Here is a 67,270-nt window from a genome sequence, read left to right as displayed (position 1 = left end):
GGAAATTTCATTCCTATTTGCCAATTGTATGAGGAATTATTAAATAGGGATCAACATGAGACATGGTGAAATATGATAGGCTAATTTTAAAGGGCTTATTAGTGCATGTCAACACAAAGGTGGACTTGCATGTCAAATTTGCCCAATTCCCTTATAGTGGCCGGCCAAGATGGATTGATGATGGCAATTTATTTGTTGAATTAGATATTATAATAGGAAATTGGGTTATTGGAGACATAATGAATTAAAGAAAGAATAAAAAAAAAGAGAAAGGAAGCCACTATCATATCATCTTCTCCATTGTCGAAACTGGAGAAAGAAGAAAAAGAGAAAAGCTTGGGTAAGGTTCGGCCATTGGGAGTTAGATTAAGGTTAGTCTTTTGTTTGGTTTTTGATAATTTTCACATTTTTTATATCATTGCTTTGTGTTCTTTAAAACCCATGGTTCAATTTTGTGAATTGATGATGATTTTGTGTTTTGCCATTGATGAGTGCTTGAGCTTTTTGATAGTTGTTGATGAAAAATGAAAGATATGTTAAAGATTAATATGTTTTGTGTTGAAGTTTTTGGTGATTTGAGTAGTTAGGGCTAAATTACAAAAATAAATTTTTGAAGGACTCAAAGGTGAAATAAATGAAATGTATGGACTTATATGGGTACTAGGAAGATTCGGCCCTTAAGGAGTGTGACCAAATTTTGTGTATTTTGTGTTTGTGGAATAAAGACTAAATTGTGAAAGTGTGAAATATTAGGGGTAAAAATGTAATTTACCCATTTATGCGTTATTAGACTAAATTGAATGAAAATATGTTAAAATGAGATTTATTTGAATATGTTAAGATCAAGAAACCAAGAAATTGGATTTAGATCGGGGAAAATCGAAAGTAGTTGAGTAGCCGATCAATTAGTCGACGACATCCGAAGAAAGTTTATAAGCAATTAGATATTAAAATTTCGGAATAAATGTTAGTTATATATGCTGAAATGGAAATATGATAAATGTATATATAGCTGAATGTGATATGTGTGAATATATGTTAAATTAAGGCTTGGTAAGCTAGCTATTAAGGTGAAATGCTAATGTTAGTATTTGATTTGGTAATAATCTGTTTGGGGACAGCAGCAGTAAGGTGATTTGGAAAATCGCCATAATTTGTAGGAGTTGAATTAGAAGCTGAGTGAATTATGTAATTAAAGCTTGAAGAGTCTATTTTCTTACAAAAGAAACTATAAAAACAAAAGAGTTACCGATCTTGAGATATTTGAAGTATTGTGGGGCTGAGTCAAAATGACTACTAGATTCCCTGTTCTGTTTTTAGAAAATCATTATAAATTGTACAAAAATGATTATAAGATAAAATTTATATGCTTAGACTCCTTAATGAGTCTAGTTTCAAATGAGATCAAATACAACACATTTTGAATTCTGTAAAATGAGAAATTTGATTCGTAGTGAAGAGTGGTCAGAATAGTCAAACAGTGAAACAGGGGAAACTTTAAGAAAATCTGGTATGATTGGACAAGCCTAAATCTGAAAATTTATGGATGGAAGATATACGAGTCTATATTCAGGGAAAATTAACGGAAAGTGATTTGAGTTTAGTAGCTCCAGTTATAAATAATTTAGTAACTGCTGCTCAGGAAAACAGCTCGTAGTGAATATGTGATTTGTTGTAAACATTAATGAAAATTTGCCAATGAATTATTTATTGATTATTATAAAGCTTACTATAATCTATGTGTGTGAAAGTCGGATCAATATATATATTATTCTGAAAGTAATACTTGAATAGTCGATTAATGACTATTTTAAATTTTGTTGAACTTAAGCTCAAGAGCAAAGGGGAACTAGATCCGATAAAGGGAAGGAAAAAGTAATTGAATAGCCATTGAAGTCGTTCGACAACATCTGAGGTAAGTCTTCGAGTAATGACCCTACTTGAATTATATTGAAATGATTAGTCATACTATGATGGATAGTCGAATGTGCATAGAGACTATGTTATAAAGCCAATTGAAATCATGCTCTTTGTGTGTGGCTATTGAGCCGAAATTGGAAAGGTTTAATAAATGCTTTGTGTTTGAGCCTTAGTAACGAAAGTGAAATATGGATGTGTCATGATTGTTGATATATGTGTGCATGAGCATTTGAATGATATCCGGGCTAAGACCCGAAGGCATTTGTGCGAATTGATATATCCGGGCTAAGACCCGAAGGCATTTGTGCGAATTGATATATCCGGGCTAAGACCCGAAGGCATTTGTGCGAATTGATATATCCGGGCTAAGACCGAAGGCATTTGTGCGAATTGATATATCCGGGCTAAGACCCGAAGGCATTTGTGCGAATTGATATATCCGGGCTAAGACCGAAGGCATTTGTGCGAATTGATATATCCGGGCTAAGACCCGAAGGCATTTGTGCGATTTGATATATCCGGCTAAGACCCGAAGGCATTTGTGCGATTTGATATATCCGGGATAAGACCCGAAGGCATTTGTGCGAATTGATATATCCGGGTAAGACCCGAAGGCATTTGTGCGAATTGATATATCCGGGATAAGACCCGAAGGCATTTGTGCGAATGATATATCCGGGCTAAGACCCGACGGCGTTGTGCGAATTGATATATCCGGGCTAAGACCCGAAGGAATTGTGCAAGTTGATATATCGGGCTAAGACCCGAAGGCATTCGTGCGAGTTGCTATACCCGGGTTAAGACCCGAAGGCAATTGAGCTTGTGGTTATATCCGGCTAAATTCCGAAGAAACTTGGGTTTGAATGTGAGCGTTTTGTGCTGCAATAAATTCAATTAATACGCTCGATAAACCCAAACGATAAGGTATGTTTGCATGTGCTTCGAAAAAAAAAAGTGATTCGCTTTAAATAATATTCGTTCAATCGACTAACGAATTTTCGGCTTTTAGATAGGTTGATACCTTGTGTGTGTATATGTTGATGAAGTGTGAAGTAAGTATGCTTATGAGAATGTGAATTAATAAAGTGATTTATTTAGCTATGTGAATGCAATACTTTAGTCAAAGCCGATTTCATTACTTGAAACTTACTAAGCTTTAAAATGCTTACCCCGTTGCTTTGGCTCTCTGTTTTATAGATATTGTTCGTTAGCTATCGGATTCGGGATCATCGAAGTCGAAGTCATCCACACTATCAAAGCTCTTTTGGTACTCTTTTAGTTGAACTCTGGATATGGCATGTATAGGACTACCCGTTTGTTGTGGGTCATGGACCCTTTGGACTTGTATAATTTTGGTTAGCCATGCGAAAATGACTTATATATGTTTGAGTATAATGTTATAATCATTTAGTGTGAATATGCTTGACAAGGATTGGCCATGGGAATGGTTAATCACCATCATCATTTGTGCTACTCATGTTAAAAGGGCTAGTTGAATTATGGAAACTATGAAATAGGTAAAGTCTACCTTAAAGGCAGATGCTGACAGCAGCAGTGATGTAGATTTGGGAAATCACTAAAAATAGTAGGAATGGAATTAAATAGTGAATAAATTATGTAAACGAACCCTGATGAATCTATTTTCATAGGAAAGTAACGAAATGATCATATGGACAGTATGTTAAGCGATATTTAGGTTCTCGTGAGACAGGGCCAGAACAGTTTCTGGATTCCCTGTTCCGACTTTGGAAATTCATTATAAATTAACCAGAGATAATTAGGAGTCATACCATATATGTATAGATTCCTCTCTGAGTCTAGTTTCCATAGAAACAAACGGCATCAGTATTGAAGCTCTGTGCAGGGAGATATCCAAGTCGTAATGCGCAAAGGTCAGTGTAGTCGATCCCTGTAACATGGGGGACTTTGACTAATAAACTGTACTAATTGGCCTGACAAAAATTCTAGAAAAAAATATGTAGATGGGCATATGATCCTAGTTTCAGGGAAAAATCACGAAACTGATTTTCGAGTTGTGAAACTCAAGATATGATTTTTAAAGCGACTAGTATGCAGATTGGGCAGCGTCTGGGAAATATTTTTATAAGGGGTTTAAAGTCTGTTAACACCTCGTGTTCGACTCCGGTGTCGGTCTCGGGTTCGGGGTGTTACATTTGATTGGTATCAGAGCTACGGTTTATCGATTCTAGGACTACCGTAATGCGTTGGGTCTAGCTATACATGCCATTTTATGTGATTATCTGATAGTGTGGTGATTTCTGACATTTGCAAATGTGTTTAATTATAGTAATGGATCCCGATCCCGACCGAGTGGTAGCTGATGATCTTGAGAGTGTAGCGCCTGCTCCCGCACAAGGACAGCACCGGCGGACTCTCAACCGAATGCTAGTAACCCGAATGATGAAGCTAGACAAGCTTTCTATAGCGTGATGAATGATTGGTTTAACCAATACATTCGAACTAATACGGCTGTTCCACAACCTCCATTCCTGACTAATACAACCCCCGCACCTACAATACCTCCGGTAACTGACCAAATAAGGTCAAATAAGCCCCCAGTTGACAAAATCCGAAAACATGGGGCTACTGAATTTAAGGCTACGGATAGCGACGATGTCGAGCGAGCTTGTAAAGCCGAAGAGTTTAGAATAGAAAAACAAAAAGTTGATGTGAGAACTGGAGAGTTTCGTAAAAGATCCCGGGAAGGTCTCTTCAACAGGCATCGAAGAAATTTCGAGATGATGTGGGTCGGTCTAGAGGCACTTCGGGCCTTTTTAGACGAGATCGTGATCGACCCCCTGTGGGTACCCAAGGCACTTCGATCGCCAGTGTTGGGAATGAACGTCGAGACAGAACAGAATGTCGATATTGTGGTAAATGGCATTCGGGGAGTTGTAGATTCCATGACCGCTCCTGTTACAAGTGTGGATCAGTTGACCACTTCATTAAAGATTGCCCGAGGATGTCTGAACAGAATGTAAATCAGAGTGAGAAACCGGGTGCTACCACTGCTCGAGGTAGACCATCTAGAAATACGGGCAATGCTAGTGGTGGTCAGAGAGGATCTAGAGATGCTACGACCAGATCCGAGGCTCGTGCGCCTGCTGGAGCTTATGCTATACGTGCCCGCGAGGATGCTTCTTCGCCTGATGTTATTACCGGTACTTTTACTCTCTTTGATACTAATGTAATTGCTTTGATTGACCCCGGTTCTACTCATTCTTACATACGTGAAACTTTAGCATCCAGTAAGACTTTACCTATTGAGTCTACTGAGTTCGTAATTCGGGTGTCAAATCCCTTGAGTCGTTACGTGCTTGTCGACAAAGTGTGTAAGAAATGTCCCCTAGTAATCCGAGGTTCCTGTTTTCCGGCGGACTTGGATGGGTTGCCAGCTGTAATATCCTCAATGTTGGCACAGAAATATGTAAGAAAAGGTTGCGAAGCATACCTTGCGTATGTACTTGATGACAAAGAATTAGAAAAGAAACCCGAATCTGTGCCGGTGGTTTGTGAATACCCGGATGTTTTTCCTGAAGAATTACCGGGTTTACCACCTGTTCGGGAGGTAGAGTTTGGTATTGAGCTTGTACCTGGAACTACGCCGATTTGATAGCTCCGTATCGTATGGCACCAACCGAGTAAAAAGAGTTGAAGGCTCAGTTGCAAGAATTGACGGATAGAGGTTTTGCTCGACCAAGTTTCTCACCTTGGGGTGCACCAGTATTGTTCGTGAAAAAGAAGGACGGAACCATGAGGTTGTGCATTGACTATCGTCAACTGAATAAAGTGACGATAAAGAACAAATATCCGTTGCAGCGCATCGATGATTTGTTCGACCAACTGAAGGGAGCCTCAGTGTCCTCAAAAATAGATTTGAGATCGGGCTATTATCAGTTGCGAATTCGAGATTTGGACATACCCAAAACTGCCTTCAGAACGAGATATGGTCACTACGAATTCTTAGTGATGCCGTTTGGGCTCACTAATGCCCCTGCGGTATTTATGGATTTGATGAATCGGATCTTCAGACCATATTTGGATCGGTTCGTAGTTGTGTTCATTGATGACATCCTGGTCTATTCAAGAGATGAGACCGAACATGCCGAGCATCTGAGGCTAGTGTTACAAATTTTGCGGGATAAGCAGTTATATGTTAAGTTCAGTAAGTGTGATTCTGGTTAAGAGAGGTTAGCTTCTTGGGTCATGTGATATCCGCATCGGGTATTCGAGTTGACCCGAACAAAATCTCAGCCATACTTAACTGGAAACCTCCGAGAAATATTACTGAGGTTCGGAGCTTTTTGGGACTCGCCGGTTATTACCGACGATTTGTCAAAGGTTTCTCGATGATAGCCACACAAATGACGAAGCTACTTCAAAAGGATGTTAAGTTCGAATGGACGGAGAAATGTCAGAAAAGTTTCGATCAACTGAAAACTCATTTGACTGAAGCTCCAATTTTAGTGCAACCCGAATCAGGCAAAGAGTTTGTCATTTATAGTGACGCATCCCTACTTGGGTTGGGTTGCGTATTAATGCAAGAAGGTCGAGTTGTGGCCTATGCGTCAAGACAATTGAAGCCACACGAGAGCAATTATCCAACCCATGATCTCGAACTAGCTGCCATCGTATTTGCTTTGAAAATATGGCGACATTATTTGTTTGGTGAGAAGTGCCATGTATTTTCGGATCACAAAAGTCTCAAATATTTGATGACCCAGCGAGACTTGAATCTGCGACAAAGGCGTTGGCTTGAGTTGTTGAAAGATTATGAGCTGGTCATTAATTATCACCCGGGAAAGGCTAATGTGGTTGCGGACGCCTTAAGCCGGAAATCACTATTTTCTTTGCGAGCGATGAATGTACACTTGTCTGTTCTACCCGACAATGTGTTAGTAGCTGAATTAAAAGCCAAACCATTATTGATTCATCAAATTCGTGAAGCTCAGAAAGTCGATGATGAATTGGTTGCAAAACGGGCTGAGTGTGTTCCGAACAAGGAATCGGAGTTTCAAATCGATGATGATGATTGTTTGAGGTTCAGAAGTCGTTTGTGTGTTCCAAGGAATTCGGAACTCATTTCGATGATTCTGAACGAAGCCCCATTGTAGCCGAATGTCAATTCACCCGGAGAGTACGAAAATGTACAACGATTTGAAACGTCGATTTTGGTGGCATGGTATGAAACGAGACATCTCCGATTTTGTTTCGAGATGTTTAATATGTCAACAAGTGAAAGTCTGAAGGTAGCCACAGATCGTCAAAAGTCGTATGCGGATTTGAAAAGAAAAGACATTGAATATCAGGTTGGAGATAAAGTGTTTCTTAAAGTTTCACCTTGGAAAAAGGTACTCAGATTTGGCCGTAAGGGCAAATTGAGTCCGAGGTTCATTGGGCCGTATGAAATATCCGAAAGAATTGGTCCAGTGGCGTATAGATTGATTTTACCCCCCTGAACTTGAAAGGATTCACAACGTTTTTCATGTTTCGATGCTTCGACGTTATAGATCCGATCCGTCACATGTGATTAATCCCTCGGAAGTTGAAATTCAATCTGACTTGAGTTATGAAGAAGAACCGATTCGTATCCTAGCTCGTGAAGTGAAAGAGTTGCGAAACAGAAGGGTTCCGTTAGTTAAGGTGTTATGGCTCAAACACGGGATCGGGGAAGCTACTTGGGAAACCGAGAGCTCGATGAAAGAACGATACCCAAACCTATTTATCGGTAAGATTTTCGGGGACGAAAATTTCTTAAGTGGGGGAGAGTTGTGATAGCCCTAAATTGACCCTAGTCGGGAAGTGGTTTCGGGACCACAAAACCGAGTTATGAAAATAATTAATTGTTATATTCTATGCTTATTATGTGTGTACATGCATATGTGGAAATTTCATTCCCTAATTTTGCCAATTGTATGAGGAATTATTAAATAGGGATCAACATGAGACATGGTGAAATATGATAGGCTAATTTTAAAGGGCTTATTAGTGCATGTCAACACAAAGGTGGACTTGCATGTCAAATTTGCCCAATTCCCTTATAGTGGCCGGCCAAGATGGATTGATGATGGGCAATTTATTTGTTGAATTAGATATTATAATAGGAAATTGGGTTATTGGAGACATAATGAATTAAAGAAAGAATAAAAAAAAAGAGAAAGGAAGCCACTATCATATCATCTTCTCCATTGTCGAAACTGGAGAAAGAAGAAAAAGAGAAAAGCTTGGGTAAGGTTCGGCCATTGGGAGTTAGATTAAGGTTAGTCTTTTGTTTGGTTTTTGATAATTTTCACATTTTTGATATCATTGCTTTGTGTTCTTTAAAACCCATGGTTCAATTTTGTGAATTGATGATGATTTTTGTTTTTCCATTGATGAGTGCTTGAGCTTTTTGATAGTTGTTGATGAAAAATGAAAGATATGTTAAAGATTAATATGTTTTGTGTTGAAGTTTTTGGTGATTTTGAGTAGTTAGGGCTAAATTACAAAAATAAATTTTTGAAGGACTCAAAGGTGAAATAAATGAAATGTATGGACTTATATGGGTACTAGGAAGATTCGGCCCTTAAGGAGTGTGACCAAATTTTGTGTATTTTGTGTTTTGTGGAATAAAGACTAAATTGTGAAAGTGTGAAATATTAGGGGTAAAAATGTAATTTACCCATTTATGCGTTATTAGACTAAATTGAATGAAAATATGTTAAAATGAGATTTATTTGAATATGTTAAGATCAAGAAACCAAGAAATTGGATTTAGATCGGGGAAAATCGAAAGTAGTTGAGTAGCCGATCAATTAGTCGACGACATCCGAAGAAAGTTTATAAGCAATTAGATATTAAAATTTCGGAATAAATGTTAGTTGTATATGCTGAAATGGAAATATGATAAATGTATATATAGCTGAATGTGATATGTGTGAATTATATGTTAAATTAAGGCTTGGTAAGCTAGCTATTAAGGTGAAATGCTAATGTTAGTATTTGATTTGGTAATAATCTGTTTGGGGACAGCAGCAGTAAGGTGATTTTGGAAAATCGCCATAATTTGTAGGAGTTGAATTAGAAGCTGAGTGAATTATGTCATTAAAGCTTGAAGAGTCTATTTTCTTACAAAAGAAACTATAAAAACAAAAGAGTTACCGATCTTGAGATATTTGAAGTATTGTGGGGCTGAGTCAAAATGACTACTAGATTCCCTGTTCTGTTTTTAGAAAATCATTATAAATTGTACAAAAATGATTATAAGATAAAATTTATATGCTTAGACTCCTTAATGAGTCTAGTTTCAAATGAGATCAAATACAACACATTTTGAATTCTGTAAAATGAGAAATTTGATTCGTAGTGAAGAGTGGTCAGAATAGTCAAACAGTGAAACAGGGGAAACTTTAAGAAAAATCTGGTATTGATTGGACAAGCCTAAAATTCTGAAAATTTTATGGATGGAAGATATACGAGTCTATATTCAGGGAAAATTAACGGAAAGTGATTTGATGTTTAGTAGCTCCAGTTATAAATAATTTAGTAACTGCTGCTCAGGAAAACAGCTCGTAGTGAATATGTGATTTTGTTGTAAACATTAATGAAAATTTGCCAATGAATTATTTATTGATTATTATAAAGCTTACTATAATCTATGTGTGTGAAAGTCGGATCAATATATATATTATTCTGAAAGTAATACTTGAATAGTCGATTAATGACTATTTTAAATTTTGTTGAACTTAAGCTCAAGAGCAAAGGGGAACTAGATCCGATAAAGGGAAGGAAAAAGTAATTGAATAGCCATTGAAGTCGTTCGACAACATCTGAGGTAAGTCTTCGAGTAATGACCCTACTTGAATTATATTGAAATGATTAGTCATACTATGATGGATAGTCGAATGTGCATAGAGACTATGTTATAAAGCCAATTGAAATCATGCTCTTTGTGTGTGGCTATTGAGCCGAAATTGGAAAGGTTTAATAAATGCTTTGTGTTTGAGCCTTAGTAACGAAAGTGAAATATGGATGTGTCATGATTGTTGATATATGTGTGCATGAGCATTTGAATGATATCCGGGCTAAGACCCGAAGGCATTTGTGCGAATTGATATATCCGGGCTAAGACCCGAAGGCATTTGTGCGAATTGATATATCCGGGCTAAGACCCGAAGGCATTTGTGCGAATTGATATATCCGGGCTAAGACCCGAAGGCATTTGTGCGAATTGATATATCCGGGATAAGACCCGAAGGCATTTGTGCGAATTGATATATCCGGGCTAAGACCTGAAGGCATTTGTGCGAATTGATATATCCGGGCTAAGACCCGAAGGCATTTGTGCGATTTGATATATCCGGGCTAAGACCCGAAGGCATTTGTGCGATTTGATATATCCGGGATAAGACCCGAAGGCATTTGTGCGAATTGATATATCCGGGATAAGACCCGAAGGCATTTGTGCGAATTGATATATCCGGGATAAGACCCGAAGGCATTTGTGCGAACTGATATATCCGGGCTAAGACCCGACGGCGTTTGTGCGAATTGATATATCCGGGCTAAGACCCGAAGGCAATTGTGCAAGTTGATATATACGGGCTAAGACCCGAAGGCATTCGTGCGAGTTGCTATACCCGGGTTAAGACCCGAAGGCAATTGAGCTTGTGGTTATATCCGGCTAAATTCCGAAGAAACTTGGGTTTGAATGTGAGCGTTTTGTGCTGCAATAAATTCAATTAATACGCTCGATAAACCCAAACGATAAGGTATGTTTGCATGTGCTTCGAAAAAAAAAGTTGATTCGCTTTAAATAATATTCGTTCAATCGACTAACGAATTTTCGGCTTTTAGATAGGTTGATACCTTGTGTGTGTATATGTTGATGAAGTGTGAAGTAAGTATGCTTATGAGAATGTGAATTAATAAAGTGATTTATTTAGCTATGTGAATGCAATACTTTAGTCAAAGCCGATTTCATTACTTGAAACTTACTAAGCTTTAAAATGCTTACCCCGTTGCTTTGGCTCTCTGTTTTATAGATATTGTTCGTTAGCTATCGGATTCGGGATCATCGAAGTCGAAGTCATCCACACTATCAAAGCTCTTTTGGTACTCTTTTAGTTGAACTCTGGATATGGCATGTATAGGACTACCCGTTTGTTGTGGGTCATGGACCCTTTGGACTTGTATAATTTTGGTTAGCCATGCGAAAATGACTTATATATGTTTGAGTATAATGTTATAATCATTTAGTGTGAATATGCTTGACAAGGATTGGCCATGGGAATGGTTAATCACCATCATCATTTGTGCTACTCATGTTAAAAGGGCTAGTTGAATTATGGAAACTATGAAATAGGTAAAGTCTACCTTAAAGGCAGATGCTGACAGCAGCAGTGATGTAGATTTGGGAAATCACTAAAAATAGTAGGAATGGAATTAAATAGTGAATAAATTATGTAAACGAACCCTGATGAATCTATTTTCATAGGAAAGTAACGAAATGATCATATGGACAGTATGTTAAGCGATATTTAGGTTCTCGTGAGACAGGGCCAGAACAGTTTCTGGATTCCCTGTTCCGACTTTGGAAATTCATTATAAATTAACCAGAGATAATTAGGAGTCATACCATATATGTATAGATTCCTCTCTGAGTCTAGTTTCCATAGAAACAAACGGCATCAGTATTGAAGCTCTGTGCAGGGAGATATCCAAGTCGTAATGCGCAAAGGTCAGTGTAGTCGATCCCTGTAACATGGGGGACTTTGACTAATAAACTGTACTAATTGGCCTGATCAAAAATTCTAGAAAAAAATATGTAGATGGGCATATGATCCTAGTTTCAGGGAAAAATCACGAAACTGATTTTCGAGTTGTGAAACTCAAGATATGATTTTTAAAGCGACTAGTATGCAGATTGGGCAGCGTCTGGGAAATATTTTTATAAGGGGTTTAAAGTCTGTTAACACCTCGTGTTCGACTCCGGTGTCGGTCTCGGGTTCGGGGTGTTACAGCGTCAGTCCTGTAATACAAAAAAATGATGAATTGTCGTTGAGAAGGCTAAGTGAGGATTCTAAGCCTCATGAACTCTTTTGGAGGAGTCTTGATAACCTTTGGCTAGATGAGTTTAGTAACTCATGCTTTTCAGGAAAAAAGAAATAAGTTTAATGGAATGAAATTTTATTGAAAAATAAAAGGAACAAAAAGGCTAAGAGCCTTAGGAGGAAGGAGTTTTTTACAGACGCGATGAGTGAATATTCATGTCACTCAATCCCCTATTTATAGTACATAGAAAACCTAGTTTGTTCCTATTTAAACTCTAAAAGATAAATAAAGATATAATTTGAAATTAAATCTAAATAATATCATAATAATCCTAATAATTATCCTAAAGATACAATTCAAATTTAAATAAAGTCTTCTGTTCATAAATCTCTTCTTTGAATTTTTGCCCCAAGTCTTTCACACTTTGTATTTTCAACGCCACTTCTTTCCTATTTTGCATGCTGACCCATTTTGTCTTTAAATTCATGATTTTTACTCCTAAACTTCCTTTTGCCTTTCATGTAGTCCCTACAAGATAAAAAACCATAAAAATCCAAAATTAGTAGGATCATACTAAAAATATATATAATTAACACATAAAAGTATGACATTTTAGAGTATTATCATAGTCTCTAAGTCTGTCTGTGAATTGAGTTAGAGTGCCTAATATGTCACTATCAAAACTCCAATTATCTAAAACAAACTCTGGAAAATTCAGATGTTCCAACCACCCAACTAAAAACTAAAAGGGCATACCATTTGGTAAAAAGAAATATGACTATAATGTGAGAAGAATAGGTCTGGGGTCCGATTTAATTCTTAAGAGATATGTTACCAAGCAGTTAAGAAAAGCCTTCACCCAAGCATCATTACCTAGAGCCCAATCCAACCTCTCAAAAAGTGCACCACGATGCCAAGCGAAAGGAGATCCTTCAAATCCCAAATCATAAACTTTAGTTCTATCCACAAACTCACCAAAAAAATGAACATGTCTGACCTGCTACTTGACCACCTTTCTTTTCCTCTACTGAGAGAATAGCATTTAAATCCCCAATAGCCATACAAGGAAAATGCCTTGAAGGAATAAATAACCTCAAATCCTTCCAGAGAAGCCTCATTTTCTGTCTATCAAGACTACCGTACACAAAAGCAACAAAAATTGGTTGTGACTAAAGAATAAACAAATACAAATAAAAATAAATTAGGGAGGAGACTTAATCACCTCAACATCAATAAACTTCTTCCATCTTAACCAAATACCTTCGGAGAAGCCAACCGCTTCCACTCGATGAGACCTTTCCAGCCCGAATTTGGCAATGATAGCATCAAATTTAAAACCATTAATTCTCGACTCAAGCAAATTGATAATGTCCGGTTTATACTCATGAAAGATTCATAGGAATTTCAAATTCGCACACCCCTGCACATTCCAAGATTGAATAGATAAATTCATAACAAAAATAGAAAAAAAAACCACATTTACTGTTGACCAATGATAACACATTTCGATCATTCCTTCCCTTCTATCACCGTCTCTTTGATGACTTACCTATCTAGTTCAGAGGAGATAAGATCAGCTGCCAACAACATAGACCCGACAAGAGAAACCCGTGAATTACCCAATGCTTTAAACCGATTGCTTGACCATTTTAGAGTTTTGTTAATCTTCCAACCTCTTTTAGAACCCATGACTTTTCCTCCACTATTCCATCCTTTAATTGGAATAGAAGACATTCCTGATTTAACTGCTTCATTATCGACGTTTAACTTAGTCAAATTTAGGTTTGAGTTTTCTTGGAAAATAACAGTCGTGTCTTTTCTAGTGTTAAGAACCCCTTCATTCACAACCACATGCACCGATGACAAGTTTTCAAGCACTAGGTTAAAATGAAGGGAGTTTTTATTACTGAAACTTGCGGGAACAAAGGTCACCATGTCTCACACCCCACCAACACTTCAACCAAGAACATCTGAAGGATCTACAAAACCAGTCTCCTTCAACCCAACAATCTTTTGGACCTTTCCACCATAGCTCAAAGAAATATAGATACTCCCACCTTCCAATAGATTAGCGAAATCCCCACCAGGCCCTAGTGCATATCCAGTCCCTTTACTCTACCCAATACCTTGCCCATCCAAACAACTTGAGCTCTTTTTAGAAACAATGGGTTTGGACTATTCACGTTGGACTAAACTATTATCATTAATCAAAATCCTCACATGCTCTATTCTAAGCCTAATATTATATTTTTTTCTCCTTGATAAAATCCAGAATTAACGTTTATTATTTCTTTCCCATGCCTTTTCGAACCCATAGAATTATCATCATTCCCCAAATCACTTCTCAACTCATCCATGTTGAGAGAAGTTAAAGCATGAAATCTTGATCTTGAAGATTTCTTTGCATTTCCAGACTTACCAAAGTTGTTGTGCTCACGTGGGTTACGCCTAATCTTCCTCTCCACTAGCATCCAAGGGTCAAACTCGTCTGTATCGACCATTGAACCAGAAATCACATAGGAGATTCCAATCATCAAATCTTTCTCCCCCGATGAATCCATTACTATTAAACCTTGCGGCCAAACTTCCTTAGAGTGGCCATATCACCCACACGAGAAACACACCACCGATAGACTTTTTGTAACACTTCTAACATTTATCTATTGTCGGAATAGGGTTATAGAGTATTACCAGAGTTTACAGATCAATTAATTAAACATTTCATATAATATAACATTCATATCAGAAATAAATTGAAATCTAACATATTGTTCCTTATATGAGCCCTTGAGGCCCAAAATACATGTTAGAAATAAGTCGGGACTAGATTGGGTATTAAATTCTTTTTCAAAAAACATTAAAATTTTTCAAAGTTGCAGGGGACACAGAGCTGTGTGGGCATTCAAAATAGGGACATACGACTATGTCCCAGCCCGTATCTGTGCCTGTGTAACTCCTTGACTTGGGCCATACACCAAGTCACACGCCCTTGTGCTAGGCCGTGTTAAGCATATTGACTTGCGCAATTTAAAAGATACAGAGGATACACAGGCGTGTGTCATACACGACTGAGACAGACACCCGTGTCTCTACCCATGTGGACAAAAATAGGCCATTTCCAAGCCACATTTCTCACCCAATCTGGTACCAACCTAAACACAACAATTCGCATATCAACAAGCCATAACAAGGCATTCAAATCAAGCTAAAATCAAGTCTTAAACATGTATTATCACAACATACAACCAATATCCATATTTATCTAGATAACCAAATGAATGTATACATAATTGTACCAAATATACTATTTCAAACCAATCATCAATATACCTATAAGTTTTCCATCATTCAACCATATCAAACACACATTAAATATGTTAAGGCCACATATATAAACACATCGAAGTATATCAAACACAAGCCATTCAAATGGCTTATCTCAACAAAACATTTATATACCATCATTGGCCTAAATATCCTACACATGTCATTATAACCAGAATTAATTTACTGAAAGTACCAAAAGAGCCCATGGATAGTGTGAAATAGCTCCGACAAGCTTCCAACCTAAATGAGCTTTTGAATTACTATAAAACATGAAAAATAACACAGAGTAAGCATTTAAGCTTAGTAAGTTCGTATAATATAGAATTTAACTTACCATATTTCCACAAAATAAGCAAGTAAACATATCATATCTCAATCAATTTGGCCAAAAGCCTAAACATATGATCACCAACATATTAGCCATGAAAATCACATATAAAATCCAACACACATGGTGGAATTCATTAAATAATCATATTTAATGTATTTAATGTATATATTGGTAATAGTTCATATCAAACTTATATGATTTCATAACAGAACTGTGCCTGATGAACCATTTAAAATATTGTTGGATACACGGGGAATACATACGAGGTGCACTGAACTATAATCCGTCAGTTCATATTCATGTATGCTCATACAAGCTGTAAATAGTAAACTCATTTGAGCTGAATAACGGGAAGCTCATACAAGTTGTGGTGTGTCCGCAACACATGCAAGACCCCAACCAAATCGGTAACCCTAATGACATGTTATTTGTATTCTACGAATTTCATAAGGTTCAAACGAGACTCAGTAATCGTTGAATATACAACTGGTATTTATTCATGACAATTGTACAATTCACAAACAATAATTCAATTTAACACATATTAATGTACAATTTAATTATACGAACTTATCTCGATGAGTTTATGTAGATACGAAGGCGACTAATCCAATATTTTTCCTTTGCCTCGATCTAACTCTGTACTAGGTCTTACCGGATCTATACGAATGAATTTAACTCAATTAAATATAGTTCATATTCAATTTAGTCCAACACACATTTTTGGAAAAAATTACTATGTTACCCATATACTTTTAATTCATTGTAATTTAGTCCCTAGGCTCGAAAAATGGAATTCACACAATTTAATCCTTACTTAAGCCTAGCCGATTTTTACACCTATTAATAGCAGCGCATATATTTCATAAAAATTCACAATTTTACCATAAATTTATCATCTTTTTCATTTTAATCATTAATTGATAATTTCATCAAAATTCTCTTTAAAAAAGTTGTTTATCTAACAACAATATTTCATTTTCTATCATAAAGCTTCAAAATTCAAGCATAGTCATCAATGACAAAAATCTAATACTTTAATGGTTTTGTAAATTAATCCCCGAGTTAGCTAGATTAAGATATTACGATCTCGAAACATAAAAATCATAAAAAAGGGGACAATGATACATACCTAATTGAGCCAAATAAGCTTGCTAATATCTTAAGCTTCCATGGATATGTTTTCTCTTTTTTTATTTTTTATTTTGGTGGTAGATGATGATAATAGATTTTTTTTATTTTATTTAATATCACTTTACCCATTAATTTTCAAAATAACCCTTAACAATTTATTAAATTTTCAATGATGACTACTCATGCTTAACCATTAAGCATTTTAATGGTCTATTTACTATATAAAGACCTCAAATTTCAAATTCTATAGCTATTTAATACCTCTAGCTATTAGAACTCAACTTTTGCACTTAATGCAATTTAGTCCTTTTCATCAAATTAGGCATGTAAACGATAAAATTTCTTAACGAAATTTTTATACTGTATTTTTATCATATAGTAGAACATAAAATAATAATATAATTTTTTTTACTTCAAATTTGTGGTCTCGAAACCACTGTTCTGAGTTCAATGAAAACGGACTGTTTCACTTTTATACTCAATATGTTGCAGATTCTCATTTATTACAACTTTTGAAATAAATGATTTTTCCAGATTGATATAAACTTCTATTTGTGCATATCTTCTTCTCGTTCTACTATATGTATTGAAATCCAATTTGGTCACCTTCCTAACCATTCTCCCAATTTCTTATAAAACCTCCTTTTTATAGAGATAGCTAGGAAGTCTTGGGAATCTAATCTAGGCAAGAACAATACTAGGATAATAATTTGCAAGATTAAATTCAATTGTCCAGGGTTGTACTGTTAGATATTGCCTGAAGATAAGCTAAAGTCCCTATGATAGAACCTTCTCATAATCATCAAAATTTTGGAACTTGGCTAAGAAATGGCCTTTTTCTATATCCATTAGTTGAAAAGGTTGAGACGGTCTCCATAGTCCATAAACCTTATTTTGCAGAGCCTCAAAACCAATCAATATTCCTCTCCAACAGCTTAATAACTACGGAGGTAGACATGTCATTGACTAATAGTTTGTGTACTCTATCCGAAAAAACAATAGCGGCGATACTGTTAACCACCGACTTCTTGATATCGCCTTCAAGAATAGAGAAATTCCCATCAGTAAAGCCAACTTCGCTCACCCTTTTTGATTCAATAAAACCTTTCCCCAGGACCATGTCTTTCCAGGACAAGGTTGGTGATGGCATTAATTCAACAACCACCTCGATGTCTATATTAGACTCCGAATCCTTGAAACAAACCTTTTTGGCGCTCAGATCACTAAGGAGATTCCCTTTCCCATTGCTTTCACAGAGAGAATCCATTTCTTTAACTAAAATTATATGGTTATCATATTATTTAACTCAAACTATGGATAATTATTTTAATAAATGGGTGGTAAAGTTTTTCCATTTTATAAATAGTGTTAAAAAATTACTTGTGTTTTATTTATTTAGTTTTTTTTTCTTAAAATATCAATTAAAGATAGGTGGTTGCTTTGTGGACATTCTGAAGATAAAAAATTTCACCGTCAATGTATTAAATAATAATTTTTAAAATATATAAAGAAATAGCACTGAAGTTGGTAAGGCCTTTGGTCCCCCAAAACGGAAAAATTCACTTTTGACCTTTCAAAATTTATAACATTTTAATTTAGTAAATGATAAAATTACACTTTACCCTCAAAAATAATAAATTTTGATTTAATCTTTTAAATATTATAAAAATATAAACTATTAAAATTATAAAATTACATTTTAATTTTTATAAAAATATATAATTTAATTTCAACTTTGCCATGCTTTAAATTTAGTCGATAATCAAATATATATGGGATGATATGTATGGATTTACTTATAGGTATACCATGATAAAATTAATTCTCAAGGTGGATAATGTAATGAATAATATTGAATTATAATTGTACAAGTAATTATAACTTGTATTATTATTAGTGAGAAAGATATGGCAGTATTGAAGTATTGAAAAAAATGTGAGGTTAATTTAGGGAAGAGAAAGGAGCAAGGGGGTAAGGGTGGGACAGTTGAAGTGAAATCGGAGCCTCAAACATAGACAAAGCCTGGTTCCGTAGGGAGAAGGGAAAACTCCATTCCCACAAATTTATAGTATTGAATTGGAAATTTGATAATTTAATTTATGTTTTCAGATAATATATTATAAGGAAAAAAAGAGATTCCCACAAGCAAATGCTCTCCCACCTCACTTGTATAAAAAATTAGTATGGAAAGAAAAGTTGGGTTTCGTGACCCAAACTTCCATTTTCTTTCTTTTGCTTTGCCTTTTTATTATATATTTTTTTCCTTTTGTACAGAGTCAAAGGCTGCAATTATTGTGTTTTTAGTAAAATATGATGTTAAGTGGGAAATGGCTCTTTGTGCTAACCTCTCTTTATTTTAATCTCTCCCAAAATAAATTATGTTCTTTGGCTTCAGCATTTGTTTTTCTTACAGCAACATGGTTTTGTTCAATATTTGGCTTAACCTCTTTTCTCTTTTTTCTCATTAAAATAAAACATTTTCGTATACAAAAATGACGTAAAGAACTCCACCAGCTAGAGCTAATTGTAAAACCATGGTCATACGAAACTCTGGTCGGCATATTTTTATTTATTAAGGTGTAATGTATGCCGCCTTAAGTCTATCTCGCATCTACTTGTCAATTATGTAATGCTCCATGTCCCACTTTTTAACCTCTCAGGTTTATGATATCACGTCCTTGTAAGTTGTGACCAACCTTAAACCCCCTTTATTCATAACTAATAATGATGTAAATACTAAGAATTAAGGTGTGCATTCTATGTTTTTTACAAATATTAAATCATTTCAAATAAATTGTTTGAATAATTATCAAAATATCACAGGACATATGGACTAAGAACTGATACAATTCAGATTAAATCTAACAAACTGAGATTAACTTGACATTGTATGTTAATGTCAACTATGTATATTGTTTGTTAATAGAGTCAAACTGCAGGGCTAGGTGGACAGTGATATTGTTAAAACCCCCCACCCTTACGCTGTTGGCTTGCTATATGGGCTGGACTTGAGAAACAAGAATTTGAAATGCGTGAAGGGTAGATATAGAAACTAGAAAAAGGGTGTTCAATTACTTACGTTTTCTTTACGTTCAAGGAATACTTCATAAATTGTAATATGACCGAGGATGATTAACAGCATAATGTTCGCAAGAGTGCCCCAAAATATCATATGCTAACCCACAACTAAAAGGTAATAAGAGGGAGATGGAGGATTAGGGAGGACAGTTGGATTGGACCGTCGGTCGAACTCCTCCATCTCCCACCTACTAGTCATGTCATGTTTATTCCGAAATTAGATTACCCTGTTTTTCTTACAACCTCAGACTACTCTTTTTCGTGTATTTTTTATATATATTTTATTTGAGTATGCGACAGTAGTTACAAGTGCTGAGAAAATCAAGCTCAGAATGTCTGCTTCTAACTATAGAAATTGATGCTTTTCATTTTTTATAAACCCATTATACTAGATGGAGTATATGGGAAGATAAGAATATGAAGCCAGCTCAGAGTTTTTGGAGATTCGATCCATTATGAAATAATAGAGAGGAGAATTGGGTTCTTTTTCAACCGATAACACCCTTCCCGGAGCTTGGATCGTGCAAATGCTGATTTCCAACAATCCTATGCTTATTCTTTCCGGTGCTCTCCCAAAAAGCGTTTTGCTTTTGCCAAAGTCAAAATACTTAAATATAGAAAAGATTTATTACTTTTTTATTGCATAAATTTTATACATTAATAGTGCATCAAATATTCTCCTAGACTTTTTATCTTTCCTGAGATTTGCATGCATTTTTCTTCTCTCAAAACCATTTGCCTTTTCCTAAAGGGACTTTGCTCTGCGTGTTCATAATGTTGAACTTGAACCATAGCCCGTTTCACGATGACTTTTGTAAAATGTATAAAAAAAGAGGGTAATATGTCTTTAGCTTTTCATTAATTACAAGGGGAACCGCCATGTGCCCAAGAAAGTTTGCTCTTTAGGTAATAGTTACTGCATGCACAACCATATATTGTTTCCTTTAATAATTTTTTTTGGGGTTTCTACTGACAACTATTTCTGCTGCGTAGTAATCACAGACAAAAGAGACCCAAAGACTTGAAATTACCAAACACTTGATTGCTTTTTCTTTAAAGAGGTTATTATTCTGAAGGGATACTCAAAGCCCCACTACTGATATAGACAAGAAAACAAAAGTGTGAGTGTGGCTTTTTTAAGGTTTTCTTCTAAAATAAGGAAAACTATTGCAACTGCTGCTTTCTTCATGGTCATCCGCGTTATCATTTGACACCTGTGTGATCCCACTGGAGCAAGATGAGGAGGATGCTGGGGCAAGATATAGGTCTGTCCTCTCCTTGCTCAGGAATTCATAGAAAACAGGGCTCTTTCTCCTTGCTTTACCAACTCCCTTCTCGTTGCAACATTGCAGGCCGTCATCCTCTCTTTTAGTAGCACCACTTCTTTTCTTCAAAAATATGCGGCACAACACCCAATTTTCCACTGCCACCACATGGTTCTGCATAGGTTTTAATACAAATCATTAATTTGACTGACCAACTAACATAGCATCATTAAAGCAACAATGTACTGCCATTTCCCCGACTCCAGAGGTTAAGAAATGTGGTTGGGATGAGATGCTTGAATTATTAAAAATGCTCAACAACTATAGGTACAAGCAGTAAAGATGAAATGAGAGCAAAGACCCGAAGTTAACCTGAGTTTGGTTCTTCTTATGTGGGGCATTGCAGGTGTCAGCGGTAACAAGGCGATATTCGTGCATGATCCAGTCGGTCCTAGTTCCCTCTGGGGGCTTTCCTCTATAAAAAACCAGTGTTTTCTTCATACCCACTACTTGGTTGCCACTACAACTTACAATTTGTTTGTCAATTCCTGTGGCTTTCCAATATCCTGAAAGTGTGGCTCTGTTGGATCTGTTCCCATTGGGATACTTGGCTTCTCTTGTGCTAAAGAAGTACCTCTCTTGTTCCAAGTCACCTGAACATAGACCCCAATGTATCAGGCCATCTAATTATGTCTTTAATTTTGTCCTAAAGGCTTCTAATTGTTTAACTATTGTTACATTCATAGCTATTGACACAACAGACTGCTTTTTTGTTTAATGTTATATAGTAAAAGGAACCAAATTTGATGAGTGAGGTGTGAAAGTGTAAATAAAGCAACCAACCTGGCAAGTCCCAAGGATCAGCTTTGCAAACATCAACTTCAGGTATGATAGAGGCAGGTAAGGGCCAAGAAAGCACCTTTCTTCTCAAGTACTGAACCACTAACTCTTCATCAGTAGGATGGAAGCGGAACCCAGGAGGCAATCTAAGCACACCGTTCTTTACAAAATTAAGCTTCGCCATCATCGTCAAAAGCAGGCAACCAATTAGTCCCGAAAGCACCTAAAAACCAACTAAGGGAGGGAGGCAGGCTTCAAACGCCAAATCGAGCCCACAACCCCACCATCCCACATTGCCTTCTTATATTAATCCCTCTAAGTAAATAGAGAATATCAACAAGGGGGGAACAAGAACAAGAACAAGAAAAGAGAAAAAGAAAGAAATGCGGATATAAAAGAAAAGTTGTAATTGTTGTGTGTGTGTGTGTGTGAGAGAGAGAGAGAGAGAGAGAGAGAGAGAGGTGGGCATTTGAGAGGGGAAAGTATGACTTCTTTATAGAACAAGCAAATGCTCTCACACCCCACTTGGATAAATAAATAGTATAGAAAGAAAAATTGGGTTTCGTGACCCAATCTTTCATTTTCTTTTCTTTTGTTTGCCTTTATATTATATGTCTGGGTTTTTTCTTTTGTAGAGAGTCAAAGGAGTTTGCGTGTGGGTGTTGATGAGGGTTTTTGAAGGAGTAATAGAAAAACGTCAAAGGCTGCAATTATAGTGTTTTGAGTAAAATATGTTGTTAAGTGGAATATGTCTCTTTCTGCTCACCTCTCATTATTTTAATCTACCTCTCTCTCCCTATATATTAACTTTTCTCTGCAAAATAAATTATGTCCTTTGGCTTTAGCATTTGTTTTCCTTTTTTATTTTTTTTTTACAGCAACATGGTTTTGTTCAATATTTGGCTTAACCTTTTTGGGATTGCCTTCTTTACAAGCATACCATTATATTGGGTTACACATAAGCATAGCTGCTTTCATGCTCACATCCGAAGAGAAATAACAGAGCTTTAAAGAAATTGCATTTTAACTCACATGGCTTTGAAACCTGTATCAGAAGGGATAAGTTTTCTTTAAAAAATATTTCTCTAAATTATGTAACATGAATAAACATTTATCTTACCATAGAAGTGAAAAGTTAGCAAGGTAACTAATGTGTTTCTTTAATATTATGATATGAAGTGACAAGAGTTTCATCCAAAAAAAAAAAAAGAAAAAAAAGGAGGGCTAACTGATCAGTGCTTAAAAACCTTTATGTCAATCATTTATGTATAATGGCCCTTTCTTTTCTATAGCCATCATTTGCCATTACCAGAGAAAAAGAAAACAAAAGATAGTGCTATCTTTTATCTTTACTCTGGTTTTGATAAAAATAGAACTTATTCCATGAATCTGAATCCCCCCAAATCTCCATGAATTCGATATGTAAAGTACTGTTGATAATATATATACACACACATAAAGATGAAGTCATGGGTTGATCTTATGATAAAAATATTACTATAAAATAATAAACATATACAACTACACAAGCAATCATGTGTATGTATCTTACTAGTGCTTAAAATCCTATAAATTAATGTTTGCATTATTTTAAGACATAGGATGCATGAAATAAGTGTTGTTCCAATAGGGTCGGAAGCGTGTAAATTATTGTACTAAAAAATCACACAAAGTTCAATTCCCAGGGAAGAGAGGTGGATCACATGGATCTCTTAAATACTAAGTCTTTCCTTAGACAGAATATCCCTTCTATAGTAATTTAATAGCACAATTAAATACTACTATTATACCCTCAAATATTGAAAGAAAAATAGGACAAGAAAGAACACAAGAGTTTTAACGAGGTTCGGTAAATTATACCTACGTCCTCGGGCACTAACACCAGATGATAACTTTACTATATCCAAAGTATTACAAACAAATAGAATTCCTTAAGAATTCTCAAATGGGAGAAGAGAGAAAACTAAGAGAGAAAGATTGGTTGGGATGAATTGAAATGAGAAATGAGAAGGCCTATTTATAGTTGAGGTTTAAGGACCAAACAATAAATAGCCCATTATCTCAAGGACCAAAAAAAAAATTATCCCATGTCACTTTTTCAAAGTCAACTTTAGGGTGCTAAACTTGCACCACTTTGTATTGTTTGCCATTAATGTTGTCTCCCATTAATGTTAACAATCTCCACCTTGAAGATTTGATTAGGATAATCACATCTTCACACACTTCCTTCAACTCCCCAAATTCGATAAAGCTATCTTTTGTAGTGCCTACAAATGCACTCTCGAGCGCCATACACCTGAATGTGCTCAAATTCTCAAGATGTTAATCAAGTTCAAACAATGATTAAACTTGATTGTTGTTACCACCTTGGTCATCATATCTGCGGGATTATCTGCTGTCGGAATCTTCTGAAGTAGAATTTTTCCTTTTTCAAAGACTTCCCGCACAAAGTGATATCTTACGTCGATATGCTTGGTTCTTGAATGATAGACTTGATTTTTTGCTAAATGAATAGCACTCTGACTGTCACAATATAAACTTATGTGACTTTGAACAACTCCTAAGTCTTTCAACAATCCATTAAGCCAAATAGCCTCCTTAACAGCTTCTGTAACTGCCATATATTCTGCCTCTGTAGTAGACACAGCTACTGTAGACTGTAAGGTAGACTTCCAACTCATTGGGGCTTTCGCAAGAGTAAACAGATACCCCGTAGTTGAACGACGTTTATCTAAATCACCAGCAAAGTCGGAATCAACATATCCAACTACAAACTGACCAAGTGCTTTATCCTGTTCAAAAATTAAACCAACATCTACGGTTTTTCGAAGATACCGTAGAATCCATTTCACAGCTTGCCAATGTCCTTTTCCAGGATCATGCATATACCTGCTCACAACTCCAACAGCTTGTGAAATGTCAAGCCTCGTACACACCATCGCATACATCAAACTCCCAACTACATTAGCATATGGGACTTTCGGCATATATTCTCTTTCATCTTCAGTCTTCGGAGATAATTGAGCACTAAGTTTCAAATGAGAAGCAAGTGGGGTACTTACATGTTTTGTGTTTTCATTTACACCAAAACATTGTAATACCTTTTTCAGATATTGCTTCTGATTTAAATAGAGCTTGCCTCTCGGTCTATCTCTACTTATCTCCTAGCCGAGAATCTTCTTGGCCTCACCTAGATCTTTCATCTCGAACTCTTGATTCAACTGAGCCTTCAGCTTATCTATCTCATTTTGGCTCTTCGAAGCGATTAACATATCATCAACATACAAGAGTAGATAAATGAAAGATCCGTCATGCAGCTTCTACAAATATACACAATTGTCATATTTGCTTCTTGTGTACTTCTGCCTTCTCATAAAGCTATCAAATCGCTTGCACCACTGCCTCGGGGATTGCTTCAATCCATATAGCGATTTGTTAAGCTTACAAACCCAATTTCTACCACCAGCATCTGTGTATCCTTCTGGCTGAGTCATATAGATCTCCTCTTCTAACTCACCATGCAAGAAAGCCGTCTTAACATCAAGTTGAGCTAGCTCCAAATTCAACTGTGCTACCAAGGCCAACAAAATTCTAATGGAGGAATGCTTCACAACAGGGGAAAATACATCATTGTAGTCAATTCCCTCCTTCTGAGCGTAGCCTTTAGCTACCAATCTTGCCTTGTAGCGAATATCCTTCTTGCTAGGAGATCCATCTTTCTTTGCGAATACCCACTTGCATCCGATTGCCCTTTTACCTTTCGGTAATTGCGCCAACTCCCAAGTATTGTTCTTCCGGAGAGACTGCATTTCTTCATCCATGGCGCTTTTCCATTTATCACTTTCTAAGCTTTGCATTGCTTCTTGATAAGTGATAGGAATATCATCAACAACGGGAAGGGCGTAGGCCACCATATCAGTAAATCGAGTAGGTTTACGAATTTCTCTCCGTGGCCTTGCAACTGCAACTGGTTTTGGTGTACTTAGTGGTTCTTAGGTCAGAACCTCTTCAACCTCTAATTCCTCCATTGTGGCTGGAGAATTAGACTTATTAACTGGGCAAATCCCCATCTGCTCAAACTCCACCTGTTTTGGAGTACACTCCACCTGCTGTGGAGTATTGCTCGTCTGAATATCTTTATCTGCTACCTTTTTCAATGTGGCAGATTCATCAAAGGTAACATCTCTGCTACAGATCATTTTCTTTGTGCTTAAGCACCAAAGATGAAATCCCTTCACTCCAGAAGTGATTCCCATAAAGAGAGCTTTCTTTGCCCTCGGATCTAACTTTGACTCCTTCACATGGTAATATATAGTGGTTCCAAACACATGTAAGGAATCATAATCTGTAGCCGGTTTTCCAGACCATACCTCCATAGGAGTTTTTCTTTCTAATGCAGATGATGGCAAACGATTAACAAGATGGCCAGCGTATGTCACAGCCTCAGCCCAAAATTGCTTGCCCAACCCAGCATTGGACAACATACATCGAACTTTCTCCAGCAATGTTCGATTCATACGCTCTGCCAATCCATTCTGCTGTGGTGTATCCCTAACTGTGAAGTGTCGAACAATACCATACTCTTGGCACACATCGAAGAACGGATCACTTTTATATTCCCCTCCATTGTCCGTCCTAAGCCGCTTGATTTTCTTGCCAGTCTGGTTTTCGATCATAGTTTTCCATTTAAGAAAAACTCTAAGCACTTCATCCTTAGTTCTCATGGTATACACCCAAACTCTTCTGGAAAAGTCATCAACAAAAGTAACAAAGTAGTGTTTTCCTCCCAATGAAGGTGTCTTGGAAGGCCCCCACACATCTGAGTGAACATATTCCAAAATACCTTTTGTATTATGGATAGCAGTACCGAATTTCACTCTCTTTTGCTTTCCCAGAACACAATGCTCACAAAATTTTAGTTTGTAAACATTTGCACCTTTCAACAATCCTTGCTTTGCCATAATTTGCAAGGATTTTTCGCTGGCATGTCCCAACTTCATATGCCACAACTGTATTGAGTCCAATTTGTTGCCGGAAGCTGCAGCGACTGCTCCAATAACTGTACTACCTTGGTAGTAATACAAGTTATTTTTCCTGATGCCCTTCAATATCACAAGTGCGCCAGATGTCACTTTCAAAACCCCATCTCTCATAGTAACAACTGAACCATTGGATTCCAAGGCTCCCAATGAGATGAGATTTTTCTTCAAACTGGGCACGTACCGAACATCAGTCAGAACTCTGGTTGATCCATCTTTATTCTTTAATTGGATTGAACCTATCCCAACAGTTTTACAGGCATTGTCATTGCCCATATAAACAACTCCTCCATTTAGTTCTACTAAATCAGAGAACCACTCCCGGTTAGGGGACATATGATAGGTACAACCCGAATCCAATATCCACTCATCTGAATGGAACGACGATGATGATGCAACCAGTGATAGTTCAGAGTCACTAGTATCATGCTTAGCAACACAAGCATCTACAGCAGCTTTTCCCTTATTCTTCAGCTTTGGACAATTTTTCTTCCAGTGGCCTTTCTCATGACAAAAAGCACATTCATCTTTCCCGAGTCTGGACTTTGACTTTGATCTCCCCTTTTGAGTTTTCTTCCGAGTGTATGAACGACCTCGGACTACTAAAGCTTCTGTATCTCTGATTGAGTTTTTCTGTTTGTCCTTCTTTCTCTGTTTATAACTGTATAAGGCCGCACAGACTTCGCTCAGAGATATATCACTCCTGCCATGAAGTAGAGTAGTTTCTAGGAACTCAAACTCCTCAGGAAGTGACCTCAACAGCATCAAAGCCAAATCTTCATCTTTGAATGTCTCATCCATATTCAACAAATCAGTGACTAACTGATTAAATTTGGTGATGTGATCATTCATTGTGGTACTTGGAACGTATGTGAAGCGAAACAGTCTTTTCTTCAAGTGGAGCTTATTTTGACTGTTTTTCTTCAAAAATTTTTCTTCAAGTGCCACCCACAACTTATTTGCAGAAGTCTCCTTTGAAAAAGCATCCCTCTGCTCTCGAGAAAGGCATGATCGAATTGTGCCACATGCCAACCGATTGATCGCCTTCCAATCTTTCTCCTGTACATCATCTGGTTTCTCTTCATCAATGGCAATGTCTAGACCCTGCTGAAAAAGGGCATCTAGAACCTCACTTTGCCACATACCAAAATGGCCCGTGCCATCAAAGATCTCCACGGCTAATCTTGCATTTGCAATTGTCGGTCTTGTCCACATGGACGATGTTGAAGCTCCTACACCGACCGTTTTCTCCATAATCTTTCAATATACCTAAGGAAATCTTTTCTGATGTGGAAGATCAGTTTAAACTGCAACCACAGAGCATACTACGATTAACCTTCGGCTCTTGATACCACTTGTTGTTCCAATAGGGTCGGAAGCGTGTAAATTATTGTACTAAAAAATCACACAAAGTTCAATTCCCAGGGAAGAGAGGTGGATCACATGGATCTCTTAAATACCAAGTCTTTCCTTAGACAGAATATCCCTTCTATAGTAATTTAATAGCACAATTAAATACTACTATTATACCCTCAAATATTGAAAGAAAAATAGGACAAGAAAGAACACAAGAGTTTTAACGAGGTTCGGTAAATTATACCTACGTCCTCGGGCACTAACACCAGATGATAACTTTACTATCTCCAAAGTATTACAAACAAATAGAATTCCTTAAGAATTCTCAAATGGGAGAAGAGAGAAAACTAAGAGAGAAAGATTGGTTGGGATGAATTGAAATGAGAAATGAGAAGGCCTATTTATAGTTGAGGTTTAAGGACCAAACAATAAATAGCCCATTATCTCAAGGACCAAAAAAAAATTATCCCATGCCACTTTTTCAAAGTCAACTTTAGGGTGCTAAACTTGCACCACTTTGTATTGTTTGCCATTAATGTTGTCTCCCATTAATGTTAACAACAAGTAAATGATCAAATTAGAAGAAGAAATGAAGGAAAAAAATGTTAAATTATTGAATTTCTAGAACCAAACTAGGTGAAGAAAATTAAAAGGTCAGCACTAAATAGGGAACTGTATCATCTCATATTCTTGAATTTGAAGCAAAGACATAAGAATATTTATGCTATAGATTTTCCAGACGGATGATTTAAGGAGACGGGGGACAAGGCCCTTATTATTATTATATACAGATTATGATGTGTTAGCAAATCCAAGCAGAAGAAGAATTGAAAGAAAAGAAAAACTAGGAAGAAGAAGAGAATGTTAAATTTTCTGGATATATTTCATAACTGCCTTTTTCCCATACAACTCGTGCTAAATAAGAAAAATAACAAAGAAAACAGCTTGGCAAAATCTGTTATACTCAAACGCATCGTTTCACTAATGTTCAATGCTGCGTTTTACTGTTTTAACCTTAAACCCCAAACTCTCTGTTTTACTAAAGATTAAAACTCCTCGTTTGCTTAAATGAGATTAACTGATTATAACTAACTTTATTTCCTTAATCTTCTACTTCCTGCTGTTTGCCATTCTAGCTCACATCAATACTCCCTTCCCAAGATAAAATCCTTGTCCTCAAGGATGAAAATGAGGATATTTAGTTTGAAGCAGGTCGAGAGATTCCCATGTAGCATCTTCAGGAAAAGAATCAGCCCATTCAACTAAGACTTCAGTCACTGCTCGGTTGCCCTTCTTGACCATTCTCCTATCCACAATTCGAGCTGGTTCTTATTGGATAAAATGGCAGCAACAACCAAACAATGAAACACTAAGAGCATAAGCTCTTCAAACAGCAAGCAGAAAAACACAAAGCATCAAGAGCATAAGCTCTCGGTTAACAAGCAAAAGGAAAAAAAATATGTTTGATTGAAACCGAATGATAATACCATTTTCATTTCATTTCAAAATATAGAGTTACAAAAGTGGAATGTTTACCTAACAATTTCCACTAAATTTGGCAACTTGCCAATTAATAATTAAAAAGATGAAAGCATATTAGCTATCATTATGAAAGCATATTAGCTATCATTATGTTGTTTCAATTATAGCTATCATTATGAAACCAAGTTGCACACCAACTTGTTTCAATTACAAAAGATTACAAATATTAAAAATAAACAAAATAAACAAAATGCACCAAGTTGCTCCTTTGTTGCTTTACAGTCCATGTTCAACACTCCTCCTTGGACTGTAGGCAACAAACACCAATTGATTTCCTTAGAAATTCAAACCTGATTGTGCCAAGAGGCTTTGTTAAAATGTCAGCCAATTGATCTTGTGAGCTGCAATGTATTAGACTCACTTCTTTGGATTGGAAAACTTCTCGAACAAAGTAAAACTTGAGCTTAAAATGTTTGGTTTTGCCATGAAAAATAGGATTTTTAGAGATGGCAACTGCTAACTGGTTATCCACCAAAATTTCAGTAGGCTCGAGCTGTTCTTCATTCAAATCACATAGCAACTTCCTAAGCCAAATGGCTTGATTCACTGCTGCAGCAGCTGGTATGTATTCGGCTTCAGCAGTAGACTGAGCAACAGTTTGTTGCTTCTTTGAACTCCAACTGAAAACTCCCGAACCAAGTGTAAAGAAGTAGCCTGAAGTACTTCTCATATCATCAACTGATCCACCCCAGTCACTATCTGAGTAGCCAGTTAATTTCAGCTCACTTCCTTTCTTGAACATTACACCAAACTTCAAAGTACCTTTGACATACCTGAGTATTCTCTTTGCTGCTTTCAAATGAGTTGTATTGCAGCTGTGCATGAATCTAGACAGTAGACTAACTGAATGCATAAGGTCAGGTCTGGTTGCTGTCAAGTAAAGTAAACATCCAATCAGGCTTCTATACTCCTTTTCATCTACCTTTTCTTCATTTCCAAAGCTGCTTAGTTTCTCTCCCACAGCTAATGGTGTGCTCACTGGTTTGCTGTTTTCCATATGAAACTTAGTGAGAATTTTCAAGGCAAATGCATGCTGGCTGATAAAAATGCCTTGATCAGACTGGTCTACTTCCATAGCAAGGAAGTAAGTCATGATTCCCAAGTCTGTCATGTCAAACATGTCTTGCATATTCTTGTTGAACTCTTGAATCAAATCGACCCTGCTTCCAGTCACTAATAGATCATCTACATATATTGAGACAATCAGCAAAGTCTCATCTTTGGACTTCTTTATAAACAAAGTTGGCTCACTCAAACTTTTCTCGAAATTGAGCTTAGACAGGTAAGCATCTATCCTGTCATACCAGGCTCGAGGAGCCTATTTTAGTCCATAGAGTGCCTTCTTCAGCTTGTAAACCTTGTCCTCCTTTCCTTGGACTTTAAATCCATCAGGTTGTTCAACATAAATCTCCTCTTTAAGGAAGCCATTCAGGAAAGCTGACTTGACATCAAGCTGATGGACCTTCCACTGTTTCTGTGCAGCCAAAGCAAACAGGAGCTTTATGGTGTCCAGCCTTGCTACTGGAGCAAATGTCTCCTCAAAATCAATGCCAAACTGTTGATTGTACCCTTTCACCACAAGCCTTGCCTTGTGCTTGTTCAAAGAGCCATCAGCATTGAATTTGGTCCTGAAAACCCATTTGACACCTATGACCTTCTTTTGATCAGGTCTGTCTACCAGATCCCAAGTGTCATTCTTATGGATCATGTCGATTTCAGCCTCCATAGCCTTCTTCCAGCTCTTGCTTCTTGCAGCTTCTTCATAGCTTGAAGGCTCAACAATGGCCACATTGCATCTTTGGTAGATATCAGCAATAGACCTGGTCCCTCTCACAGGAGTATCATCTACATTGGCATTACTGACTTCATTTTCTGCCAATTCCAGATTGTTGTCAATCTGCTCTTCTTCAAACTGACTTGTGTTAGAGCCATCTAGACTCCAAAACCTTCCTTCATTGAATTTGACATCCCTGCTTACCAAAATCTTCTTGGTTGAAGGATCAAATACTCTGTAGCCCTTCTTGTAGCTACTGTAGCCAACAAATATACCAGGAACTGATCTCTTCTCAAGCTTGGTTCTTCTTTCTGCAGGGACAAGTACAAAACACATGCAACCAAACACTTTTAAATGGGAAACTGTTGGTTTAAGATCATACCATGCTTCAAAAGGAGTTTTATCATTTAAAGCATGTGTTGGCAGCCTATTGAGCAGGTACACTGAGGTGTTGACACCTTCAGCCCAAAAAATGTTTGGAAGCTTGCTTTGAAACAACAAACACCTGGTCATGTTCATCACTGTTCTGTTCTTCCTTTCACATACTCCATTTTGCTGAGGAGTATACACTGTGGTCAATTGATGATGAATCCCAGCCTGCTCACATAGCTTCTGAAATCTTTCAGACAAGTATTCAGAACCATTGTCTGTCCTCAAGGCCTTAATCCTGTAGCCTATTTGATTTTCTGCCAATGCCTTGAACTTTCCAAAAACTTCAAACACTTCTGACTTTTGTTTCATGAAATAAACCCAGCAAAATCTGGTCAGATCATCAATAAACAGTATAAAATACTTACTGCCATTCAGTGAAGGAGTCTTCATTGGTCCACAAACATCTGAGTGCACCAATTCAAGTCTTTCTCGAGCCCTCCATGCTTGGTTTACTGGAAAAGGCAACCTGGCCTGTTTACCAAGATGACATACTTCACAAACAGACTCATTTGCATCAACCTTAATCATGTCCTCTATCAAACTCATCTTGTGCAGCAAATTGAGTGACCTGAAATTGACATGGCCAAATCTTCTATACCACAGATCAGCATTTTCAACTGAACTTGTATAGGCTCTTCTCTCAAGTTGGCTCACATCCAACATAAAACACCTATCTGCCATGGGTGCTGAAACAACTTCTCTACCAAGAATATCATTAATAACACAAGAATCATTCTTGAAAACTAGAGAGTAGCCTTTCTTAACCAGCTGACCTACACTAAGTAGATTTTGATCTATTTCAGGTACATAAAGCACATCTGAAATAACCTTGTTACCTGAACTAGTGTTGATCATAACATCACCTCTGCCTTTAGCTTCAATCAGATTCCCATTGCCTATTCTGACCTTTGAAGCAAAACTCCTGTCAAGATCCTTGAACAGGTTCTCATTTGATACCATGTGATGTGAGCAGCCACTATCCACAAGCCAACTGCATTTGGATTTACTTGTGGTTGTAGAACATGAGGCAGTGAAGACATGCTCCTCCTGAGCTTGAAGATCTTCAGCAGTCTTGGCTTGTACTGGCAGAGTTTGTGACTTTTCTTGATTTCTACAAATCTTTTCATGATGACCATACTGCTTGCAGCTCTTGCATTGGATGTCTGGTTTGTTCCAGCAATACTTCTCCAAATGGTTAGTCTTCTTGCAGTGAACGCATGGTGGAAACCTCCTTCTACCGACATCTTTCTTTGATCTTTCCCTCTTTTCAAACCAAGGCTTCTTAGCTTTCTGACTTGAGCTGGAGCCTTCTCTGACCTTTGCTTGAAAAGCACCTTCAGGACTTTCCTCCTGCCTACTTACTCTTCTCTGCTCAAGTGCATAAAGTGAGTTAACCAACTCAGACAAAGAAATGGTTGTGAGATCTCTCGAGTCCTCCAATGAGGAGATTTTTGACTCAAACCTTTCAGGTAAGGTGGTAATAACCTTCTCAACAACCCTGCTGTCACTGAAATCTTCTCCAATGAGTCTAATATTATTGATAGTAGCCATAATCCTATCAGAATATTGCTTGATAGTTTCTGACTCCTTCATCTTCAAATTTTCAAACTCCCTTCTAAGATTAATTACTTGTTGCTGCCTTGTCTTGTCTGATCCCATGAACTCCTCTTTCAGCTTGTCCCAAGCTTGTTTGGGTGAGTCACAGGCCATGATGCGAGTAAAATTACATCAGACACTCCATTCTGTAGGCAGGCCATGGCTTTATGCTTCTTGGCTCGCTCCTTACCATGTTGCTTGATCTGAGCAATGGTTGGATTTGCTCTCAATGGTAGTTGCTCGACATCATTTTCAACTGCATTCCACAGATCAAGTGCTTGGAGGTAAGTTTTCATTTTAACTATCCAAATGTGGTAGTTTTCTCCAGCAAAAATTGGTGGTGGAGGAGGTGCAAAGCTCATGTTGCTGAAACTGATTTTGCAGAAGCAAAACTGACTTTGTTTTGAAAACTAAAACAAAACCACAAAGGTCCTCAAAGATAGGATGCTCTGATTACCATTTGTTGGATAAAATGGCAGCAACAACCAAACAATGAAACACTAAGAGCATAAGCTCTTCAAACAGCAAGCAGAAAAACACAAAGCATCAAGAGCATAAGCTCTCGGTTAACAAGCAAAAGGAAAAAAAATATGTTTGATTGAAACTGAATGATAATACCATTTTCATTTCATTTCAAAATATAGAGTTACAAAAGTGGAATGTTTACCTAACAATTTCCACTAAATTTGGCAACTTGCCAATTAATAATTAAAAAGATGAAAGCATATTAGCTATCATTATGAAAGCATATTAGCTATCATTATGTTGTTTCAATTATAGCTATCATTATGAAACCAAGTTGCACACCAACTTGTTTCAATTACAAAAGATTACAAATATTAAAAATAAACAAAATAAACAAAATAAACAAAATGCACCAAGTTGCTCATTTGTTGCTTTACAGTCCATGTTCAACAGTTCTTTTGGTAACACACCATGAATATCTACCAGTGGCAATTGGGCCTGCGTAACCGATGCACCGATATGTTCCTTCAACTGAGAAACATGGAAAGTAAGATGTATACGAGATCCCGGAGGCAACTGAAGGGTGTATGCAACCTCTCCCACCTTCTTAATCACAGAAAAATGCCCATAGAATTTTGGAGATAGTTTCTGATTAAGGATTCTTCGAACGGTCTGCTGTCTATAAGGTTGCAGCCTCAAATAAACTAAATCCCCTACTTGGAGCGTCCGCTCTGAACGATGTTTGTCAGCGAAAAGCTTCATGGGCTTTTGACCTCTTGTTAGATAGAACTGCAGTAGTTTTCTCGCTGCCTCTCGAGCTTGCAAACTTCTATCTACCCCCGCTACTGAATAAGTGCCCGCCAGATAGGGCATGTGCATAGGAGGTGGTTGACCATATAAAGCTTCATATGGGGTAAGCTGAATGGATGAGTGAAAGGACGAGTTATACCACCACTCAGCAAAGGGTAGCCAAAGAAACCAGTGAGCAGGTGTTTCGCCAGTCATGCACCGTAAGTAATTCTCAAGGCATCGGTTTAAAACCTCCGTCTGCCCATCCGTTTTAGGGTGTTAGGCTGTGGATAAAAGTAGTTTGGTGCCTAATCGTCGAAACAACTCCTGCAAAAAACGACTGACAAAAATTTTATCTTTGTCCGATATAAGCGTGTCGGGCATGCCATGTAGTTTGTAATTACGAGCCAAGTATTCCTGTGCTACATCCTTAGCTGTATACGGATGGGATAATGAAAAAAATGACCGTACTTAGTCAAGTGATCAACCACAACTAAAATAGAGTTTTTCTTGTTGGAAGTTAGCAGGCCTTCAATAAAATCCAAGCTAACAACTGACCAAGCTCTGTTAGGTACAGGTAGTAGCTGAAGGAGTCCCGGATATGCCACCAACTCACTTTTGCACTCCTAACACACCACACACTCCCTCACCTATTTCTTAACGTCAGAAGTAAGACCCTTTCAATAGAGCAAGCTAGACAAACGCTTCCTGGTCACATGAACACCTGAGTGGCCACCAACTGTACTGGCATGAAAATGAGAAAACAATTCCTGTCGCAGCTCTAGATCTCTTCCCATTACAATCTTTCCTTTCCGATACAAAAATCAACCATCCCATGAATACTTTTGATCGTGAGACTGAGGCTGTTGGAGATTTTGTATACGTTGTTGCAGCTTATCATCGATTGTATAAGATTGTTGGACCCTTTCCAAAAGACTTGATATAAATGAACTAACTGACATTTGAACATACTGACCTTGCTCTAGCTGAGGATGTCGAGATAGGGCATCAACTACCTTATTATTAATTCCCTTCCGATAAGAGATCTCAAAATCATAACCGAGCATCTTAGCTACCCATCGCTGCTGAAAAAGAGTGACAGCCAACTGCTCAGACAAAAATCGTAAGCTTTGGTGGTCGGTTCGAATTTTAAAGTGTCTCCCCATCAAATAAGCATGCCATTTTCGAACAGCCAACAATACTGCAAGCATTTCTTTTTCATAAATCGAAAGGGTCTGATATCTTACACCTAAAGTTTAACTAAAGAAAGCCACCAGTCTCCCTTGCTGCTGTAACACTGTCCCAATGCCGAAGGCGCTTGCATCTGTATCCACCATAAATTCAAGCTGAAAATTAGGGAGCGCTAATACTGGTGCAGTACATAAGGCAGCTTTTAAAGCTTGAAAAGCTTCAATTGCTTGAGCCGACCATTGCCATGCATTCTTTGTTAACAACTCTGTGAGAGGTCGAACAAGAAGTCCATAGTTCCTTATAAATCTCCTGTAATATCCCGAGAGCCCCAAGAAGCTTCTCAACTCTTTCACTGATTGAGGAAGTGGCCAGAAAGAAATGCACTCGACCTTAGTTCTGTCCATGGAAATCGTTCCCTTCTGCAACACATGTCCCAAATACTCAATTTGCGAGGTGCCAAAATAGCATTTAGATTTTTTTGCGTACAATTGTTGTTCCCGTAAGATGAGAAGAACAACCTTCAAGTGTTGTTGATGCTCAAACCAAGATCGTGAGTACACCAAAATGTCATAAAAAAACACTAACACGAACTTCATCAACAATGGCTTAAAAATAGAATTCATGAGAGCTTGGAAGCTAGAGGGGGCATTACTGAGGCCAAAAGGCATCACGAGAAACTCATAATTCCCCTCATGTGTTTGAAATGCTGTTTTATGCACGTCATGCTCCCACATCCGAATTTGATGATATCCAGACCGCAAATCCAATTTGGAAAACACTTGAGCTTCTCCTAGCTCATCCAACAATTCCTCAATGATAGGAATAGGGAACTTATCTTTAATAGTATGCTAGTTTAACTGCCTATAATCAACACAAAGTCTCCAACTCCTATCTTTCTTTTTGACCATCACTGTAGGAGAAGCAAAAGAGCTAGTGCTATATCGTATTATGCCCGCTTGGAGCATTTCTCGAATCAATCTTTCCATCTCATTTTTCTGAACAGCTAGATACCTGTAAGGCAGCAATTTGATCACTGCCGACTCATCCTTCAACGGTATGCGGTGGTCATGCAGACGAGGTGGTGGCAGCCCCTTTGGAATTTGAAAAATGTCATCAAATTCAGTTAATATCCCTCGAAAATGATCATCCAATTCACGAACTTGCTTAACTGCAAGCGTCATTTGATCCGGAGAACTTAGCACTGCTGCATAAGGTCCCAAAGAATTTCCAACTGCTACAAATCATTTAGGATTCGACTCACTACTAGCCGTTGCCAACAAACCAGGAACAATGCCCTGAATAATGCATGGTTAACCCTTATCAACGAATTGCATTGTTAACGAACTAAAATTCCACACAATATTACCTAAAGCCAAAAGCCATTGAACCCCCAACACCATCTCACACCCCTTCAATGGCAGAACCATAAAGTCTGTTTCAAATTGGTAAGTTTGAACCTCCCATGACACTCTTCTGCATAATCCCCTAGTGAACAGACAACTACCATTCGCCACAGAAACCTTCAATTGATCGTGATGTATTATAGGTAATGATAACATACTAACCAGTTTGGTATCAATGAAGTTGTGTGTGCTGCTTGAGTCGACCAAAATGATGGCGTAGCTAGACCCCACCCGAGCAGCTACCCGCATAGTGTTATGCCCTTGCAAGCCAGTAAGCGCATGCAACGATATCACAGGGGAAGATTTAGTAGACTTCTTTTCTAAGCCACACTCCTCTAACTTGTCTGAGCATTCTTGGAAGTCCTCCGCTTCACTATCCAATAGAGGTTCCAACAAGAATTGATACAGTTGGGATTTGACACACTTATGTCCCACATGATATTTGGCCCCGCACCAGAAATATAAGCCTTTTTACTTTCGTTCAGCCATCAATACTAGTGAAATAGACCGAGATCCTGAATTTTTTCCCTGAGGCAACGCTAGCAGATTGTGAGCCTAAAATAGCCATTGTAGGAGTCGAAGATTACCCCGAGATAACAGAAGAAGGTGGCAGATATCTAGGGGAGCTGGTCATCACTGATGTGGGTTTCCTTGCTGGGTAGGATAGGAGCACTTCAATCTTTCTAGGTAGCTGAAAAGCCTCATCAGGTTAGAAGGCTCAAACAGATCCAGATAATGGCCAATATCAGCTTTCAAATTACTAAGAAAAGTACTGAGAGCATAAGATTTCGGAAGATGCAACTGATTCAATAACCCCACAAACATATCCTGGTACTGTTCAACAGTACCTTGTTGTTTCAAATTTACTAACTCCTTCATAGGATTTCCAAATTGCCCAAATCCAAAACGGTCCTGCATGCTCTTCATGTACGCTGGCCATGACAACATTTGGATACCACCATTACGCTGGGAATAAAATTGATGCCATTCCAATACATGTCCCTCCAAGTTCAACATAACCGTACAAATCTTGTTGGCTTCAAATGTACCTTCAGCTTTAAAGTACTGCTCCAATTTAGTCCACAATCCTCTGAAATCATTTCCATCGAACTTAGGACATTCAAGCCGACTGACCTTAACCGACACACCACCCAAATGTGACGGATTTCTTTGGTGCACACTATTCATTTCCGTCAGCTTAGGATCCACTGTCGCCTGTGGAAACTCGGGCTCTTTAGGCAAGAACCCAGGGGGGGCACCTAAAACTCCTTTTCCCTTGTCCGTGGTGTTGTGAGCAGTAGGTCCAGTAGGTGGAGGACCAAAATATTGGCCTAACAACGCCTGCAAATCCCCACGGAACTCATCCTTAAACTCCTGGAACTGAGCCTCCATCTTAGTCTCCAAACGAACTATCTCCTCCTGTAACTTAGAAACTTCTTGATGTAGCCCGCCAACTTCTTTCTGTAGTCGCGTCGAAACTCCGTCACCGGCCATTAGGGGGATTCGTAGCAGCTCTGATACCTTTGATGCGTTAGCAAATCCAAGCAGAAGGAGAATTGAAAGAAAAGAAAAACTAGGAAGAAGAAGAGAATGTTAAATTTTCTGGATATATTTCAAAACTGCCTTTTCCCCATACAACTCGTGCTAAATAAGAAAAATAACAAAGAAAACAGCTTGGCAAAATCTGTTATACTTAAACGCATCGTTTCACTAATGTTTAACGCTGCGTCTTACTGTTTTAACCTTAGACCCCAAACTCTCCATTTTATTAAAGATCAAAACTCCCCGTTTGTAACTGATTATAACTAACTTTATTTCCTTAATCTTCTATTTCCTGCTGTCTGCCATTCTAGCTCACATCAGATTAATATATATTTGAAAATTAAATGAAGTCGGATATAATAGACTGCCCCTGAAGATAAATGTTATAATCCAGACAAGCAGCAGTGAAACATGATTAACGTGCGACTAAGACAACAAGTTGAGGATGTTTAACCTTTCCAACTTTACTACGTAAGTATTGAGATAGACCCATGATGGTAATGTTTGTGAATTAGGGTTCCGTCCAATTGGGTATCTGTCGGGTGCAACCCAGCAACTTGAAAGTTGCCAACCAATTTGGAAGGTGGACAATTTTTGGAGTATTTATCTTCGCCTATTTATGAATTTTAATTATTCATCCAATACAATAAGCTTTTAGTGTGACAAATGCATGCATACAAACTTAATTATTTTGGATTTGATTTAAATTTTATCCGTTAGAATTGTTTTATGTTCAAATTATTTTGCCTTCGGGTTCTTTCTTATTGGCTTCAAAGTACCACTTCAAATCAATTTTAAGTAATCATTTTTACACAACTTTGAGTTCACATATTGGATTCAGTTAAAGTTTTCTTGGATTTATATTATTTTGAAGTTTGAATTTCATACATTTTTTTTTCTCAAGTTCGGGTTCATTTTGATATATATATATTGTTTTAAACAATTAATCCTATTGAACTATGCTCAATATAAGTCAATTAAGTAATATTTTATTTCACACAGTTGTTTTAAGATGTTATATATTAAAGTGGATTGAGATGTGTAAAATTATTTTTAATTGAATTTAAGATATTAAACTTCTATTGATACGTAAATACTACAGATCTCATGAGCTGTATATTTAATTAGTGTAAGAATAGTGGTGACGGTAAAATTAAATACTATAACGATATTGTAACTTGAGAAAAACACCTATTTAAAGTCGAATCTTTGAACATATTCATATCCTTATTTAAAAAAAAAACCAGTTATAGGTGGTAGGTTGAGAATCTAAAAAAACAACTATCATGTTACCGTGGCGTATCTGGTTAATCCAAGTAAGAAGTGTGAAAACCGATTATAGACAAATTTGCTAAAAAATTGTCTGTGGAGAAGTAAAATTCTTTGGGTGGAAGGGTAATGTTGGTAAATGTGGTACCATCTGCGCCCCAGTCTAATAGGTTTACCGCCCAAGGGAGTCTGCAAAGAAACGAAAGATTAGAAGAAGATATTTGTTGGGTGGTGATGACACAAGGAGGAGAATTGTGAAGGTTAATGGTTTGTTGTGTGTGCCTCAAAGAAAAATAGGTCTCAAAACAAAAGAAAGTATGGCTCTTCTAGCGAGGGGTGCCTCCATATTCAAAACCACTCTAAGGTAAAGGGGCTGATCGGCTCAAACGGGTGCAGGCGGTTTGTAGGTAATGGCAAGGCTGGAAGTTTGGGGTCTGAAAATTCTTTGAACGTCATTTTCTTTGAAAAAATATGATCAAGCGATTTGCCCATTGAATTCATTGACACTCCATATTGGTTCATGGCATTCAAAATCTATTCGCAAAACCTTGAAACGAAATTAGAAGAGAATGGCACTCTGGTTAGTTTTAACGGACAAAATGTATCATCATACAATACAACACCTTGCACTGTCTTATTGCTTCAATCTGCTTAGGTGTATCTATGGTATTCAGTAGTAAGGCAAAAAAGTTTTGTAAATTCGTTTTCTTGTGTAATTATAAAAGAAAAGAAGCATAACCACCGTCTTTGATGTTACACGATCTCCAACTTCACGAACATAAGCTATGAGGTTCTTTTTTTTCTTTTTCTTTTTTTGTCTAATGAACAACCAGCAACAGTTTACATGGGAACACAACTCTCTGCATCATATATTCTTTCTACTTTTGAGGGTATCCAAATATTAGATATGCTTAAATCAAGCCTGAATCATCAGCTCTGGTATTAGCTTCAATAGGAAGGAGAGTTCATCCTTGGAAAATTGTGGCTTTGCTTTCACTTCCTTCTTCCCATCCTCCTCCCCATACAAGCTTTTCTCTTCTCCCTCCTTTGAATGGGTTAAATCTGATACTGACTCACTAATCTCCTTAACCAGGTCCACAATAACTCCCTCAACACCCATTAGATGTTGCATGTATACAACCTCCGGGACATTACTGCAAAACAATGCACGGATTAGGCGAATACAATTCGAAACAAATAATGCTTTAACAACTGTTTTAACTTACTTTAATTGACCGTAGGTCATGAGGGAAAGCTTTGATTCTTTGATTCTTCCAACCGCTCCAGGATTTCTAAACACTGCTTTGACTTCGGATACGATCCCCTGCAAGCCATTTTCAAGGCTGAGCTTAATAGCCTCCTCCAAGGAATTCCTCCTTACGTCTGTGTAAATTTCACTTCCCCCATTGGTGAGAAAATATACCTGATATCAATATTAAAAAAAAAAAAGAAAAAGCCTCAATCAACAATGTATGTGCTTGGATGTCAGTGTTGGCAAACCAAGATCAATTGGAACCGGAAAATCTGCACTTACGGGATATGTGCTCTGTAATTTTCTAATCAACCGGGCTGCATCAGGTTGAAAGCTAGAAAACAAGATTTGTCTGCCCTTTGCATTCTCAAACACCACCTGGTCATGAATTTTAGAAGCCGCATCCATTAGTTAAAAACCATAATGTAAATATTAAAATGTCTCGAGTTCCCCACCACTTGAAGGCTAAAACAAGCATTTACCTTCAAGATAGCTTTAAGTATACGTGTGAGTTCCTCTTCCTTATAAACAATAAAATCATCAAACTTCAATTCAACATTAAAGCCCACCGATTGATCGACATTATGGAAAGCCTCTTCAAGTGTACACAAAGGAGCATCTTTTTCAACCTTCCACTCGAAGAACCTTCCATCTTTTGTTTTCCTGTAAAGCGGTTTTCCCTCCTGAATTGCAAACTAGTCAATCAAAAGACCAAAAAAAGAACATGGTCGATCAAAAGAGAAAGGTCAAAGATTATTACACTTCCAGGGTGTTTCTGAGGTCCATAGGAAAGAAATTCAGCCAAAGCAAGTTCTGTAACTCTGTTCTCAACAATGGCACCCTGGAATTGACACCCAAAATATTTAGCAACTTAACCAATTATAGGGTATGAATCATGCAAAACTATGAGAGGAAAGGTGAAAATAGCTAACCTTTTCTTCATGGAGGATGAAGTTGTCATGGTAAATGACAGGGTAGTCATCTTTCGTCACCTACAACAAATAGGTTTTTTTGGTATTTGTTTACAAGATCCGTCTAAAGGTTCTTTGTTCATCCATGTAGTTTTTTTTTAAAGAGAAAAAAAAAAAGAAAAAGAAAAACACCACCAAAGAAGGCAATTCAAAGAAAACAATGGTAAACCAATCAGTGCCCCAACAAAAAGCAGATTCATAACTAAATCGACAATGAATGCTGAATGAAACAAAAAATGAATTAGACATCAAAGATTAAGGTTTAGACCAGCTAAACAGGGTTGCAAGTGGGATCTCTTTCATTGTGGGGTTGGCCGGGCCACCTGACGACCTACCGGGCATGAGACAACAACCTCATCCAGATCGACATTACGAGTCCCCATTAAAACTAGTTATCAATTTCGCGGCGAATAGAGACAGAACCTCACCGCTTTTTTTCTTAGTTTGGTAGGGTAGATAATAATAATAACAACAATTAAAAAAAAAAGGGAAAAGGAAGAAAAGGAAGTTCTAAGAAAGGGCAAATAATACTGAAAGACAAATGTTTGCTCTCTCTCTCTCAAAAACCATCGGCGGATTTGAGAGAAACGTGGAAGTTAGTTTAATTGCGGGGCATGCCGCCGGTTTTATACCGGGATACGCTATGTTTGGTGAAAGGGAGGAGAGAGATGGTAGGCTCACCTGAACGTCAAATTCAATGAAATCGATAGGAAACTTAGCCGCCTCATTGAAAGAAAGAATAGAATTCTCTTTGATGGATTTCATTCTGGGATCAGGCGATTGCAACATGTTCATTCCGTTCCCTCTGTGACCCACTACTAGAAACTTGGGAATGTTGCATTCGCATATTTTATCATCATTAACACCTATTCATATACCCCCATTAAAACAAGATCTTTTAAGCTAAAAAGAAAAGAAAGGTAGGGTGGAGATTGAAAATTCAACAACTTTACCTGCTCGGAAACGAGTTGAGCAGAGTGCTAATGCAGCATTCTCAGGGACTTGATCAAGATTAGGCACATCACAAACATGAACCGCTTTGAGAGCCATGGCCATATCTTGTCTATTCTTTTCTAATGAATTGGCTAAGATTCATTGAATTTAAGAAAGGGGTCAGGTGACGGTGGAAACAGGCATAGGAACTGTTTAACAAGATCACATGAAAAACAAAGATGGGAAGTGGAGAATTTAAACCGACTCCAGAAACATTTTTCATCTCTTTGGAATATTTGGCCATTTATTTTATAGATTTATTTTAGAGGGAGCACACTTGAAACTTAAGATGGAATATTCCGTAGGTAGAGGACAGGAGAAAATCACGGTCGTTTACATTTTTACCATTTTTTTCTTTTCTTCTATTTTTGGTTATCCGTTAGTTATATTACTTATTATAGTTTCACTTGTTGATAAACATAGTAAAAAAAATTAATAGATAAAGAAATTATTCCTTTATTAAGTGACTATATTGATAATTAATTTTATCATAATAAAAGAAAAATCGTATTATTGTTAGCTTACAACATTGAAATTATGAGAGCATTTTATATATAACTATATTAATTATATTAATGATGAGTAAATTATATTAATTAATTATTGTATAGTTAAATATATTACGTGTGGGCTTTGCGGGGATCTCATTTTTTTTTACCAGGAAAGAAGAAGAAAATTGTAGAAGGCTGTGGAATTGGAAGGACAATCTATACAATACATAAATAAATATTTTAATAATCTATTATTTTGGTTCAGAATTTTCGTCCATGAAAAGTACCTTCCTGAATTTCATTAACCTTCCAGAAATTTTCAAATCTGCTCATACGTAAATAGATTAAACTAGCTAGAATTGTGATTCTTTTTTTGTATGGATACAGGGCTGGCAAATGTTTTATGCTGTGGCTCCAAACCAATTAGTGAAGAACATGACTACGAAAACAACACTGAAAACAAACAAAAACAATCTCAAGAAAACCCAAAGCAAACAACGCATGTTCATCAGATTCTTGACTAGACATAAGTATCCAAACTAAAGTCTTGCCCTAGATTAAGTTCATCGACCAGCAGTTTCTCTAGTACATCGGTAATGCTAGGATGCTATAGTTCAAGTGAACAGTCTCCAATGACCAATAAAAAGGAGGAAGGCTAAAATGACATAAGATCAACTTTGTAATTAATTTCCAGTGTTTGTTTGTTGGTCTTCCACAATCACTTGGTTAAGTTGCAACTTGTTTAATAGTTATTCCTGTATCTGCTCACAAAGATTAATTGTTTTTTTTTCTTTCAATTTGGTAATAGAGTTAAGACATTTGACATAGTAAATTTGATCCCACTTGATTTTCACTCACAAAATTGAATAGATTCAACTATGCCTATTGAAAAGTCAGGATGAGAGTTTTCATCAAGTTTATAGATGAGAAAACATAATGTTCTATCATGACAAATTTGAAGACACCAACTACAAATGTCGAGGGAGTTAAAATATAAAAGTCTGAAGCTACATGGACTAGTGAAGAAGAGAAGATTGCTACTGAAAATTCTAAAACACAGAATATCATATTATGTGGTATTGATGAACCAGAATTTAAGGGAATGATCTAAATCATAAGGAGTAATATGTAAAGAAAATTTAAAAAGAACTAAAGGGGATTGAAAACGTACGTGAAAAAGAATATATAAAAATTTACACCATTCTAATATTTAATATGATATATATTTTTTCTTACAGTAAACAGTCTTATGTTTTGTATGGTAATATGTAATAATTATATATTATTTTGATTAGGATTTTTGACGTATAAACTTAATAATTAGGTCTACTTTGATACTTGTATCTTTTTAAAATTTATTTTAATACTTGAACTGAAGCTAAAAATATACCTGCATCAAAATTGAGCAAATATCATTAATCTAAGTTCATGGCAAAAATTGTTGAAAAATATGGACATCACATATATAATAAAGATAATTACATGTTATTATTTACTATCTATTAGCCTAAATTAAGAGTGATCTAATTTGGTTAAAGTTTTATTGAGCTTTAATTATTAAATAAAGTATGAGTTAAATATGTGTAGATACTATAGTAATTAAGTTCTAATCAAATTCTAATTAATGATGTGTTAATTAGGAATTAGGGCTAATATGTCAAAGTTATAAATATTAGGGTTATGGTCCCCAAATTACATACAATATATATTTTTTTAATATCCCATTATTAGGAAGGAAAGAGATATCAAATATTATCTAAATTTCTTGTGTGCTAATTTAGAAAATCAAATCCTCAAGATTTGTAGATTTCAAGGGATCCATGAATTCAGATACGCTTCTGCATCTAGTTTTATACTTGTATTATTCTTGATGATTTGATATGACAGATTTTGCTTTATGATTTCTTAAGTTTTATATCATATATTAATTTATGATTCTAACAAGTGGTATTAAAGTCTCGTCGTATTGAATCATTGGGAATTAATTAATATTCTTTCTTTTTTGAATGATTTATGAAATTTTAGGGTTTTGATTTTAATCTTTAATTTGGATTTTTTTAATTGATGAATTCAATTATTAGGGTTTGAAATATGCTTTTAGTTTATCAATTAATAAATAAAGATGGTTTGTTTATTTATTTATTTTCTATTTGCATGTTTTGTTTCAATTTCAGTTCATGTTTGCGCATATGTAATTATTATTATTATTATTTTTCCATATAAGCCATTTAATTTAATGTTAAAAAAATTCACAGTATAGAAATTGATTGATATATATGTTTCGTTTATATATTTATAATATATGCACGTTATGATTGATTCAATGTATGAAATGCATGATTAGTTCATATACATGTTTCGGTTATATATATAATATATGCATATTGTTTTGGAAAAGTATATAAATAAATATATACATATATATACACACGCAATTATCTTTTCATTTGATTGAAAGATAAGATTAAGATAAATATTTTGAAACAAATAAATTCGGATTTTGGTTTTTAATTAATGATGTATAATATTTTAAATATATTAGTTAAAATAAAATGCCGCCAAAGTAACCTCTTTCGTGTAGATTAGTTTATTTAAACTATCGAGATGATTATATGTTTTTGTGATTCATGCATTTATTAATTGACTCAAAGGTAAGTTAATATTTGACAGAACTTCAAATGACATCTATAGTGATAAATGTGTGACAATTATAAGGTATTTTATGTGAGCAATAAGTTAGTCTAAAGATTAATTAATTGTTTGACATAATTTATTGTCAATATTTGATTGCTACAACAAAAGTATTGCTTACTGTTAATATTACTGTCCAAAGACTTGATATTAATATTGTATTTGGTATCTTGAGATGAGATTAGCCACTATCTTGAATTTATTGTTTACTTATGAATATTGATTTAAGCTTGTTTTTATTTTTCTATATTCAGCTAGTTCATATTCTGTTGCCACAGTATCTGCTAATATAAATTCTATACCCATGCTTAATAGGACTAATTTTAAGGAATGGAAAAGATTCTTACTTATAATGCTTGGCTATATGGATATAGACCTTGCACTAAGGGAAGAACAACCTACACATTTTACTGCGGTAAACACCCCTGATGTTAAGAGGGATTTTGCCAGGTGGGATCGTTAAAATCGCATGAGTCTAATGATAATGAAATAGAACATTCTAGAAGCCTTTAGGGGCATAGAATCTAAATAGATCACTAAAGCCAAGAGTTTCCTTTATGAAATTGAGAAATGTTTTGCTAAAAATGATAAAGTTGAGATGACATCACTTTTGACTTCTTTTATGTCTATGAAGTATAAGGGTCAAGGAAACGTAAGGGAGTACATTATGGAGATGTTCCATATTACTTTAAGACTTAAGGCAATTAAGATCGAGCTCTCTGAGGAATTGCTTGTTCTTATGGTTTTGGTATTGCTTCTTGCCAAGTTTAATCAATTAAAAATTAGTTATAACTGTCAAAAGGAGAAATAGACTCTAAATGAGCTCATTTCTCATTGTGTGCAAGAGGAAGAAAAGTTGAGGTGTGATAAGTCTGAAAGTGCTTATTCAGCCAATGCCCCTAAAGATAAGGACAAGAAAAGAAAATATCAGAATGAAGTTGCTAAGGGTCCAGCTCAAAAGAAACAACAGCAAGCTACAGAGAGTTGTTTCTTTTGTATCAAGTCTGGACACGTGAAAAAAGATTGTACCAAATATCATGCTTGGCGTGCAAAGAAAGATATAATTCTTAATTTGGTCTGTTCTGAGATTAATTTAGCTTCAGTACCTAGAAACACTTGGTGGATAGATTTTGGTGCTACTACTCACATAAGTGTTCCTATGCAAAGTTGCCTGAGTTATCTAAAGCCAAGTGATGGTGAAAGACACATCTTCGTGGGCGATGGAAAATCGGTAGAAGTGGAAGCGATTGGCCATTTTAGGTTGTTATTAGAAATTGGTTTTTATTTGGATTTAAAAGACACTTTTATTATACCGTCATTTAGACAGAATTTAGTTTATATTTATTCGTTAGATAAATTTGGATATTATTTTTCATTCGAAAATAATCAATTTAGTTTATCTTTAAATTCAAATGTTGTTGGAACTGGTTATTTAAATACTTATGACATCCTTTATTTTCTAGAAAGAGTTGTATCCTCTAATGAGACCTTGCACGTGGAATCATGTGGTATTAAACGCAAATTAAATAAGGAAAATTCAGCATCATTATGGCACAAGTGCTTAGGTCATATCTCAAAAGTTAGAGTTGAACGCCTTGTGTCTGATGATATTTTAGAGTCCCTTAACTTCATAGACTTTGATGTCTGTGTCGATTGCATTATGGGAAAACATACCAAAACCAAAAGATTGCGTGCAAATAGATCTTCGGACATCTTAGAATTAATTTATATAGATATTTGTGGGCCATTCCCTACGGCATCTTGGAATGGTCAACAATATTTCATAACATTCATAGATGATTACTCACGTTATGGGTACCTATATCTCAATCATGAGAAATCTCAATCTCTGGACGTGTTCAAAGCTTGTAAAGTTGAAGTTGAGAATCAACTCAACAAAAAGGATTAAAAACTTCAGATTTGATTGTAATGGTGAGTACTGCGGTAGATATGATGGCTCATGTGAACAATGCCCAGGACCATTTGCGAAATTCCTAGAAGACTGTGGTATTGTCCCACAATACACCATGCCAGGATTACCAAGTATGAATGGTGTAGCTGAAAGACGAAACAGGACTCTTAAGGATATGGTAAAAAGCATGATTGTTTATTCTACCTTACCTGAGTCCCTTTAGAGAGAAGCATTAAAGACAACAACTTACATTTTGAATTGAGTACCGAATAAAGAGTTGCAAAAACACCTTATGAGCTTTGGACAAGTCAAAAGCCTAGTTTAAAGCACTTTCACATTTGAGGATGTCTAGCTGAGGTAATGCCTTTAGGCTACATGAAAAGAAATTGGACTCTAAAACAGTGAGCATCTACTTTATTGTGTGATCTATGGGCTATAAGTTTTATGATCCCATAATAAGGAATATTTTTGAGACATAGACTGCAACATTTTTTGAGGATGTTGAGTCTGGGGGGATAAATAATGTTACAGACATTGCTCTTGAGGAGGAATTGGATTCTAACTCAGTTCCTACGTCACTTTTGACGATGTTCAGGTTCTCATACCTATCATTGATCAATAAGTGAATCCAAAAATTCAACAAGACAATGTTGAACAACTTCTCATTCAAGATGAGGTAATTGTTCAGAAGAACAAACTCAATAACCTTAAGAATAAGTGCCATTAATGATGTCTACAAGAGAAAGGAGAAATGCTATTTCAAATGATTATGTTATATTTCCCCAAGAACATGAGGATGATAATGGAATAATGGAAGATGATCCACTCAGCTTTCATCAGGCCATGAAAAGTTCTAATTCTCAAAAGTGGATTTATACCATGAAAGATGAGTATAAGTCTATGCAAGACAATAAAGTTTGGGAACTTGTCTTATTACCTGAAGGTGCAAAACGATTTGGTTGTAAATGGATATTTAAAACCAAGAGGGATGCAAATGGTAATGTGGAGAGGTATAAGGAGCGTATTGTAGTTAAAGGATATACTCAGAAAGAAGGCATTGGTTTTATAGAGACTTTCTCTCATGTTTCATCGAAAGACTCTTTCAGGATAATCATGGCGCTTGTTGCTCATTTTGATTTTGAGTTACATCAGATGGATGTTAAAACTGTGTTTGTTAATGACGACATTGAAGAAACAATTTATATGGTGTAACGCCCCAAAATCAGCCCAGAAGTTTCGGTCAAATTTCGAAGGCCATAATAATCACCAAAGTGATCGTAGAAAAATTTTAGTTGTGTAGAAATTATTAGTTATCAAGTTCTCGTTATTGCTAAGAATTCAATCCAATTAACGCTTACGTGCATAAAACCAAAAATTCATACCACAGTGTTTAAAATAGAACTTACAGTCCGAAACCGTTTATTAAGAATTCAAATTTACAGAAAACACCTTAATAGCCTGTTTTAAAAAAAAAAGTGATGCTTTCGAGACCTTCGCATACCGAGTCCAGCATCAGAATTTGAAATGAACCTACAAGGGGAAATACTAAGGGGTGAGCTACACGAGCCCAATGTGAGTTCAAAATGTATTTAACAATGAAATTACATATCAGAAACCAAACCATAGTTCGATAACGAAAAGTATTTACAGAGATACATAGAAACAGAAAGCAAACTTAGAACCAACGTCCCCCAAAAAATGTAACAATCAGAGAACATCAAATCACACACAGAATATTCCATTAGATAAACTTGTCAATGGGTCAATACAATAATACTCATCACCACAATATAAAATGTCACTACGCTAACACCTCAATGCGCGCAGAATCAGTCATAACTATTATGATGAACAAACAAATTATTGATAAGTAACTCACATCCAGATGCATATGAATACAGTCAAGTATTAAAAACTTACCCATCTAGCCAAAACACCACTTCGTCCCCCGATCACACCTCAAAAGAGCTGTTTAAGCTCATCTAACCCTACACACTATGTATATGGACTAAGCCACTCAGATAATAATACGTAGCAAGGTTGGCATATATGTAGTATAGTGCATTGCGGTAAACCTCTGTACAAACATATTGCAGTTTAAACTGCTAGATCAGATAATAGTACACAAAAAGCTGGTGTACATGCAGTACAGTGCTGTAAATCGCTGTACCGATAAGTTGCAGTTAAACTGCCAAATTAGATTAGAATCAGTCTTCCTTCTCTTCACAACCAACCCAAAAATTATTTTATGCAAGTGCATGTATGCTTAACCTCACAGATCAATTAACATATCGACAAACAGTCAGACAGAAATAGACATGCACACACCCAACTAACCGGGTTCAAAATCAGATATCTCGCACAACAGTCACAAATAACACATAAGCCGAAGCCCAAATCAGAGTCTTAAATATCCTCACTAAAGCCTAGTCAAGGGTTGGAACACACAGACACATTTTTAGATTAAAAACACCCACATAACTAAAATTGGTGGCTTAAGGCCACACAGCTGTGTGGAAAAACCTAGGTCATGTGGGGGTCAACACGGCCGTGTGAGAGGAGGCACACGGCCGTGTGGTAGAGGCACACGCCCGTGTGAGCCAAGGATATGGCCGTGTGATCAGGCTGTGTAACTTTCTGTTAATTTGTGCTAAAATAGAGTACAGGGTAGACACGGCCGTGTGAGGGTCTCACACACCCATGTGCCCACCAGACACGACCATGTGTCTAAAACACACAGCCGTGTGGGATCCCTAAATCCCTAAATTAGCCACACGGCCGTGTGGCACCAAATCACTAAATCCCTAATTCCCAAACACGTACATCCGTGTGCCTAAGGGACACGACCGTGTGAAAATCGACTAATTTCCCCAAACAGGCCACACAGCCTTGTGGCTAGATCATGTGGCACCTAAATTAGCCTGAAAACCCTAAATCTCAAATGCATACGACTATGTGAACCGCCCATATGGCCACCCATATGGTCACAAAACCATACCAAAATTAGCCGAAAACTCAATTTTGCAACGTCAAAACAAACCCCAAACCTTAACAACCCAAAAGTATATCAAAATCACACCCAATTTCTAGCCATCACCACATTAATCGACCTTTCAAAAGGTCTGTTTCTCAAATACACAAACAGTGTCAAATTCCATAGAGTAGGTCAAAAATTCGACAATGAAGGGGAAAGATTCCTAACACACATGAAATTAGAATACCACCAAATTGAATCCTCAATTTACAAATAAACTAAAAGAGTTGCAAATCCCACACCTGATTTGCGAGATAAGCAACCAACCCCACCGATAACTATAATGATTGAAGACGAATATGGTGCAGGAAAAAAATGACGAAGCAGAAAAACTCAAGAAAAGAAAAGAAAATCTAACGTGAAAAGAGAGGAAAAGAAGAACGAAGAAGAAAAAAAAAGTGTTCAGAGAGCTTTTTGGGAAAAACCAACGTGAAGAGTTTCTCTAGTTTTCTATAATTAAAATAAAATAACAACTATAAATAAATAACGAACTTTATGAAAAAAATAAAACCCCACTAGAAGTAATTCCCCAAATATACCTATGAGGGTTCGAACACAGAACCTAAAGGTACACTAACACTTTACCAACCCCAAACTAGCAAGCTCATTCTGACATCAAAAGGCGAAATGAAACTTAAATGTACCATCTAGCCACTGACCCTATCACAAAGCTCCAAAACTACTAACCCCAAAATTTGGGGTGTTACATATGGTGCAACAAGAAAACTTTGAGTCGGAAGACTCAAAGAATATGGTTTGAAAATTGACAAAATCTATCTATGGACTCAAACAAGCTTCCCGTCAATGGTACCACAAATTTCATCAAATAATTGTTTCATTCGGTTTTGAGATGAATATTGCCGATGATTGTGTGTATCACAAATTTAATGGGAGTAAGTACATATTTCTAGTTTTATATGTTGATGACATTTTGTTTGCCGCTAATGATATAGGCTTATTATACGAAATCAAGAGGTTTTTATCTAAGCATCATGAGATGAAAGATCTTGGGGACGCCTCTTTTGTTTTAGGAATTCAGATACATCGAGATCAATTTTGAGGTATTCTTGGATTATCACAAAAGAGCTATATCGATAAAGTGCTCAAAAGGTTTGGCATGCAAATTTGTAGACCAGGTGACATTCTTGTCGCTAAAGGAGACAAATTTAGTCTTACTCAATGCCTTAAAATTAACCTTGAAATTCAGGAAATGTAAAAGATTTTCTATGCAATAGCTGTTGGGAGTTTAATATATGCTCAAGTATGTACGCGTTTGGATATTGCGTATATTGTTAGGATGTTAGGTAGATATTTAAGCAACTCTGGTATAGACCATTGGATAGCAGCCAAAAGGGTTATGAGATATCTTCAGAGAACAAAAGATTACATGCTTACTTATAAGAGATCAAATTTTTTGGAGGTCGTATGGTATTCTGATTTTGATTTCACTGGGTGCCAAGATAGCAGGAAATCTACATCAGACTATATTTACCTGTTAGTTGGAGGAGCTATATCCTAGAAAGGTGTCAAATAGACACTTGTAGCTTCACCCACTATGGCAACAGAGTTTGTAGCATGCTATGAGGCATCAAACTATGGAATATGGTTGTGAAACTTTGTCACTGGGCTGCGCATTTTTGAGAATGTAGAAAGACCACTCAAATTATTTTGTGACAATAAGTCATCAGTGTTGTATTCCAACCACAACAAGAGTTCATCTAAGTCAAAGCATATTGACATAAAGTTCCTAGTTGTGAAAGAAAGAGTGCAAAATGGACAAATATCCATAGAGCACATTGGGACAAACTTCATGATAGCAGATCTGCTCATAAAAGGTTTACCATCCAAGGTCTTTCATGAGCATACTGCTTATATGGGTGTTACATTATTTGAGGATATCATGATTTAATGAGAGTTTGTATTTTATTTACTTTATGTTTGTTTTCAAAGATTTATGTATTTGATTATTTTCTGATCAGACATGAAGTATTTAGTTCATTCACTCTGTTTTGTTATTTTGATATTGACCTTACTTAAGTTTAAATAAGACTAGTTGGAAATAGACATGTTTAGATCATATTGCATGTAATTTTCATGCTATACATCCATACTTGATCTATGTCGTTTGGTTGTGTTAATATACATGATCAGAGATGGATTTAGTTACGATATATTTAACAAAAGTCGTCTTATTTTTTATTTCTATGCTAACATAATTAATGGACGAGATTGTTCAAAAAACCTTTTGAATATGATAGTAAAATTTTGAGCTCATAAGGTTATATAATGACAAGTAATTATAGAGTAATTAGTATATATATGTGGTCCAAGGGGGAGATTACATGTTATTATTTACTATTATGATAGGTTAGCCCAAATTAAAAGTGTTCTAATTTGGTTAAGGTTCAAGGGCTTTAAAAACCTTTTAGCCTTTAATTTTTCAATAATTACATTTAGAATTAAAAGTTTATTACATTAAATTATTAAAAAATGGAAAAATAAGGTTAGTAGAGGGAAATGGATGGTGGCCGAGAGGGAGAGGGTCAGAGTAAGGGGAGAGGGAGAGAATCAAAGTAGGGTTTAAGGATGGTGGGGAAGAGGGAGAGAGATAGGAGAGTGGTGGTTGGGAGAGGGAGACGAGAGGGGGAGAGAATGACGGAAAATGAAAGTTTCATTATGTCAGTAATGAAAAATGGTTATTGGTGACTGGTTTGTTATTTTCTGAAAGTTGAATGAATGAGTTAAAAATTAAATGACTATTGGTGTACTTTACCCTTTTAATAATAATATATATTACTCTAAAATGTCACCGTTTTATTTTTTACTAGAATTGTGACCCCTCAATGTTGAGATTTTAAAATTTTTCTATAATTTTTATTTAATTAATATATAAAATAATTTTTAATAAATTATAATTACTTGGTGTCAATCTCTTTATTATGCCCAAATTTAGGATTAAGCCCCTATACTTTAATTTTGACATAATTTGATCCCTTTATTTTTATAATGTCATTAGTTATCCTAAATAGCTAACACTTTTAGCTATGCCAATTAAAATAACATCGTGTATTTTTTTTCTTAAAATCATCACTTCTAACTAAATAATGGCTTAATCACCTTTTGATTAATCATACAAACATAGATTTTTTTGGTTGGAACAAGTATGTTTAAGGAAAAACCACCTCAACATTTTACTTGAAATTAGTAATCACGTTAATTATTTGGACTAACTAAATCATGACTTAATCACCTTTTAACTAATCATACTAATGTATATATTTTTGTTGGAATGAGTATATTTAAGAAAAAGTTCACTTTAATGTTTTAACAGAATTATTAATCATGTTAAATATTTAGACTAGGTAATTATATTAGAAAAGTAGATGAAAAATATTTCAAATTAATTTATAGTGGCTAACTCTCAAATCCAAGTATAATAAAAGGACCAAAGCCACAATTTGACATTGTAAAAGTAGATGAGAAAATTATTCAAATTAAAATATAGGAATTAAATCTCAAATATAAATATAATAAAAGGATTAAATATAAATATAATAAATTGAATCTCACAGCCTGTAAAAATTGTGCAAATAAAAGTATCAACAAAGTTTAACATACTTGTACTTGGGGTTGGATTGAGTTTGGGAGTAAAATAATGACATCACTGATTGACAAAGCATGAATGTGATTATGATATGGTTTTTTATTTTGAAGTATAACTATGTTTATTTAAAGCTTAACTAATGCCATATAGACCCTATGGAAGGCCTACATTCGACCCGAACAATGTTTACAGTCCTAGGGTAAAATTTAGAATTTTGGGCCCAAAAACCCGTGTGGCCCACACAGTCTTACACACGCCCATGTGACCCACATGACCCAATTAGCCTAGACTGTGTGTATCACACGGTCTAGCACACGACCTGTTGAACGGTCTATTATATGGCCTGTCACATGGCTGTGTGGCGTCGACAGTTCAGATTTTTTACTTTCATCGTTTGCTGTTTCACGGGTTTTCGTTACACACCTTGGTCAAAAATTCGACGCACGCTCAAAATTGAATATATTAGTACCTAGATTGACGAATAATACGAATTAGTAATTGGAAAATTACCAACCTAAATGATTGATTTAACAAATCCTACAACAAAAGAACCTAATAATCAAAACGAATGAACCCCTCAATAGCAGAACACTTAGCTTCTATCGAAACAACAACTTGAAACGAACTCAGTTCGTCAGAGAACCTACCGTCACACGATCCTCTCCTATTCATAACACATAAGAATTAAACTTCCATCTATTTCCTATTCTACAAACATCAAAAATAAACAAACAAACCCCAAAATACATATCCAACAATCAAATTTAAACCTTACCCAACACTACGAAATCACAGAGAAGTGCAATAGCAAAGAAGAAATTGAAGAACCGAAGTAATGGCAATTTCAACTTGGCAATTGGAAAAAAAAGATCAAAATTGAAAAGAAGCCGAACAAGAAAGAAAGGAAGAGATAAGAAAGGCGGTGTGAAAAATGGAAAAATGAAGTAACCAACGTGAAAAAGTAGAGTTTAAAACCCAATCCAACACCACGAACTTGACAACACACTAAGGGCTAACATAAATAAATTTAATTTTGCTCCTGCAGAGACTCAAACACCAAACAAAAAGATAAATTAACACTTTAGCATTGAACCAAAAAGCTTATTCTATCACATATAGATTAAAAATAACATTTAAGTCGTAAGGAGCAAAATGGGATAAAGACAAAATTAACTAAATTCCCCAAGGGTGAGATTTGAACGTAAGAGCTCTAACACATAATCAAGGACCCTAACCACTAAAACAATTACTTATTCATGATATAAATTAACAAATTAAAAATTCATATCTTTGGGGCTTTAAAATTTTTTAATAAATCATACTTACTTGGTGTCAGTCTTTTTATTATGCCCAAATTTAAGATTAAGCCCCTATACTTTAATTTTGACATAATTTGATCCCTTTATTTTTATAATGTCATTAGTTATCCTAAATAGCTAACACTTTTAGCTATGCCAATTAAAATATTTCTTAAAATCATCACTTCTAACTAAATAATGGCTTAATCACCTTTTAACTAATCATACTAACATAGATTTTTTTGGTTGGAACGATTATGTCTAAGGAAAAACCACCTCAACATTTTACTTGAAATTAGTAATCACGTTAATTATTTGGACTAACTAAATCATTACTTAATCACCTTCTAACTAATCATACTAACATATATTTTTGTTGGAATAAGTATATTTAAGCAAAAGTTCACTTTAGTGTTTTAACTAAAATTGTTAACCGTGTTAATTATTTAGCCTAACTAATTATATTATAAAAGTAGATGAGAAAATTATTCAAATTAAAATATAGAGACTAAATCTAAAATATAAATATAATAAAAGTATTAAATATAAATATAATAAATTGAATCTCACCATCTATAAAAATTATGCAAATAAAGTATCAACATAATTTAATATACTCATACTTGGGTTTGGATTGAGTTTGGGAGTAAAAGAATGGCATAATTGCAAAAAAAAAAAAAAAACCTCAATGTTTTGGGGCTTTTGGTTTTGTGCTCTTGACCTTTTTTTTATTGACACCTTCAACGTTATAATTTTTTTAGAAATCAGCGCAATTTTAATGGTAAATGTGAGTTGACCATCAGTCAAGCGCCAATCAATGAAATTAGCCTATGTGGCATGCCACATAAGCACGATTATGTCATCTAAACAATTTTGTTGAACAATTTTTTTTTCATGTTGTTTCTTTCTTTCTTCTTCTCTCTTTCTCTATTCCCTATTGTTATAGTAAAACACACACACACACCACCACCATTTTCATCAGAGCCCACATCAGATTCAAATCGACCTGAAAAACCAGAGCTCGACCTTTCCACTATACCGAGCTACTCTAGTAAGTTCCTTCTTTTTAATTTATTAATCAATATTCCCCTTCTCCAAAACCCTAATGAAAATTCTCATTTCTTTCTTCTTCTTCTTTTTCTTCTTCTTAGGTTGGTTTGCTTGGAACAATATTCACGAAATATAAAGGCAAGCATTGAAAGAATTCTTTGAAGGTAGCTCAATCTCAAGAACCCCTAAATTCTACAAGGAGTACAGGGATTTCATCATCAATAAATACAGGGAAGACCCTTCTCACCGCTTCACTTTCACCGAAATTCACAAATCCCTCATCGACGATGTCACTTTACTCCACAAGGTCTTTTGCTTCTTGGAAGCTTGGGGTTTGATTACTTTCGTCGCCCCGCCTCCACCCCGTAAAGGTTCTGAGAACGATGATAGGGTTCAGGTAAAAAATGAGACCTCGAATGGGGTTTGGGTCATCGCTACTCCTAATTCATTACGATCGCTTTCGGTGGAGGTTGTTAAGGGTAAGAACAGTAGTGATGGGGTTGAAGAGATTGGAGTCAAGTTGCCTCCCCTGGCTTCATATTCTGATGTTTTTGGTGATTTGAAAAGACTACATTATGGTAGTTGCGGAGATAATTGTGATTCTAGGTACTATGAATATAAAAAGGGTATTTCATTTTTTAAAATTTGAAAGATTCTTTTTGCATTTAATTCTTTTTGGAATTATTTTTATCTATTAATTTTTGTCATTAGATTAAAACATAAATATATTCAGTTGAAATGCGTATTTGAGAGAGTGAAATACAGGTGTGGGCTCTGATGAAAATGGTGGTGGGTGGGTGTGTTTTTACTGTAATAGCAGGAAGAGAGAAAGAGAGAAGAAGAAAGAAGGAAACAAAATGAAAAAAAAATTGTTAAACAATTTTTTAGATGATGTCATCGTGCTTATGTGGTATGCCACATAGACTTATTTCGTTGATCGGCGCTTGATTAACGGTTAACTCACATTTATTGTTAAAATTAGGCTAATTTCTGAAAAAAAATTATAATGTTGAGGGTGTCAATAAAAAAAAGGTCAAAGGCACAAAACCAAAAGTCCCCAAACGTTGAGGATTTTTTTGCAATTATACCTAAAATAATCACATCATTCATTGGCAAGTGATTATGTTATGTTTTTTTTTCCTGAAGTATAACTATGTTGGAGTTGATAGCATCAATTATAATACCTTTATAAATGATTGTATAACATTTAATCATGTTTATATTTTTGGATATATAATTTTAATAATTTAATAACTTAAAAAAAACACCACACTTTATTATATATGTAAAATGTAAATAGAAACTACATTCTTATTTCATGAAATAACATCATAGAGAATGTGATGACAGAGTTCATTCTCAGTAATATATGTGATACTAATTAGGAATCAAATTGTCTTCAATAGCTGGATGGAGGTGGAGGTGGAGGTGGAGATGGAGACATGAAAGGAATGGAAGGCAAGCTATTGCTGGGAACTTGTGGAAGAACAGTGATAGGCTTAGGCTAAGATGGTGGGATTGTTGGTAGCTTTGGGATTCAAGGCAGTGTTGGTACCTCAGTTGGTGGATCTGTTGGTTTCTCGGTTGGTGGATCTATTGGTTCCTCGATTGGTGTACCTGTTGGTGTCAATGTTATTGGTGCCAATGTCATTGGTGACAATGTTATTGGTGGTATTGGTGGCAAGAACGGAGATCTTATTGGTGGCAATGGTGGGAATAACGACAATGTTATTGGTGACACTTCAATTAGTGACACGTGCTGAATATTTCGAGTTGCTAGGCTAACCTCCATACTTGAAAAACCCAACAAAATGAAGCAAGCTATTAAAATGAAAACGTTGGAACCTGCCATATTTTTTTGGAGAGATGATCTAAAGATTGAAGATTTGAGTTGAGGAAAGAAGGATTGGTTTCAGGTATTTATAGCCACATTTAAAGGAGTTTTTTAATTATTTGTTTGAGATATTACTCCCCTACTTAGCTTACTACCTTCTCTCACCCATATTTCGTCACAAAAAAAAAAAACCCAATGTTTAGATAAATTAGATTCATCCATAAACTTAAAAATAAGTCTTTCCATTTCCATTTGTCTAATGTTAGTTAAAAAATTAAATGCTTTTAAATTTTGTAGGAAATATATCTTTCTATTTTTTAATGTTTTTTGTAGTGTGTATCTGTTGTGGGTATATCTCTATCATGTGTGTAAGTATTAATTAATTCTCTTATTGCATTGGACCAAAAAAATTTAAATTAGGTGGATCAAATTTAAATATTAGATAAATATACACTTTGGTACCTAAACTTGACTTTAGGGTTTAAATTGGTATTTAAGATTTTTTTGTCCAATTAGATAACTAAACTCGACTTTAAGGTTCAATTTACTAGCAAAAGTTTTTTTTATAGTCTAATTAGGTACTTGAACTTTGCTTCTTAATTCAAATTAATACTTAGTTATTTAAATCAATTTGAACTATAAAACCAAGTTTAAGTACTTAATTTAAACCTTGACCCAAGCTTAGATATTAGAATATATATTTACCCTTAAATATTTGATATAATACTAATAGTCTGAACTTTAAATTAAAAACTTCAAGATTTAAATACTAATTTAACATTTATAACTATTTGCCCCATAGAGCTACTATGTAAGGTCGACTAAATTAATGATACAACAAAAGTAATTAAATGGGATTAGGACATGAAGCTCCTATTGATCTAATTTGTGGGTTATCTAATATTAATTATACCCAAAGCAAAGAAAAGTTAGTTTATATTTTCCTGAAATAAATTTAAAAAATCGAAAAAAAAGAAAAAAATCTCAATTTTTTTTGAAAAATCCAAAAATTTATATAAAATTCCAAGAAATTTTAAAATTATTTTATTTTTTAAAAATAAAAAAAATTCAAATCAATTTAGATAAATCTCAAAAGAAATTGACAAATCAGAAATATATATATGGAAAGTTATATAAAATTTCTAAAAATTAAAAATATAATTTTCAAAAAAAATTTATTCATATTCAATAATAAATTAAATAATATAAATATTAATATATTGAACAAAATAATAGTATTTTAATTTTAAAATTTTTTTAAATATAACTATATAAAGTATTGTAAAAATAATTATTAGTTATACAACTATTTTCTTTATATATATATATTAAATTTATAAATAATTTATAACTATAATTAACATAACTTTCTCCATCTTCTTATTGAGTACTAGATATAATTAAAATTTATATTTCATTATTATTTACTGAACTTATATATAACAACTTTCCGTGAAGAACAAAAAAGACAAGTATCAACTAATGAGATTAAATAAATTTTAAATATAAAATATTCTTCGATAAACATATAAATACAGTACATCATTAATCAAACTCAAAAGAAATAAGAAAAAAAATTCATAAATTCAACGGTAAGAATATAGAATCAATAGATCATCTCATACTATGTATATAACAATCCATTATTCTATAAATCCAAGAAACAATATCATATTTATATTTTAAATTTTATTGGTCTAATTTTAGATAGGTCCTTAAACTTATGATTATGTTTAAAATATTAACAATGTAACACCCCAAATAATTTATTTTTACTTCTGTAGAATCTAACACAAGTTTGTATCTGTTTCACTAGTTGAGTGTTTTGAGTGTGAGTGAGAGGTCTCAAGTTCAAGTCTTATCTTTGGCAATTCTTGACATTTTTGGATCTAAGCCCTATCTTTGTTCAGTAGGCTCATATTTAATTGCCTGTAATTTTATAATAGAATGAACTTGCTGGTTCAAGGGGCAAAGGGTTAGTGAAATGGAGGTTTGGTGCTTGAATCCTAGTGTGAGCATAATAAGAGTTTTGGTGAAATTAAAAGTCTGTAGCGATTGAGTTTGAGGGGTTAGTGGGGAGGAAATTGGGGGATTCTAATATTATCTAATTTTTAAAACTATTTTCTTCTTCTTCTTTTTTTTTCAAAGTTTCATCTCTCCTCCAAAATTTCCAAAGTTCTGACCTGAATTTTTCTTCTTCCTGCTCTCTGCCGATTTCTCTTTCATTTTTTTGTCGCCATTTTTTTATTCCTGTTATCTTGATGCTAAAGTTCTGTATTTAGCTATTTCGGTGCTCTTCGTGCGTTACTGGTAAGTTTTGGTAGGTGCGTTTGTGTGTTGGTTAATTAGATCACAATAAAAAATTCAACATTCAAAATTTTTAAAAAATAAAAATTATATTTTAAAATAAGTAAGCTTAGACTGAATTAAAGGTGTCCATGGGCTAAGTTGAGCCAAGGCTTGGTTCCAACAAAAATTTCAAGTCTAGGCCTATTTTCAAGCCTGGTCATCCCGTTCAAAAAATCCATTTTACTATATAAAAAATAATAAAATACTAAAAAATATAATTTTAATTTATATTTTATATGATTTTATAATTAAATTTAATTTTTTTTTAAAATTATTTGAATTGAATTCGGGCCGGGCAAAGGTGGCCCGATGTGTGAAAATCCTTGTTCAAGTCCAGTCCTGTAACACCCCGAATTTTTTGGGTTAGAAGTTTTGGAGTTTTGCGGTTAGGGTCAGTTAAGAGGCTGCGCTATTGTGTTTAGTGAGACATTTAAGTGGCAGAATAGGCTTGCTGGTCTAGTGGTTTGGTTGTGTGTAAAGAATTCTAAGGTTCTGGGTTTGAATCTTTGGGTGTGCATTTGGGGAGAATCTTTTTATTTTTTTTTGTTTTTAGTTAGTAATAATTATTTAGTGTTATTTATTTTGTTTTGTTTTATTTTATTTTATTTTGACTTTTTTTTCACGTTATCTTCTTACTCTCTCTTTTGGTTTTACGTTTTCTTTTCTGAAATGGTGGTGTTGTGGTTTCGAAGAGCTTAGATTTTTTGGTCATCAAATCGGCATCAGGACGTGTTCGATCACGAAATAGGTGTGGGTTTCAAACCTTCGAAGAGCTTAGATTTTTTGGTCATCAAATCGGCATCAGGACGTGTTCGATCACGAAATAGGTGTGGGTTTCAAACCTTCTTCTATTTTATTTGTGAATCTTTTTTTGACTTTACGAAAAGTTGACACAAGTGTGTGAGGCTTTGCAAATCGGTTGTTTTCGATGTTGTGTTGCTGTTTTATGCTTAGAATATATGCGGTTTGGTGTATATTTGAACTACTGAGGGCTGAAAAGTGTTTCGTTGCTAGGAGCATATTTTTCGAAGCTATTTTTAAGGTGGTTTTGTGACCACACGAATGGCTACACGGGCGTGTATTGATACACACACGGTCGTGTACTTTTGGGAATTAGGGTTTCCGAGCTGATTTGGGCGTCACACGGCTGGCCATATGGCCATGTAGCCGATTTGGGGATTTTCTTAATATTCACACGGCCGTGTCCCTCGGGCACAGGGGTGTTTGTGATTGGGAATTAGGGATTGAGCGATTTGGTGCCACACGACCGTGTTTGGATTTAGGGATTCCACATGGGCGTGTGTTTCAACCACATAGCCATGTCTAGAGGGCACACGAGTGTGTGAGACCTTCACACGGCCGTGTCAGTCATGTACTCAAATTTAGTGCAAATAGACAGAGAGTTACACAGCCTGTCCCCACAGCCATGTCTCCGATCCACACGGTTGTGTGCCCCTTTTTACATGGGCTTTTGACCTCCCACACGACCTAGGCATTCCCATACATCCAGAGCACACAGGCGTGTGGTTTTAAGTCACTTATTTTGATTCTGTGTGTCTTTGATACAAGCATTTTTCTGTGTGTCTACCTTGGCTGATCTTTAGTCAGGGTGGTTAAGAATTCTGATCTAGGCTTTAGCCTGAGTGTATCTGTGACTGTCATGTAAGATGTTTGAATCTGAATCTATTCTGTTGGGTTTGTGTGCATAGCTGTTCTGACTGATTGTCTGATATTGTGCCTCTTTTCTATGAGATTGTATGCATACATGCACCTATATAAAATATTTTGGGATAGGTTTTGAAGAGAAGGGAGTCTGATTCTGATATGATCTGGCAGTTCAAACTGTAATTTTTCTATACTGCGAATTACCGCACTCATTGTAACACATACGTTAGGCTTGCTGCGTATATTTATCTGATCTGGCAGTTAAACTGCAATATACCGGTATAGCGGTTTACCGCATCGAATTGTACCGTATGTACGTTAGCTATGCTACGTACCATTATCTGATCTGGCAGTTTAATTGTAAATTACCGGTATAACGATTTTTCACATTAAACTGTACCACATGTACGTTGGCTATATTACGTATATATATTTGATTTGGCAGTTCAACTGTATTTTGATAAGCCATCGTTGCCGGGCAATCCAGGACGGCGAGTCATTGTTGCCGGGCAACCCGGGATGACTTTATATGGTGTGTAAGGTTAGATGGGCCTATTTGGTCCTATGTGGTGTGTTTGGTTGGATGAGCCCAAACAACTCTTACGAGGTGTGATCGGGGGACGGAGAGGTGTGTTTGGCTGGATGGGTAAGTTCTTTTAATATCAGACTGCATACATATGCATCTGTTTGAGTGTTCTGCGTGTGAGATTCTCTGACTATTTTTGTTTGATGGATTAGCAAATGTGACAGTGTGCTTGTGAGTGTGACCTAGTGTGCTCAAATTGTCATTAAGTTTTGAGATGTTGGTTTCCGGTTACCTTCTGGATTTGTATGTTTTTGTGAGTACATTTCTTTATTGAACTGCTATCCGGCATCCTATTTTATGTTTCTGTAGTTAGATTGGTTTTGAACTCACACTGAGCTTGCGTAGCTCACCTCCATCTATTTCCCTTTCAGGTATATTTTAGAATTTTATTGCTGGACTTGGTATATGAAGATCTCAGACAGTCTTGGAGAATAATATAAGACAAGTCGTATTTTTAGTTTATGTTTTGTTATTAAGTTTTTGAATTGTAAGGTTTTATAAAATTGTGGAACAAGTTCCGTTTTTCCTTTATAAGTTCATTTATTTCCGGTTTTATAATAAACTTATCTGTAATTTTTGCTGAATGAAATTAGACGATTAAATATTCCGGTTCAACGTAATAAGTTGTTCATAAAAATTTACCTATGATCACTTTGGTGATCAATGTGACATTAGGGATTCAGTCTAAACTCTTAGGCCGGGTTTTGGGTGTTACAAGTCCGACTAGCTATCCATGTAACAACCCAAAAGTCAGTGGTGTCAGAAAGTGTGATTTTGAGACCCCATTTCTGTAAACTAGACTCATAAATATTTTTATTAAATATTTACAGAGTTATCCTAAACCTAAATCAAGTAAGTGATAAAAGTAGGAATTAGTATTAACTTACAATGTTGAACTAGATGAAGGGACTTATTAAATAAATAGGTCATTATGTATGTTGTTGATAGTGGATTGTTATGATTAGTATTGTATGTATTATATGTTAGGTGTATTATAATATTTAAGTTAATAGATTATGTTAAAATTAAAGGAAGAATAAAATGAAAAGAAATAGTAAAGTGGAGAGAAAGAGAAACAAAACATTTCTTGCTCCTTTAGCCATTTGCATGTCGAATTGGAGAAGAAAAGAATAAGAAGTTTCAGTCATTTAGTTAAATCTTTGTCGTTCAATTTTTGGAATCCCAAGATCATGAGTTAGATAAAATGAAAATCAATTATGGAATGTTGTATGTGTTCATGATTAGTTTGATTATTGAGGTGCCATTTGAGGCATATTTGGTTGACATTTAAGTGTTTGATTGGATGAGATTATAGTTTTTGCTTGATATGTGAATTTGGTAAGAATTGAACTTTCTAAAGATGAGATTTTACATTTTGCTTTTAGGTATCAATACTTTGGCATCTGGTATCAATACCTGACCATATGAACTGTTAGAGTTGTGTGACCCAAATTCTAAGAGATTGCTTGCAAGTTAAGTTAAACCTGTGTGGCCCACACGGTCTACCACATGCCCGTGTAGCCCACACGACCCAATTAGCCTAGACCGTGTGTATCACAAGGTCTAGCACATGGCCTGTTAAACGGTCCGTCATATGGCCTATCATACAGTTGTGTGGCGTCGACAGTTCAGATTTTTTACTTTCACCATTTGCTGTTTCTCTGGTTTTCGTTACACACATTGGTCAAAAAATTGATGCATGCTCAAAATTGAATATTTTAATACCTAGATTGACGAATAGTGTGAATTAGTAATTGGAAAATTACCAACCTAAATGATTGATTTAACAAGTCCTACAACAAACGAACCTAAAAATCAAAACGAATGAACCCCTTAATAGCAGAACACTCAGCTATAATAAGCGAAATATATCTTCTTTCTAGAAGATTTAGTATTTATGAGTATAATATATTTAACAGTTATTAGGATAATATATTTGACTATTATTAGAATTAGGTTTTTCAACCTATAAATAGATGTAGTTGAAACTCTTCTTGTAATCATTCAAATTCGACATAGTGAATTTTCTTCTCCTCTGCCCTTGATTTTTTCCCGAAAGGGTTTCCACGTAAAAATCTGTGTGTTCTTTATTTTTTTCATTGCTCTTTTCTTTGCGATATATGGTCATTACTGACATTCTATTTTTACAAAATGGTATCACAACTTCTGGGCTGTTCATCTCGATCATAGTAATGGCATCTTTGAAGTATGAAATTTTGCTGTTGGATCGCAACACTAGATTTGTGTTGTGGCAGATTAAGATGCAAGCTGTTCTTGCGCAGATGGATCTGGGGGATGCCCTACTAGGGATAGATAATATGCCTTTGACATTAACAGATAAAGAGAAGAAGCGTAAGGATCGAAAGGCGTGAACACAATTACATTTGTATTTATTTAACGAAATTTCGTAGGATGTGATGAAGGAGAAGACTCTCGCTGCATTATGGAAGAGGCTAAAACAAATATGTATGTCGAAAACTCTAACCATCAAGTTGCATATGAAGCAACGTCTTCATGCTCATCGTTTGGAGGAAGGTGCGTTTGTGCACAAACACTTGACAGTGTTTAAAGAAATTCTCTCAAACTTGGAGGCCATAGAGGTTCAGTATGATAAGGAAGATCTAGGGTTGATTCTACTTTGTTCGTTGCCCCCGTCTTATTTAACCTTCAGAGACACAATTTCATATAGCCGTGAGTTTCTCATAATTGACGAGGTTTATGATTATTTGACCTCATATGATAAGATGAAGCATCCTGTGGTTAAACTCGACTTTAAGGGAGAGAGTCTCATTATTCGTGGGAGACAAAAACAGAATGCTGATGATGATCATAGAAGGACATAGGAACAAAATCCTTGTGATAAATCTAAGTGTAGATCGAAGTCTTCAAACAGAGGTAAAACTTGTAACTTCTGCAAGACGAAAGGGCATATTAAATCTGAATACTATAAGCTACAGAACAAGATCAAAAGAGAGGGTGCGAATCAAAAGAGAAAACAACCAGAAAATTCTGGTGAAGCTGATGTTGTAGAAGACCACAGCGATGATGAACTTTTAGTCACTTCTGTCAACATTTCTAAAGTGAGCAAGGTGTGAATCCTTTATTCAAGCTGCACCTTCCACATGAGTCCAAATCGGGATTAGTTTACAACTTATGAAACAGTGTCAGAAGGTGTTGTTTGTGTAAAATTGCAA

The 67,270-nt window shown here is 35.7% G+C and overlaps 2 protein-coding genes across 2 annotated transcripts; both read right to left on the bottom strand.

The window, feature by feature from the left end:
• Positions 1-20,864: 20,864 nt before the first annotated feature.
• On the bottom strand, positions 20,865-23,936 carry LOC107886702 (NAC domain-containing protein 83). The gene is made up of 4 exons (XM_016810753.2): positions 23,809-23,936; positions 21,952-22,993; positions 21,481-21,761; positions 20,865-21,282 (listed from the first exon to the last, which is right to left on the bottom strand). The coding sequence occupies exons 2-4, from the start codon at positions 22,133-22,135 to the stop codon at positions 20,980-20,982; spliced, it is 768 nt and encodes a 255-aa protein (XP_016666242.1). The 5' UTR covers positions 22,136-22,993; positions 23,809-23,936; the 3' UTR covers positions 20,865-20,979.
• A 17,100-nt stretch (positions 23,937-41,036) lies between these two features.
• On the bottom strand, positions 41,037-43,791 carry LOC107886704 (glycerophosphodiester phosphodiesterase GDPD1, chloroplastic). Its single transcript, XM_016810754.2, has 8 exons — positions 43,523-43,791; positions 43,251-43,435; positions 42,531-42,590; positions 42,359-42,439; positions 42,081-42,281; positions 41,881-41,976; positions 41,573-41,769; positions 41,037-41,500 (listed from the first exon to the last, which is right to left on the bottom strand). Exons 1-8 carry the CDS (start codon positions 43,623-43,625, stop codon positions 41,263-41,265), a joined length of 1,161 nt encoding a protein of 386 aa, XP_016666243.2. The 5' UTR covers positions 43,626-43,791; the 3' UTR covers positions 41,037-41,262.
• Between the last annotated feature and the right edge of the window lie 23,479 nt (positions 43,792-67,270).

This window comes from Gossypium hirsutum, chromosome A03 (assembly GCF_007990345.1).
Source record: "Gossypium hirsutum isolate 1008001.06 chromosome A03, Gossypium_hirsutum_v2.1, whole genome shotgun sequence".
NCBI lineage: Eukaryota > Viridiplantae > Streptophyta > Magnoliopsida > Malvales > Malvaceae > Gossypium > Gossypium hirsutum.
Note: the sequence above shows the minus strand (reverse complement) of the source record. Positions and strands in the feature narration are given on the sequence as shown.

Excerpts from the sequence above, each read along its gene's own strand:
- LOC107886702 (XM_016810753.2), bottom strand. The coding sequence starts at position 22,135 with ATGATGGCGAAGCTTAATTTTGTAAAGAACGGTGTGCTTAGATTGCCT. Across the intron at positions 21,762-21,951 it reads TGATCCTTGGGACTTGCCAG|GTGACTTGGAACAAGAGAGG; the intron begins GTTGGTTGCTTT and ends GTCTATGTTCAG. Across the intron at positions 21,283-21,480 it reads ATAAGAAGAACCAAACTCAG|AACCATGTGGTGGCAGTGGA; the intron begins GTTAACTTCGGG and ends AAACCTATGCAG.
- LOC107886704 (XM_016810754.2), bottom strand. The coding sequence starts at position 43,625 with ATGGCCATGGCTCTCAAAGCGGTTCATGTTTGTGATGTGCCTAATCTT. Across the intron at positions 43,436-43,522 it reads CTCAACTCGTTTCCGAGCAG|GTGTTAATGATGATAAAATA; the intron begins GTAAAGTTGTTG and ends GTATATGAATAG. Across the intron at positions 41,977-42,080 it reads TACTTAAAGCTATCTTGAAG|GTGGTGTTTGAGAATGCAAA; the intron begins GTAAATGCTTGT and ends ATTCATGACCAG.